Source organism: Colossoma macropomum, unplaced genomic scaffold, assembly GCF_904425465.1.
Source record: "Colossoma macropomum unplaced genomic scaffold, Colossoma_macropomum, whole genome shotgun sequence".
NCBI classification, from domain to species: Eukaryota; Metazoa; Chordata; class Actinopteri; order Characiformes; family Serrasalmidae; genus Colossoma; species Colossoma macropomum.
This window is the reverse complement of record NW_023494808.1, coordinates 4,483,602-4,555,690: the sequence shown is the minus strand read 5'-3', so window position 1 is coordinate 4,555,690 and position 72,089 is coordinate 4,483,602. Positions and strand designations below refer to the sequence as shown.

At 39.1% G+C, this 72,089-nt stretch overlaps 3 protein-coding genes across 3 annotated transcripts in view; all 3 read right to left on the bottom strand.

The window, feature by feature from the left end:
• Window positions 1–4,865, bottom strand: part of LOC118798181 — an 8,148-nt gene extending 3,283 nt beyond the window's left edge. The window contains exons 1-4 of the mRNA XM_036557547.1: window positions 4,752–4,865; window positions 4,343–4,666; window positions 1,779–2,117; window positions 330–449 (exon numbers count right to left, since the gene is read on the bottom strand). Of these exons, the coding sequence (XP_036413440.1) occupies window positions 330–449; window positions 1,779–2,117; window positions 4,343–4,666; window positions 4,752–4,791 (823 nt within the window). The 5' untranslated portion in view covers window positions 4,792–4,865. The remainder of the gene's footprint in view (window positions 1–329; window positions 450–1,778; window positions 2,118–4,342; window positions 4,667–4,751) is intronic.
• Window positions 4,866–40,517: 35,652 nt separating this feature from the next.
• Window positions 40,518–47,187, bottom strand: LOC118797760 (polymeric immunoglobulin receptor-like). The gene is made up of 7 exons (XM_036557025.1): window positions 47,090–47,187; window positions 46,684–47,004; window positions 45,619–45,957; window positions 43,994–44,134; window positions 43,610–43,717; window positions 41,440–41,492; window positions 40,518–40,718 (listed from the first exon to the last, which is right to left on the bottom strand). Exons 1-7 carry the CDS (start codon window positions 47,127–47,129, stop codon window positions 40,518–40,520), a joined length of 1,203 nt encoding a protein of 400 aa, XP_036412918.1. The 5' UTR covers window positions 47,130–47,187.
• Window positions 47,188–54,249: 7,062 nt separating this feature from the next.
• Window positions 54,250–64,743, bottom strand: LOC118797759 (CMRF35-like molecule 6). The gene is made up of 4 exons (XM_036557024.1): window positions 64,398–64,743; window positions 63,164–63,268; window positions 62,598–62,629; window positions 54,250–54,339 (listed from the first exon to the last, which is right to left on the bottom strand). The coding sequence occupies exons 1-4, from the start codon at window positions 64,741–64,743 to the stop codon at window positions 54,250–54,252; spliced, it is 573 nt and encodes a 190-aa protein (XP_036412917.1).
• Window positions 64,744–72,089: the final 7,346 nt, after the last annotated feature.

Here is a 72,089-nt window from a genome sequence, read left to right as displayed (position 1 = left end):
GGAACATAACTGAACCATAATCCACTGAAATGATATGTTCTAAGCTGTACTGACTCCACACACCCCGTCTCGTCTCCAGGCTTTTATTTTACTGTTCTGTTTTAAAACATTCGGTTATGAAAAAGTACAAATATGAACTTTTCATCTGGAAAAACGTATTTAAGGTTCACAATCGGACCTTAAAACCACTGTTGTACCTTTGAGGGAACATTTGCTCTGTTTGTACCTTGATGAACGAAAAATGTACCTGGACAGAACCTTTATTTCTAACAGTGCAGTTATACAGCTGCTCTATGTTTATCAAGATAAATATGATCTAGATATTTTACCTGTTGTTTTTATCTCAATTAAGGATGTTCCTGTGGTTTTAGATGTTGAGAATATGGTTGCTTTTATGCCTTGTGGAGTTGTTCTTGATGAGGATGATCTTGTTGCTTGTTGTTCTTGTTCTGGTAATGAAGATGTTTAAAGCTTGGACATTGAAGTCTTACGGTATGTGTAAGGATGCATATCACAAACTCTGAAACAGCATGTGGCAGGTGCGTTTGCAGTTGCTGAAGCACCCACAATTATGAAGATAAATTTAGAATTTCTCAGTGATGCTCATTGAAGTTTGGTATTAAAATGAATTCATTTGAGGAGGTGTGAATGCAGGCTTTTCTCAGTTCCTCATTTAAATACTATGATTATTTGCAAGAAATCATGTCAGAGAAAAGAACTTGTGTCCCCCTTATCCCCCCCTCCGCCTCTCCCCCCCCCTTTCCCTGAGCTGAGCGGCTGCCCGTCTTAAGAGGGTCTGATGTGAACCCCACTCAATCATGTCCCAGGGGGATCTGATATGGCCGGCACACTGTACAGAAGTGTAAAACTGCATCCACTTATACTGTTTTGTGTCTGTGCTGTTATCCAGTCTCAATGTGTATTAAGCAATCAGAAATGTATGGTCTTTCTCGGCCCACACTATGACACAAAAGACACCACAAGATACAGCACAGACTCCGTTTACTTGTGTGTATCTGTCACTGGCCGATCCTCTCTGTCTCTGCCCTGCTGACCAGCTAGACTTATTAATCTCCAGAATAATCCCATAATTCTGTAACAACTGTCCTGCTAACTAGACCTAAAAACAGCCTTAATAGTCTCCACAATATTCCCATAGTTCTATACCAACTGCCCTGCTAACCAGACATACAGATTTATTAATCTCCAACATGGTCTCATAGTTCAGTACTAACTCTCCTGCTAACTAGACCTAAACACACCCTTTTAAACTCTAAATGTAACTCATAGTTATATATCAATTGTCTTGCTAACCAGACCTGCAGCCTTATTAATCTCCAAAATAGTCCCGTAGTTCTATTAACCACACCCACGTCTAGATTACACCATGCTTCTGTATTTGAATGCAGATACTAATACCTATAAAAAAGCAAAAATGAAGGAGCACTGAAGAAGGTGTCCCGGGGACATGGATGCAGCAAACTCAAGGTAAGGATTTTGCTCTGAGAGTAATGTGATTCATATGCATCCACAATAAATATAAAAAATAGATCCAAAAACAAAAAAAATCCTTAAAAAAAGATATAAATATATATATTAAAAATGTATATAATTATTATTATTTTTTGATATGCCATTTTTTTGTGTCTTGATAATGCCGCTACCCATCAGCTCATTTTTATGTATGTTGACATGTTAATAAAGACTTTTAAAAGTCTTTCTTAAGACGGTGGGCCTGGAATTTTTTTTTGCTCTGGGATCTACTTTGGATTGCTCACCAGTAACTCTGAGGTTGATCTGTGTGGTGTAAACCTTGAATCCATGATCAGATGTCCAGTCTGATTCAGCTCCACACCAGTATTCACCAGAGTCTCCCTCAGACAGTCTGTTGATGATCACAGTGAAGATCTGCTTTCCATCATCATGGAGAGAGAGTTTTCCTGCCACTATCCACCTTCTGCTCTCATTAACAGATGTTTTATAAGGACAACTACTATACCCCACCCTCCTACAGAGAAACTTGGTGTCACTCCTATGTGATTGTGGGTATTTGCAGCTGATGTTCACGCTTCTTCCTACATTGCCACTCACACTGATGCTCTTCTCATAGGATTGATCTGTTAGTAATAAACAAGCAGATGAAAACAATTAGATATAACCCTAACCTTCACATGGTAAAACCCTGTCATATTCTGATAAAAGTGTAATTACAGGGAGAATTGGTACAAATAATTTTACAAATTGACAGGAACCCAACTGACTGATTACATTTATGACATTTGGCAGACGGTCTTATCCAGAGCAACTTAGAATCTGATCATTCTACACAGGTAGGCGAAGGTAGTTTTAGGAGACTTGCCCAAGGACTCTTATTGGTATACTGTAGGGTGTTTGCCCAGGTGGGGGATTGAACCCCAGTCTACTGCGTAGAAGACAGTTACCCACTACACTATACCAACCATTTCACTCATACATTACTCAAGACTGCTATGATTTACATTTAGAACTGTTTATCTACCATTCACATTTTAAATATTATTATAATAGGATCTAACTACCACCTTAGATTAGGTCATTCTCTGCTGCTTGGTTGCTGTGGCTTTTTGAACGTGGGTTGGTTGACTGTGTTGGGCCTTTGCCTAAAACAAAAGCAAGTAATCAGTATTTCATTGTGCTTTATTAATGACTGTAGGCAGCCACAGCCATGCCATGTATTAAAGCAGGCTTTAGGCTAACAGCTACCTCTACACTCAGCTCATGTCTGCACTTTCTCACTTCTGAGCTCGCACTGACTAGTTCTTCCTGTTGTAAAGCGAAAAACATTGAAGGAGTGCTAGTCCCGCCTTCAAAGTAAGAGTCTTTGTCAGAATAAACACAGAAAATAACTGATGGAGAATAATAGCCCAGAATTAACATGCAGAACATTTCATGAACCCCACCCCTCTTACCCCAAAAAGTTGTTGAACCGAACTGGGGGCTGCCCTCTTCTCCTGGGGCATGGGACTAAATTTGCTGGGGAGTCATCTGTACTGACTGGTGCTGGCGGGCAGCTGAATGCCAACTCTGTGGCATCCACTCTGTTGGTGTGCCGGAGTGGAGAGACTGAATTTGGGTGCCTGACTTATGCAGTGGCCTTTCTTAACTGTGCACTAGTCACAGCAATGCACAAACAGCTCCATGTATAAATCCTGTGCCACTCTTGGCACCAACATCAGCAGCAGTGGCACTCCTCTCACCTGCCCTTTGCTTTCTCTGACAACATCTGCATCATCAACACTAACAAGGGTGTTACTCATGTGCTCCACTCTGCACTGGGCATCTGGTGGGTTCATTATCACTGCATGGCTACCTCTCAAACTTATCGTGGAACTCCTTAGTCCAGAATGCACATTGTGGACTTCAGTTGTCCAGACTAAATGGTGCATCTTCATGCCCCCAGCTGTCAGAGTCAGCCCATGATTAGTGCTAGCTCACCAGTCACCATATGGAAACAAACTGTCATGCATTCTAGCTTGAACCCAGCAGGTACCACCGGCTGGGCCACTGTGACGGCTGACCATGTGTCCACCACATCAGTGCATGGAACTCCATTGGTGTTGATGGAAATATGGCAGAAGTCTGTCATGAACATTCACCCCACCACAGTCAATGTTTGTTCGCTGCTGGTGCTGTTTATTTTGGCTAGGCCAGCATTCGTACCTGCTGACTTTACTCTCAATGGACAAACCCTACCCAAATGTCTGAGCTGGCCGCATGTTCAACACTGGTGGCAGCCCATGCCACTGGCGGGTATGGCTACAGGTATGTTCAGTGGGCAAGCCCCAGCCAGATGTCTTGGTCAATAGTCTCGTGCTACCTGCTGTATGGCTGAGGTAATGCACAGCAAAGGAAGGCTAACCTCGCCTTCACAATAAAAGTCTTTGTTAGAATAAACCTAGAAAATAACTGCTGGCAAACAACATCCTAGAATTAACATGCAGAACATTTCTTGAACATGCTCAAGATCTTGCAAGTCCATTTGCCAAATGTTAAGTACATATATACAAAATCCTCAATCACGCAATCATCACATATGTCTATCAATACAATTGCATTTCCATACCAAACATTCAAGTGATGCTATCAAATCAGCAAAAAGCAAGAACACAGTGGAGTCTCTAAAGGTGGGGACCCCATGATAACACTTAAAATGAGAGAATATGTACTTCATAAAGGGATCTAGACAATTACATTCTCCAAAACAATTCCTGATTTTTGTTCTTTATTGGATTCTGTACATTCAGCCTCCCTGTATCTGATGCCAGTACAATAATAAAGAGATGCAGTGTTGGGAGATACTCACCTTCCTTTACATTCAGTTCCACTGCTGTGTAGATGTCAGGCAGCCGAGAAATATTCACTACACACTGGTACAGTCCAGAATCCTCTACAGTGAGCTCTCTGATCAACACCCAGAACTCTGCAGCTTTGGTGTCATCAAACAGTGAGAATCTTCCACTATTTATCCACTCTTTTTGAACTCCTGTCTTGATCTGGTCAGCACAGTTTGGCCCTGAACCTTTACACAAATATTTTGGGTTTGATGTGTATTGTGTCTCATATCTACACTTGATGAGGACTCCTCCTCCTGAATATCCTGTCACTCTCTCTGATTCTCCTCCACCTACTAAAAGAAGACAAATGTCCATCTGAGTAAAGGCTTCATTTGACTCTGCTGATAGTGATGATTATTTAGAAGAGCATCTCCTTACCTGAAATCAGGAAGAGGGTGAAGATGAGGAGGATCTTCATTCTGAGTTCAGGCTCTCAGATCCACACCAACTCAGTCAGATATCAGAGCTCCTGAAAGTTACACTCTGTCTCTGTCTCCATCCAACAATGTGACTGTTCTGTGTCTTGAGCTGGGTCTTAACCAGAAACTGATGACATGCCCACTTCTCCTTTTTGACCCTGAGAAAGAGAGAGCTGCAAACTTCTTCAAGATGAGGTGTGAAACATAGTTTGATGGCACAATTATAATTTTATGGTACAAAATGAACAAACCGTGAATCTGAATAGTGGTGAGCTTTGCTTTTTTGCCCCTCTTGAGCCTGTTGTAGATAAAAACATTCTTCTGCTTATCAAGTACACCATTGTTTAGCATGTTGTGCAAGAGTTGAATAATTTGTGATACCTTTTTGCTGGTATTTCAAAATTTACTGTGGTACTATGATGAGACCAGTTATTCCATCCTGGAATCTTCATGTTCATGAGATTAATTCTGTAATTTACTGCCATCTAGTGCACAGGGTGAGTAACTGAGGATATCTGGCAGCCCAGACTGAACTGGGAGCAGAACAGTAGAGTAAAGATTGGATTATAGACACCCCAAACCACAGGATCATCTGGGAAGATAACAGTTTAAGATCACTCTGATACTGAGTTTTGCAGTTGTCAGAGGGAGCAAATTGGCCTCAAAATTGACCTGATTATCCTGTAGTGTGGGCCATGCGTAACCAATTTACTTAGTTTGAGATATTTAATACTAGCACTCAAAAAAAATTGAACAGTCCATATATGGTCTAATGCCTTTTCTTCATAGTGTCTTTATAGGTCTAGTGCTTTTTTTAAATAATGATCTTTCAAATTAATGTTTATATGGACTTCATGTTGTGCGATTGGTCTTTATTTCTCACTTTAGCACTATAATCACACATGTAGCACATTAATATTTATTCATGAAAAATATGCTGACTTTTCCTGTACACGTTTACACATTCATCACAAAATATCAGACAGCATCCATAATTTTTTGAGTTTAGACTCTGGTAGACTGAATCTGATTGGATGGTGCGTTCTCATCCCGTATCTGAGTTCAGGTAGATGTAAGATAACAGCATGAACAAACAGTGGGCAGGACTAGTGCTGAAGCACCTTCCAGGGCACTTAAACTAATCTTCATTCTTTTGGTTTGTTTGTTAATATATTTGTTTTTTATGCACATTTTGCTGGTAACCTGTGTAAAACCGTTATAGTCTTTTGGTGTGCCTCTATTTAATATTAATTTTTTTTAAACTAATATTTAATTATTAATTAAATATTTTATTTACTTTTCTTGCAAGCACTAAATTTCTGTCTGAGCTCTGTCCGAACCTGACAGAATACTTTGCCACTATACAGATGGCAGACCTTGATGCTGTCCAAAAGGCTGTTAACAATCAGGGCCAGCTCCTGGGATGGCACCACCAGATCCTCCAGATTTAATCAGTTGAAAGTGAGTTGAAAGTACAACAAAGTGAGCAACAGTCTCAGATAGGTCAGCTCATCACCGGTATGAAAAACAAAGTCTAGCCAAATTTAACATCTGACTCAGACTACTCTTCAGCCTACCAGCTCCACAACTAGTCTTGTAAGCAACCCATTTCCTCTTAGTAAGCCTGACAAGTTCAATGGCTCACCCGAGAAATGTAGCAGATTTTTGTTTCAGTGCTCTGTGTTTTTTTTAGTAATTCTCCTCTGAGCTCTAATTAGGTTAAAACAGTGTTTTTGGTTTCTCTTTTGACTGACAAGGCTTTGCACTGGACTACAGCCATTTGAGACAATGTGCAAAATATGACGTATGAAAAATTTTTGCTAGAACTCCGCACCGTTTTTGACCACCATCGTGAGGGACACACTAGCAGTAAATGGCGTCAAGGGAATTGCTCTGTGGCTGCCTATGCCTTGGAATTTCACACCCTAGCTGCTGGTAGCGGATGGAATGAGCCAGCTTTGTTGACTGCATTTCACTTAATTCTGATGTGTTAACGAAACTGGCCCAGCACATCTCCTGAACCCATGCAGTGTAACTCTTCAAGTCTGTCTAAGGAGGAGAGACTTTGACATCTCTGTGGGGGCTTGTGTTTGTACTGCAGCACTACGGGTCACGTGTTACGTAATTGTCAGTCTCGCACACACAAGCCTCAGACGGCAACCCCAGGAAAGCGCATGGAGATGTGGTGAGTGTTTCTGCTAAGGGGTTGGTTACGAAATTATTCCTTCTACCTGTAACTATTCCCTGCCAGAACTCTTCTCTCATCTTCCCAGCCTTGATTGACTCCAGATCTGAGGGAAATGTTATGCGTGCCGAGGTGGTGTCTCAACTGCATATTCCAGTGGAACCTCTCAAAGTATCAGTGATGGATGGAAAACTGGTTGGCGTGGGACCCCATTACACAAGTCATCCATCCCGTTGAACTACAAACTACCTCACTGCACAATGATAAAACTACATTCTTAGTCTTAGAGTTTTCTGTCATTCACTTCCATGGTTAGAAAAATATAATCCTCAAACTTCATGGTCCGATAAAGAAATCACAGCCTGGTCAGACTATTGAAGAAACAGCTGCCTAGCTTTGCTTGCTGTTACCATTCACTCTACTTCAATGCAGAGCCCTGACAATGAACATCCCATTCAGATTCCAGAAGTTAACTCACATCTATTAGTAGTATTTAACAAAACTAACGCTATTAACCTGCCATCCCTCCGCTCATGTGCTATAGATCTTATTGAAGGTGCCACTATCCCTAAATCCAGAGTTTACCCACTTACTTTGGAAGAGGAAAAAGTCATGGAGAAATATATTAATGAAGCTTTAGCTCAAGGCTTTATCTGACCCTCTACATCTCCATCAGCCTCTGGCTTTTTCTTTGTAAAGAAGAAGAATGGTGGACTCAGGCCCTGTAGAGATTATAGTGCGCTTAATGAAGTCACAAAAAAAATTGCGTACCCCCTTCCACTCATCCCTGTAGCCCTTGAATGGTTCAGAGGAACACAGTACTTTACCAAGTTAGATTTATGCAGTGCTTATATTTTAATCAGAATCCAAGAAGGCGATGGATGGAAAACAGCTTTTGTGACCACTAGGGGGCAGTATGAGTACCTTCTAATGCTGTTAAGGCTCTTTAACACCCCCTCTGTCTTTCAGTCCTTCATTAACAACATTTTATGGGATATGATAGGGAGGTTTGTAATAGCCTACATTGATGACATCCTGGTGTGTTCCCCTGATCTTAACATTTACATTCAGTATGTTTGCCAAGTCCTTCAGAGGCTACTAGACAATCAACTTTTTGTAAAAGAAGTGTGAATTTCATCTACAGACAGTATCTTTCCTAGGTTATGTAATTAGCACCAGGGTATTTATGGATGATCATAAAGTAGATGCTGTGGTTAACTGGCCCATCCCTATGTCTATGAAAGAGGTTTCTAGGTTTTGCTAACTTTTATAGAAGGTTTATTAGGAACTTCGGCTATATTGTCGCTCTCCTAACAGCTCTTCTTAAAGGAGCCCCCAAGAAATTAGTGTGGAATCCCCATGCAGAAGTAGCTTTCAATGCTCTCAAAATGGCATTCACTACTGCACCCATTCTCAAGCACCCAGATCTATCTTTACCATTTGTGGTAGAGGTGGATGCATCTGAATCAGGAGTCATTGCTGTTCTGTCACAACGTGGCGGAGATCCCCCTAAACTTTACCCGATAGCCTTTTTCTCACACAAGCTCACACCTGCAGAATGATACTACAGTTTAGGAGAATTACTTGCAGTTAAACTAGCTCTAGAAGAATGGCGCCACTGGTTAGAGGGAGCTCAGCACCCGTTTCTGGTCCTCATTGACCACAAGAACTTAGAATACTTGCATTCAGCCAAACGCCTTAATCCCTGTCAAGCTCTGTCACTTTTCTTCTCACATTTCCAGTTTAACATCGCATTTTGTCCCAGTACCTGCAATTCCAAAGCCGTCTCGTATTTGTCAGAATGACAAAGAGTCAGTCAGTGAACCTAAAACTATCCTTCCCTCATCAGTTCAGATCGCTTCTATCCATTGGGAATCAGACATGGAAATCAATCAAGCCCTTACACAACACCAACATTCGTGCCCATTGCCCTCCAGGTGAAACTTGTCCCCAAACAGTTCAGAGATTGTCCACATGAGACATGCACACAACAGTTCATTTCCAACCAGTATTGTTAAAAAATTTATTTAATCTTGTTCAGTTTATGCACAATGTAAAACCCCTAAGACATTACAAGCAGGGAAACTAATGCCATTTCTTGTGCCTAAGTGCCCCTGGTCTCACATTGCCATAGATTTTGTCAAAGATCTCCCACTGTCAGAAGGTCACACTACCATCTTATTTGTAGATGACAGATTTTCCTGCAGTGTCAGGTTTGCACCTTTTCCTACAATCCCTGATGCATTTTAGACTGCTCAGGCTATTTACAGTCACAATTTCAGAAACTATGGTATATCAGGGGACATTTTATCTGATAGAGGCCAACACTTTATCTCTCGTTTATGGAAATGTTTGTTTTGAACATTACGGGGTCACTGTTAGTCTTACATCCAGTTGTCACCCTCAGTCTAATGGACAATGCAAGAGGGTTAACCAGGAACTTGGAAAATTCCTGAAACTTTGTCACGACAACCAATCTGACTGGTCTAAATATCTCATTTGGGCTGAGATGGCCCAAAACTCTCTTGACTGTTCAGTCACAGGAGTGACCCCATACCAGTGTATTTTGGGCTATCAACCTCCTCTGGCACCCTGGATCTCCATACCCTTGGATGTACCAGCCATTGACGACTGGATGAAGGGAAGTGAGGAGGTCTGGGAGGAAACACACTGCAGGATTGAAACAGCTCTCCAGCAGGGCAGGGAGCAAGCAGACTGTCGTAGTGGAGAGACCCCCTCCTTCCAGCCTGCTGATCGTGTGTGGTTATCAACTCAGGATCTCAGTTTTAGGGAGAGTTGTAAAAAGCTCCAACCTAAGTATATTGGTCCCATCCAGATTGTCAGACAGATTAATGAAGTTACATACCAGCTTGACTTGCCTGCTCAGTACCGTATCTCATCTTCCTTTCATGTCTTCCTCCTCAAGCCTGTGATCCCGGGTCTGCTGGATGAGGCGTCACCTGACAGGGAGCCATCCACCTCCATGTATGCTGTTTGTGAGGTGCTGGACTCCAGGAAGCATAGAGGGGAACTTCAGTATCTAATTGATACTGTCACACGTCCCTCCGGCCCCGTTGTCGCCACTTCTCGGCCTCCGGGCTCCATTTCCCAGAACGCCCCGCCAGATCACATGACACCAGACTTCCCTCATGTGACTCCACCACTCCGCTTCACTTGATTATTAATTCAGGTCACCTGTTTTCTTCTGGTTTATGGACTGTTTTTTGGATTGCCCCTATGATTACTGTTTTCTTGATCTGGACTATTTGACTTTGATTTTGGATTCCCCTTTTGCTAATAAAGCCATTTTACTTCAGTCTGGTCTGCAAACATCTGAGTTCTGTCCGAACCTGACAGTAGTCTAGTAGGACAATCTTAAAATAATGTCTAGTAGCATGATGTTAGAAGACATGACACAAACATTCACCTGAGAAACTAAAACTAAAGTCCCAAAGTGGAAGCTGGCTCTATCAAAATATTTAAACATTGTAGTATCAGTCAAAAACTGCATACACTTACAAACACAATTAGTTTATTCAGAAATATTTTATACATACCTTGAAATAAGCAAAATTAAAAGTACAGTTCTGCATGCTTAAATTGTGAATTTCCACTTCTCTCATCTTTTATTCCCATCAATAATTAAAACAAATCACAACACACATTTACATAGCTCCAGAATAAACAATCTGTTGTAAAAATTCATTGGAAATATTGTCTACTTTTGATAAAAATAACATGCTAACATGTTTAACAGTATCACAGTCACATATGTCTTTTTCCTTGTTGAAGGTTACCATAGTAACAATATCATTAGAACTGCATACTTGATAAAATTTACTGTTGAGAAAGTTGGCAGATTTTCCTCTTACTGAGAAACAACTGAGGATTGTGGGTAACTTGAGTGGATGCCCTGATCAGGAGAGTTTGATGGTAACTGAGCAGGAGAATAAACAGGATTTGAGAAATCACAGCTTGAGCGTTACTGGACATTTTCATAATCAGTTTGAGAAGGTTCTGAGGGGTTTGTGGGTAACTGGACATTTTCATAATCAGTTTCACGACAACCAATCTGACTGGTCTAAATATCTCATTTGGGCTGAGATGGCCCAAAACTCTCTTGAAATATTTTAAAAACCCACATACCTTGAAATAAGCAAAATTAAAAGTACAGTTCTGCATGCTTAAATTGTGAATTTCCACTTCTCTCATCTTTTATTCCCATCAATAATTAAAACAAATCACAACACACATTTACATAGCTCCAGAATAAACAATCTGTTGTAAAAATTCATTGGAAATATTGTCTACTTTTGATAAAAATAACATGCTAACATGTTTAACAGTATCACAGTCACATATGTCTTTTTCCTTGTTGAAGGTTACCATAGTAACAGTATCATTAGAACTGCATACTTGATAAAATTTACTGTTGAGAAAGTTGGCAGATTTTCCTCTTACTGAGAAACCATTGAGGATTGTGGGTAACTTGAGTGGATGACCTGATCAGGAGAGTTTGATGGTAACTGAGCAGGAGAATAAACAGGATTTGAGAAATCACAGCTTGAGCGTTACTGGACATTTTCATAATCAGTTTGAGAAGGTTCTGAGGGGTTTGTGGGTAACTGGACATTTTCATAATCAGTTTGAGAATGTTCTGAGGGGTTTGTGGGTAACTGGACATAATCATAAACAGTTTGAGAAGGTTCTGAGGGGTTTGTGAGTAACCGGACATTATCATAAACAGTTTGAGAAGGTTCTGAGGGGTTTGTGGGTAACTGGACATTATCATAAACAGTTTGAGAAGGTTCTGAGGGGTATGTGAGTAACCAGACATTATCATCAACAGTCTGAGAAAGTTCTGAGGGGTTTGTGGGTAACTGGACATTATCATAAACAGTTTGAGAAGGTTCTGAGGGGTTTGTGAGTAACCAGACATTATCATCAACAGTCTGAGAAAGTTCTGAGGGGTTTGTGGGTAACTGGACATTATCATAAACAGTTTGAGAAGGTTCTGAGGGGTTTGTGAGTAACCAGACATTATCATCAACAGTCTGAGAAAGTTCTGAGGGGTTTGTGGGTAGGTGAGCAGTACAGTAGACTGTGGAAACTCCAGTGTCTGAGGCAGGAAGGTGTCTGGTATCTTTAAGGGGAACCTGAGAGCAGATTGCAATTAATTACTCCTTGCTATTATAAAGAATAATACATAATAATACTCATTTTGTATCAATGATTTTGGAGAAGGTTGCTGCCCAATAATTGTGCTCTTTTTACCATGCGTTCTTCACTCAGCTGAGGCAGGCTCACTGCAAAAGCCTAGTATCACTTACAGCTCAGCTGGGGAAAGATCACTTTCTTACCACTCTTACATTTTCTGGTACAACTTTTAACAATAAAAGTAGTGTATTCCTTTCCTTTAGTTGTTGTGTTAATGATGCAGAACAGTGTTTCAGTTATTGAGGAAACATTATTAACTATTTCACTGTTCCAATGAGGGTCTGCTTTAAAACTCATGACTCACCATGTAGTTGTTTGAGGAGCTTCTGAGGGGTTGGATTGGGATTGAGGCTGAGGCCGGGTCCGAGGAGAAAGAGTTAAATTAGTCATAAATTAATTTGTTTTCACTGTTAAATGGTATATATGATCAACTGAAGGATGAACAACCTGTGGGATTGACCTGAGAGTGTGTTCAGCATATTCTTACTCTAGTTCTCCTGATGCATGTTCATTTAAGCCAGCAGAGGTCAGCATCTGTCCATCACTGGCTTATTGTCCCCCTTCACTAATGAATGTGTAAAGACCCTTACTGTACTGCCCTGGTCCACACTTCCCATATCAGTGCAACCCTGATTTTATTTATCTATGACTATTGCTAAAACTTAATATAGTAGTACAACATTACAACCAACAGTATATAGAGTTATATTCAATGTTGTGTTCAGCACTGACAACAGTAAAACTTTTTCACTAAGACAAAAATGTCCTAGATATGTGACACTTTGGAATGAGATTAATAATCTGACCCCTGATGTGAAGTCCAGCATCATGGTACAGGCCCAGTCTTTAAGAAGCACTGCATCACGGTGTAAAAGCTTTGCTAATTTTAGTCGCGTGTGTGTTTGTGTATGTGCCTGCTTTTATATGTGGTGTTACCTTGAGGCCTGAGTCTTTTTCGTAAAATGAAATTGAAGAGTCCAATCAGAAGCAACACCAGAATCATACAAATAACAGTGATCACAGAAGACGCTGGAATTGCTGGTGATGGAGAAACAGAATCATAATTAGAGAATCTGTAAGAAACAATAACTTAATCATTTAACAGTGATCAAGCTAACAGTACATGAGCAGATGGACTTTGTGTGTACAGTGCATTGTGTGTTAGAGCATGTAGCAGAAGCTGAAGACAGTGTGGTTTCAGTAGTTGAGGATGTGGTTGGTTTTGTCGTCAGTGAACTGATGGGTTGATGACTGTGATATAATATTTGCATCTAAAGGAAACAACTGTACTCAGATAAGCAAGTGTCTGGTAGATAAAATGATATGCACCTTCTATGTATGTTGTACCTGTTGATGAGTTTGTCTTCAGTGAGGATTTTCCAGTGGTGTTAGTTGTTGAAGTGTTTGATTTTGTGCTCTGTGGAATTGTGCTTGATGGTGATAAAGAAGATGATAATGTTGCTGGAAGTTCTTGCTCTGGTAAAGGAGATGTAGACTTTTAAATGCTACTTGGACTGGTACTAACATATAATATTGGTAGAATAGCGAATGCACCATGCATCATTTTCTGACATGCATGAGGCATATTGCTGACAGGATTATTTTGATGCTTGAAACAAGCAAACTCAAATATATTCAGGCCACAACTTAACTCATCACCTGAATATATTCATTTGTGGCCTCAATATACAACCCCATTTCCAAAAAATTTGGGAATCCCAGAGAGGAAAATCCTTTCAGAACTAAAGATGAGGAAGGGTTCACCACTTTGTGAAAGACTGCATGGTCAAATAGTGCAACAATTCAAGAATAATGTTCTCAACATAAAACAGCAAAGAACTTTTGCTTTTACATAGTAACATTAAAAGATTCAGAGAATCTGGAGAAATCTCTGTATGCAAGAGACAAGGCCAAAAATCAGTGTTTGCTGGCCGTGATCTTTGGGCCCTCAGGCAGCACTGCATTAAAAACAGATATGATTCTCTAGTGGAAACCATTGCATAGCTCAGGAACACATCTGAAAACCACTGTCTGTGAAAACAGTTCATTGCTGCATCCACAAATGCAAGTTAAAACTCTAAAACACAAATATGAAACCATATATAAACAGGATCCAGAAATGCTGCCACCTTCTCTGGGCCTGAGCTAGTTTAAAATGGACTGAGGTGAAGTGAAAGTGTCATGTAGTCCGACAAATCAACATTTGAAATTCATTTTGGAAATCATGGACACTGTGTCCTCTGGGCTACAGACCACTCAGCTTGTTATCAGTGCACAGTTCAGAAGCTAGTATTCATGATGGTATAGGGGTGCATTAGTGCACATGGCATGGGTGACGTGCACATCTGTGAAGGCACCATTAATGCTGAACAACATACATTATATATAAGAGACATAAGAGAGAGAAAGAGATATATAAGAGAGTTTGCATACCAGCTACATCATGTGATTTGATATTGTGGCAACATATGCTGCCATCCAGATGACGTCTTTTTCAGGGAAGGCCTTGATTATTTCAGCAAGACAATGTCAAACCACGTTCTGTATGTATTACAACAGCATGGATCTGTATTAAAAGAGTCAGAGTTCTAAACTGGCCTGCCTGCAGTCTAGACCTATGACCCACGGATAACATTTGGCACATTATGAAATGAGAAATATAACAAAAGCGTCCCCAAACTGTGAAGAAGCTGAAATACTACATCAAGTAAGAACATCACTTTCAAAACTACAGCTATTGGTCTCCTCAGTTCCCAAACACTTACAGAGTGTTGTTAAAAGAAGAGGTGATGAAACACAGTGGTAAACATGCCCCTGCCCCAACATTTTTGGAATGTGTTGCTGACATAAAATTGGGCATATATCTTTCAAAAAACAATAAAGTTTCTCAGTTTCAACATTTGATATGTTGTCTTTGTAGCATTTTGCTTTAAAAATATTTTTATTTACATTCTGCACAGCAACCCAACTTTTTTGGAAATGGGGTTGTAATAATTCATGACCCCAGATGAATGAGTTTGCATACCAGCTACATCATGTGATTTGATTGGACTGAGAGATAAAAAGAAGGCTGACCTCTTTGTAATTCACTGACAGGATCCTAAATATAAAGCTCTGCATATACTGCTTCAAAATAAGATCTACTCACCAGCAACTCTGAGGTTGATCTGTGTGATATAAATCTTGTATCCATGATCAGATGTCCAGTCTGATTCAGCTCCACACCAGTATTCACCAGAGTCTCCCTCAGACAGACTGTTGATGATCACAGTGAAAGTCTGCTTTCCGTCATCAAACAGAGACATTTTTCCATTGTTTATCCACGATTTACTAACTTTAACTGATGTTTTATAGTTACAGTCCACAGTGTCCACTCTTCTACAGAGAAACTTGGGGTCATTGCTGTGGGATTGTGGGTATTTGCAGCTGATGTTCACATTTCCTCCCACATGGGCAATCACATTGATGCTGTTCTCATAGGGCAGATCTATAACCAATCAAATGATGCATTTTCATTAACCTCCACAATATAGTGCAATCCTTTCATTTTTTGATGCTGAAAATGAGAAGGCTTGCTGTAATGTGGTTCTGATATTCTAATTTTCCAGACAGAGGTTCTACATGTCCGTTAACAGAACCTAAGAACAAGAGACATACAAACTACAGGTTCTAAAGACTGGGAGAAGTGGAGAAACTAAAACAAGCTAGAATAGAGTCAACTGTAGCTGATGCTAATGATGCAGTACATCTAACAGGTGTAGTGATGGGAGGGGCTCACCTTCCTCTACAATCAGTTCCACTGCTGTGTAGATATCAATGCCAGATTTATCAACTGCACACTTGTACAGTCCAGAATCCTCTACAGTGAGTTCTCTGATCAACACCCAGAACTCTGCAGCTCTGATGTCATCAAACAGTGAGAATCTTCCACTATTTATCCACTCATTTTTAGTGTCTGCCCAAATTGGCTTTGACATGCAGGGCCATAAACCCGTACAGAGGTACTTTGGGTTTGATGTGTATCCTGTGTCATATGTGCACTTGATGAGGACTCCTCCTCCTGAATATCCTGTCACTCTCTCTGATTCTCCTCCACCTACTAAAAGAGGACAAATGTCCATCTGAGTAAAGGCTTCATTTGACTCTGCTGATAGTGATGATTATTTAGAAGAGCATCTCCTTACCTGAAATCAGGAAGAGGGTGAAGATGAGGAGGATCTTCATTCTGAACTCAGGCTCACAGACTAACAGCAGCTCTACTCCACTCTACTCATCATAGATCAGATAAGAAAGGTATTGAAACTTGTATGATTCCTCTGTATGTGTCTGACTCTGTGCCTGGGTCGTATCTTCAAGTACATCTTAAATAGAAACTGACATCTTGCCCACTTCCCCTACTCATCATAACAAAGAGAGAGCTGCAGATCTCTCAGTAAGATGATGTTTGAAAAGTGAGCAAAGTTGAAATGAAAACGCACTAAAATGCTTTCAAAGATATCTGTTACAGTAAACAGTGTTTTTCCATTGTGTTGAAGCAGCTTCTATAGCATTTCATGTTTTAATTCATTAGCCTTTAGCTTGTTGCAGTGTGTACCAGAGGGGCAGCCACAGGTAGGCCTGGGTAAGCCTGGGCCTACACACTGATCACAGGCCTGACCAATCAAGAGGGGAAAGATTATTTTTTGAGCTGCATTTTTAAGACAGTGAAATTTAATTTCTGTCAGTGCTGTTATTGTTTTATGTTCAATCAAATCGTTATGTTCTCTGCCTCATTCCTGACTTTGAGGGGTATAATCCAAACTCCACTTCATTTTCTAAGCCCTAGCTATCTGCTATTTCCTCAAGTCTTCAGTTACTTTTTTAGTGCACAGTGTTCAGATTTTAAAATTCAGCTGTGGTCCAAAGATGTACCTGGAGGTGTGTAAAAGCCAGATCCTGTCCCTATTAGAGTTTGATGTTTTTGTCCCATTTTTGTCCCAAATATATATATTTTTTAAAAATGTGGTCAGTGGTCTATAAATTTGGTACTTACAGTCATCAAAAGAATGTTACTTTGCTCACAAGAACTCCAAATTATCTCTGTTAGTGAATAGACATGTTACTGTTAAATACTCACGTTCATGTCATTGATTCTGTACTACTCTGTGTCAGAAGAACTCTACTGCCATCTAGAGCCCAATGTGTGTAACTGAAGAAGAACATTTCAGAAGGACTGAACACTCTTTACTATATTCAGTACAAATGTGTTGAAATAGTGAGAGCTACAGAAAGAGGGATACTGATGGATCATCATTTATAGTGGTACTATAGTGGTGTTGTTTATAGTGGAAAAAACCTCCACATGTTCTGTCATCACGCTGCTGTTTATATTGGCACATATTCAGTAGTGCTGAAGTGCTGCAAAGTTATCTTTAGATCTCATTTTATAGACTTCAAGTTAATGTTCTTAACTGATAACACTGACTGTATTGTCAAAATGTGAAAAACAGTTATTTCCACATTTTAAAAATAAAGGTTCCTACATGGTTTTATAATTATCTGCTATATATTTGCTCCAAACAACATTTTTAGTCTACTGCCATCTAGACGAAAAATAACATGATTTATTATTCACAGAAGCGGGAGGAATATGTTATGAGTGAGAACTTGCCCATTGATCACCATTGTCTCTACATAAAAGTGAATAAAAAGGAGAAGACTGTAAACATATTGTTTTATTTTATCTGGGAAGACCAATAACTGCTTATTTATTCATATGTAGTTGTAATAAAACAATGCAAACATAGCACACACATGATGGCTTCTTCTGTTGTGCTGCATGAGCAGATCAGGAAAGCAAAGAGAAGATAAAAGCTTTCCAATTTAACATTTATCTGACTGGTTAGTTGTCTGTTTAGATTCAGAGCAAATGAATCTGACTGGTTAGTTGTGTGTTTAGACCCTGTTAGACTGAATCTGATTATTGAGTTGTGGGTTCAGAGTCTAAACACACAACTAATCAATCAGATAAATGTTAAATTGGAAATCTTTTGTCTTCACTTTGCTTTTCCGATCTGTCTTTATGTAGCAAAACAGAAAAAGGCATTATGTGTGTGCTGTGTTTTCACTGTTGTGTTACAACTACATACAAATAAATAAACATCTGTTGGTCTTTCCATAATCAATAATACAACATTTATTTATTCACAGTCCTCTTTGTTTTATTCACTTCTATGTGGAGATAATGGTGATCAATGGACATTTAAGTTCTCATTCATAACATATTTCTCCCAATTGAGTGAATAATAAATAATATTATATGTCCTCTAGATGGCAGTAGACTCTTAAAAATATAATTGTTTGAAATGTTAAATGTTAAATAAAACTGAAATGTTAGATTATGTTATGTTTGATTATAGAACCATGTAGGAACCTTTATGTTTAAAATGTGGAAACATCTATCTTTCATGTTTTGACAATACAGTTAATGTTATCACTTGAAAACATTACCTTTAACAATAAAAAATGAGATCTACAGATAACTTTGCAGCACAATAGCACTACTGAATATGTGCATATATAGACAGCAGGGTGATGATGGAATATGTGGAGGTTTTTCTCCAAGAGTAGAACTATAAATGTCTCTCTCTATTTCATCACATTTGTACTGAATATAGAAAGTGAAAGAGTGATTCAGAAATCTGGGATGTTCTTCCTCAGTTACACACATTGTGCTCTAGATGGCAGTAGAGGCCTTCTGACACAGACCAGCACAGAATCATGACATGAACGTGAATATTGAACAGTGGAGCATCTATTCACTAATGGAGATAATTTGGAGTTCTTGCAAGCAAAGTAACATTCTTTTGATGACTCGACTGTTAGGCCCAAATTTGTAGACCACTGACCAGATTTTTAAAAAATTATATTTGAGTTAAAAATGGGACAAAAACTTAAAAAACTACTCTAACAGGAAAAGGATCTGGCTTTTACATGTCGCCCAGGTACATCTTTGGACCACAGCTGAATTTTCAAATCTGATTAGTTAGTGGTGGGTTTAGACTCTGGTAGACTGAATCTGATTGGTTTGTTGAAGATCTGTCACAATTATGAAATTTGAACTGATATAAAATGATACACTACATTGTTGAATGCACACACACATACCCACTGAAATATCTATTACACAAAATCAGACTCAGAGTCATTCAAACTACTTTTTATTTTTCATGAAAGTGAAATTACAAGCAAAGTACACTTTCTGGTAGCATACATGTTAAATGTTGAAATTAGCTACATAGTTAACAATTAAAAAAACTTTAAACATTTAACTAAGTTAGAAGCTAACGTTTTTATAATTTCTGTGGTGTGTCTTTATAAATAAATGTACTGCTTACATTACATTTGTTTGCCTCAGCTCAACACGCCCAATTCTGAGTTTGCTTGTTGCAGCATGATATGATCGTAACAAATCTCTCAGTAACACTTTCTATAAATACAGTGTCTATAAGAATCTATGAACACATTCACTACACATTATAATGCCTTTATAATGCGTTATAAACATGGCTTTAAATATTATAAATTATAAATGGCATTACTCTTTACAGCCATGCTTGTTATGCATTATGAATTGATATCACATAATAAGAGCTTGATAGTTGTGTTTGTCAAGGCATACTATACTAAAGCCTTGTCCACTATAACGAGTGAGGCCTCAAGTTGAAATATTTATGTATGAATTTCTTGAAACACTTCAACATACAAATTAAATCACATTATGAGCTTCAGATTTAAACCAGTGATGCCAAGTATATGTACACCACTGTTAGCTTGGTGCTAATTTAACACCTTATATCCCATAACTGCTAGCAGAAATTAGCATTAGCGTCGTGATGTTAGAGTTCAGTGGTAAATGTTTGAACCAGTGAGGGAACAAATTATAACAATAACACTCCACTAACTAGCCTTCTACTCTTCATGCCTTCACTCCACAGTAATTTCATGCTCAGTGTGATGTATAAGAGGGTTTTAAGTGAGCCTGATTGGACAGTTGGATTGCTTTGATGTGATGTAATTTTTAAAGTGAGAGTGCTGGTTAAAGAAAGTGCATTGTCTTGGCTAAAAAACTTGTTTGGGGCATCTGAATATTTAGGATTAAGCACCTAAGCTGCGGCCCTAACAACACCTGTAGTGAGAAATTAAGTACTGGAAATGCCATGGCATGACATTTTGGCACTGACAATATAATGCTTTTTCACACTACATCAAATTAATATGTTAACAATTTATAATGCATAATAAACATGCCTATAAAATGTAATTGATTTTTACAAACATGTATGGCCATGTTTATAATACCTTATAAATGCATTATTACATGCAATTAATGTGCTTATAAATGCTGAAACATAGTATTTATATAAAGTGTTACCAACCTCTTTTTAATAGAGGACACATGTGCAAAGAAAAGGGTCTTTATTGCAGCCAAAGGCAAACACATCTAAAAATCACAATACAAAGAACAGTGAGAAAAGGTCAAAGGTCAAAGATTCGGCAAACAGGCTGTTGAGGAAAAATATAAAGTAATGTTGAGAAAAAAGGTTAAAAATTGCAAAACAAGTAATGAAATGTGTGTGCTAGAGGCATCACAACTACACTGAGCGTTTACTCGGTGTAAAGGAGAGTCCATGATTGTATCAGACTGTTGCAAAACTTTAGACTTGCTTTTACTCAATCTGATTGGTTAGTGGATGATTTAGGCTTTGGAAGTCTGAATCTGATTACATGGTGTTGGGGGTCAGGCTCTGGTAGACTGAATCTCATTGGTTGGTACTGGGGCTCCGGCTCTGGTAGACTGACTTTAATGTATTGGTATTGGGGTTGAGACTCTGGTAGACTGACTCTAATTGGTTGGTATTGGTGTTTAGACTCTGGTAGACTGAATCTGATTGTTTGATGTTGGGTTTTAGGCTCTGGTAGACTGAATCTGATTGTTTGATGTTGGGCTTTAGGCTCTGGTAGACTGACTCTAATTGGTTGGTATTGGGATTGAGGCTCTGGTAGACTGAATCTGATTGATTGCTGTTTTCTCTTGGTTGAAGAGGAAACAAAGTTGGGTCATTTTCGTAATTCTCATCACTCTGAAACAAACAAAATGGTGAAATAACAACTCAAAATTTGACATCAGACAAATGAATTGATGAAAGAAATCATAATAGTGATGTAGGTTTGTACCCACCTTTCTGGAAGTTTGTATCATTATTTCTGGAGCTGTTGAAGAAGGAGAGCAATTGAGAATAAGGGCAGATTCATTTTTCTTTTTATATAAATATAAGAGCCTAATACATGTCCTCACAGCACACAGCATCAAGTCTGGTGCTCCTGGGGGCACTGAGAGCAGCAGCAGCCTTCCTCTCAGACACCTTCCACTTTCTCTATTGTCCACTGCACTGAGGTTGGTGAGGATCCATCCACTGGTGCTGCCGTTGCTTGTTCAGTGCCTCCAGCGTTGGCGGCTTCATTCCCAATAAGCCATGGTGCCCTTAGCCTGATGGTGCACCTCACCCCCAAAAATCCATCAACCATTTCTAACACTGAATAGGGAACAAAGGCCACACAGCCACTAGCCACTGCAGCAGGCTTCACTTGTTCCATCTCAAAGCACAGCATTGACCTCCCAAGGTCAAGCATGGCCCAGCTTGCAGCGAAGAAGTCCAAACTAAGAATGCATACATTCTGCATAGCCATGAGCCAGAACTTGGGCACTTGGCTCAGGCCCCCCACTATGATCAGGTGCTGCCTCCCCCCTCTCATGTCGATTTGGCTGCCAGTGACGAACGTGGGTTGGATAGTTTTCGCTTACCAGTCAGCAGGTGTTGCTCTCAGTGTGAGGGAGCATGCCTAGTTGTAGCAGCGACACCAGCAAGCCAGATTAAATAGGGGCAGTGAGCCCTTTCCCGTCTGCACTCGATCCAAAGTCTGTGGTAGCAGCCAATCTTCCTGGCTTGTTTCCATTTCCACATCAGCTCAGGTTTGTGGCATTGACTGGTGCAGTGTCCCCTCTTCCTGCAAAGCCAGCATACTTGTCACTCTGCCACCACCCGCTCGGGGGCCGCTCTGCATGCCGCCTCCTCCTAGACCTCCTCTGCTGCATAGCATTGTGTGACGATGACGCTTGCTAGTTAGGGGCGGGTCTGCTGAATGTCCTGATATGTGTATCATGTCTGTAGCTTAAACTGTTCTGAAGTTATAAAGGCTAGAAGTGACTTACCATTTTGCCCACATGTTATGGGCTCTGGGTCCAGGGTTAAAAGCATACATACCAAATTCTATCCTGTGGACTGTGAGTATGCACAGGACCCTAATTAGGGAAACCATACATTGTTTTGAAACAGTGCGTTGAAGCATGTATCTAATGACCATTACTACGTGACTGATAGCATTTGGGGCTTCAGACAGCAGACAAGCTCTGATGGTTTCAATATTTTGGCCAGTATCACATATTGCACAAAGTATAAGTGTGGTTGAAGAATCAGTAATGTACTGTATCTGTAACACATCTGACCTTTTTATTTAAACATATTCATCCCAACTACAGAAATAACTGAACGTCAATAAATTAATATGAAGAAGGAACAAAACTATTCACGCACATAACAGCATACTTTTGCAGGACTTTAATAAATAATAAGTAAACAATAATGAACAGATCAAAATGAACACACAGAGTGTATCAAATTGATGTTATGAAATGAATGTGCATGTTTCATCCACTGTCTCCAGATTATGGCTGCTATAATTTCTGCAAACCACCGGGTGTTTTAAGTTATATTGACTCCACACACTATGTCTTAACTCCAGGCTTTTTATTTTATTCTTGTGTCTTGAAGGTATATTTACTTTAAATTGAGTGTGTGTGTGTGATTGTACCTTGAGTGTTACGTCTCCTTCTACGAGTGACTATGAAGAATAAGAGTCCCATCAGAAGTAGCAGAATCACAGACACACCAGAGACCACAGAGGAAACTAGAAATGTTGGAGGTGGAGAACCTGAAACAGAATTAAAGAATCAATCATAAAATAATCAAATCATTTAAAAGTGATCTGAGCATATGTTCTTGGTGTGTACTGTGCATTAGATATAATCACCTGTAGCAGACATTGGAGATGAAATGAATTTAAAAGTTGAGGACATGGTTGGTTTTGTGGTCAGTGAACTGATGTGTGGAACATATGGATCTGATGGCAAAACATGCCTGTTTGTTTAAATTATTTGTGTACATGTAATTATTGCTGATTGACTACAGTTTATCAGGATACATACAGTATGAATATTATACCTGTTGAAGTCTTGAATAAAGAATTCATTGTAGTTGTAGAGGAGGCTGTTTCTGTGATCTGTGGAGTTGAATTTAACCGTGATGTCGATGATGTTGTTGCTGGTTGGAATAAGTAATTCACTGTTGCTGTAGATGTTGTGGAGGAGGCTTTTTCTGTGTTCGGTGGAGTTGAGCTTGATGGTGATGCTGTTGCTGGTTGTTCTGTCAATGGAGATGAAAATTTAAAGTGTCATTTTATATTGTTATTAGACTGTTCATTTTTCTTTATATAGATCAAACTGATATTCATATTACAAAGTATAATCTCCTTCACTAATATTATCATTTTGACTCTTTTTAATATAGCTGTCATGTGTATTTGATGATACACACAAAATGTTTCAACCTCAGATTTTGCATCAAACTTCATTTATTACACTGCAGACCCCCTGAAATTCAATGATATAATGCTGTACACATCTTACCTCTAAACTCCTTAACATATAGAAAAAAGTGTCTGAAAGTAAATAGATACATTTTTTTAATCATATCTACTCACCAGTAACTCTGAGGTTGATCTGTGTGATATAAACCTTGTATCCATCGTCAGATGTCCAGTCTGATTCAGCTCCACACCAGTATTCACCAGAGTCTCCCTCAGTCAGACTGTTCATGATCACAATGAAGATCTGCTTTCCATCATCATGTAGATACAGTTTTCCCTCATTTATCCATCTTCTGCTCTCTTTAACAGATGTTTTATAACTACAGTCAGCAGTGTCCACTCTCCTACAGAGAAACTTGGGGTCACCCCTGTGGGATTGTGGGTATTTGCAGCTGATGTTCACACTTCCTCCTACATGGCCAATCACACTCATGCTCTTCTCATAAGACAGATCTGTCAATCATAAACAAACAGATACATTAGTTGCATAAGTTGCCAGTAGCTTGCTTATGGTAAAACAGTTCTCTTGTTTTCTTAATTCTTAGTTATAGAAAACATCTTATGAATTCTACTGTTTTATACTCTTTGCAGTGCACAATTAATCTCTGAACTCATGGATCAACAAACTAATCCAGATTGATGTTTAGTCTTATGATACAGTTTCAGTCTGAACTGTTGATTTGCTTTTAGCTCTGATTATTCTTAAACTGCTCCATGTTGATTTGATCAGTCAGGATTACAACATGTTTCACAGACATTAACTGCACTCTTTTTTTTTTTACTGTCAGTTCTTCATAGTTCACTCCACTCTACTAAAAGCACATTCAGATCACACTGTTAAATGAGTAGTTATAGTCTTTAAAGTGATACATACAGTAGAAAAGCACTTTTAGACAATACAGTTTTGATCTTTGTTTTTTATAGGAGAGCATTGCAGTGTTGAGAGATACTCACCTTCCTTTACATTCAGTTCCAATGGTGTGTAGATGTAGCCCAAATCTATATCAGCTCCACACTCGTACGTTCCAGAATCCTCTACAGTCAGCTCTCTGATCAACACCCAGAACTCTGCAGCTCTGGTGTCATCAAACAGTGAGAATCTTCCTTTATTTGTCCACTCATTTTTAACTTCTGTCCTGATCTGGTCATCAAAGTTTAACCAATCCTTACAGAAATATTTCTGGTTTGATGTGTATTGTCTCTCATATGTACACTTGATGAGGACTCCTCCTCCTGAATATCCTGTCACTCCCTCTGATTCTCCTCCACCTACTAAAAGAGGACAAATGTCCATCTGAGTAAAGGCTTCATTTGACTCTGCTAATAGTGGTGATTATTTAGAAGAGCATCTCCTTACCTGAAATCAGGAAGAGGGTGAAGATGAGGAGGATCTTCATTCTGAGTTCAGGATCACAGACTTACACCAACTCAGATATCAAACGTTCTTAAACTTACACTCTGATCCTGGTTGATTGTGACAGTACTGTGTCTTCAAGTGTTTTACCTTTGTGTTTTATTTTGCAGCAGAGTGCTGTAATCAGGCCAGCAGTTATTAAGACTAAACCAGCACCGATAGAGGAGTACACAGCCAGACCTGCAACACACACACATGTAGTTACCACAAAATATCTTTATAATGTTGGTGTAAAGTTTTGCGGAGTGTAGTGGAGCAAAGGGAATCACCTGCTGGAGAGTCTCTCTATTCTGGTTGTGCTGCAGGAGATGATGATGGAACCAGGTGAGTTTGCTGCGTAGGTGACGGCCCAGCTTGGATTCCTGGATATGAATACAAATTAACATTTATTTCCAACTGTCTCTCAAGATGTTATAATGAGAAAACATCTGGGGACAATTTGTTAAACTAGTTCTAGGTTTGCAGCAAAATCTGCCTGTAACAAGTGAACACCTCCTCTAAAACCTAGCCCCATGCTCTAGTCCATGCTCTTTTAACATTTGGATCACAATTACAAGCATAACACAAGCAAAACAAGCTAGCTAGCAAAATGCTATTGTTGGCTATCTTGAACTGTTTTTCTCTTGTAAGAGGTGATGTTCATTTTTTTGCATGTAAAATTTTCTCTGCACACTCAACACTCATGTACAGGCTCAATTGTTTTTTGGGGACTTTTCAGCCATGCTAACCTATGTTTCATCTAGGGTGTAACATTTGAACAGAAAGCAGACGCTTGCGGTTTGAAAACAAAAAAGAAGCTTTACTTGGGGAATCAGGGATGAGCACCATAGTCAGATAACGGGCATGGGTCAGTTCCAGAAAACACAGCAAGATGAGAATGGCCACCATAACAGACAAGGACAAAACAGGTTGAAGTCCACAAAACAAGCGAAGGGTCAAAATCACCAATTCAAATAACCAGGCAGAAATATAAAAGGGGAAACCAAAAACAGAGACAGAGAAAATGGTAAGAAGAAAGTCATAACCAGGAAAACCATCAGAAAGAAAACACTCAGTAGTTTTGTATCTAAAACAGCTGCAAAGCATTAGTATTCAGGCGAACTTGAGCAATGATTGGAGGATGAGGATCTCTCTGGAGTCATGTGACTTTGCTGAGGAGCCTGGGAAATAGAGTTCGTGTCAGAACGCGTGAGCGAGGGAACTAGCTCCGTCTGATGAGTGGCAGGAAGTGTGACAGAGGGCTAGGTGATAAAATCATGTAATAATTATTGCAATATAATGTTCCTTAATAGCAATATAAGAAATGTTCGACAAATGTTCGATTTCCAAAAAAAGTTTGGATACTGTGCAAAATGTCAAAAACAGAATACAATGACAGGTAAATCATTTAAACCCCAAATTTAATAAAAAAGAAATCAAATCAAATGTTAAAACTGAGAAATTGCATGGGTTTTTGAAAAATATGCCCATTGTGAAATTGACGGAAGCAATACGTATAAAAAAAATTGGGGTTTGTGTTGTGCTTTTTCAGTCCTTCAGGCTAAGACCATCTAGTTTGTTATCAGCAGACAGTTCAAAAGCCAGCATCCATGATGGTATGGGGGTGTATTAATGCACATGACATGGGTGACTTGCACAACTGTGGAGGCACCATTAATGTTGAATCATATATACAGGTTTTGGCAACATATGTTGCCATCCAGATATCTTTTTCAGAGAAGGCCTTGCTTATTTCAACAAGACCACATTGAACCACATTCTGCATGTCTTATAAGAGCATCGCTCTGTAGTAGAAGAGTGCCTGCCTGAAGTCCAAACTTATCACCCATTGAAACATTTGGCACATTATGAAACAAAAATATGACATTTTGTCTTTTACACCTTCACCCTCACTGTAGCTGATGCTAATGATGCTGGATGCTTAAGAAAATAAACAGGTTTAGTGGTGGGAGAGACTCACCTTCCTCTACATTCAGTTCCACTGGAGTGTAGATGTCATTTTCAAAATCTTTATGAACTCCGCACTGGTACAGAATCCATAATCCTCTACAGTGACCTCTCTGATCGACACCTGGAACAATGCAGCGATGGTGTCATCAAACAGTGAGAATCTTCCTGTTTTTATTCACTTAATTTCTGTCTTGATCTGGTCAGCACAGTTTGAAACTGAACGCTTACAGAAGTATTTCTGGTTTGATGTGTATCCTGTATCGTATGTGCACTTGATGAGGACTCCTCCTCCTGAATATCCTGTCACTCTCTCTGATTCTCCTTCACCTACTAAAAGAGGACAAATGTCCATCTAAGTAAAGGCTTCATTTGACTCTGCTGATAGTGATGATTATTTAGAAGAGCATCTCCTTACCTGAAATCAGGAAGAGGGTGAAGATGAGGAGGATCTTCATTCTGAGTTCAGGCTCACAGATCAACACCAGCTCAGACAGATAGAGCTCCTGAACACGTACTTCCTGTCTCTCTGACCTTGTGTGACTTGTTCTGTATCTTAAACAGAAACTGGTGTCATGCCTAGTTCTTTTTCTGACCCTGAGTAAGAAAGGCACAAAGCACAATGTATTTAAAGGAGAATTCCACTGATTTTTAAAAATTTCTGCATAATTAAATGGTTGAGATGTAAACCAAGTTGTTGTGATGATATGGACCAGACGTCTGAGGAGTTTCATGCCTTTAAAAGCTACCTCTTCGGCCTTCTTGGAGTGAGTGGGTGGGGTTCTGAAAAGGGCCCGATTTACAGACTCAATTGCTGGGAGATTTCAGTGCTCACATTGGCAAGGACTGGGAAACCTGGAGGGGGAGACTGGGAGGAACGGCCTGCCCAATCTAAACCCCAATGGTGAAATGTTATTGGACTTTTGTGCTTGTTATGCATTGTCCATGATGAGGATGTTCATAAGTGTACTTGGTACCAGACCTCCTTGGGTCAAAGGTCAATGATCGACTTTGTTGTTCATCTGACTTGGGACCATATGTTCCAGACACTCAGATGAAAAGAGGTGCTGAGCTTTCAACCAATCACCATCTAGTGGTGAGTTGGATCAGATGGCAGCAAAGACTGGTGGCCAGACCAGTGTGCGGGAACAACTGGCAGAGGCCAGAATGATTTTAACTTCCACCTCTGTGAGAACTTTTCTCATGCACTGGACGAGGTAGTGGACATAGAGTCTGAATAGACCCTGTTCAAAACCCATTGCGGAAGCTGCCAGGCATAGCTGTGGTCAAAACCTTGTTGGTTTTTGTGAGGGTGGAAACCCAAGAGAACACGCTGGTGGACACCGTTGGTGAGGGAGGTCCACCAGAGCATAAACCTCACCACCAAACAATCAGATTCAGTCCACCAGAGCCTCAACCCAAAACAAACCAATAAGATTCAGTCGACCAAAGCCTAATTCTCAACATCAACCAATCAGATGCAGTCTACCGGAACCCAAAGTCCATCATTAACCAATCAGATTCAGTCTGCCACGGCCTAAAGCCCAACATCAGCCAATCATATTTTCTTATTGTGATATGATTTAATGGAAACCTAATGGAAACCTGGCTAGTTTCTATATAGTAAAGCCATGTGATATTCTGTTAATACTAGAATTCTTCGTAGATAAAATAACACTGATAAGATCACAACTGAATAATGAGCGGAGCAGCATTCGGGAATCATATTTTGATCAAGACCGTTACTCATAAACATGAAAATTTTGTTGTTGCATTAGCCGTGATTAGGTAATGGTAGTGAAAGTTCTTTTAATTACTTAGAAACACAAGCACAGCAGGTTTGTTTGGGCAAATTTGCCTTAATCTCATGCTGATTTACTAAAAAACAATGGATTCTCTTTCTATTTGGTCTAAAGGCCACTTATATTATTGTAGGGCAGAAATATTAATTAATAACAGACATATTTGAGTTTGGTTCTCTCTCTCAGAACAACTCTTCAAACCAGCTCGCCCTCTAGATTCTGTTATTTGTGTAGAGGCCACCTCCCTTTTGGTATAAGTATGTTTAGACCACGTGTGAAAAAGACGATGTAGAGGCAGGAAGTATGTGTTCATTACAGGGCGACAAATAAACACAGGGGAAATCCATGTTATTTGGGATTGTAGGAAATGATGTCACTGCAGAAACAGTTCTAGAGCACTAAAGATTGTCTTGTCTCTGTGTTGATCTGACTCTGACTGCACTGCTTGTTAAATAGAACTGAAGTCATGCCCACTTCCTTTACTGACCCTGAATAAGCAAAAACTATATTCCCAAATGAGGTGTGAAACATGACTACAGCAGCCTTTAAAGGCTTTCAAAGAACGTGGCTGCAGTAAACAGTGGCTTTGAATTGTGTTGAAGCAGTTTGATGTTCTTATTGATTAGTCTTAAACCTGTTACAGTTGATGTGCACCCAGTCTTGCTGTTGTTTTATAGGATGACAGGGCAGAAGTGTTAGATGAAGAGTGACGACTGCATATATGCTGTCGGCCTACTCACTTTTTCACACAAGACCTTATTTCTGCTTACACTGCTGGTGTTTACAGCACTTTTAACCTTACTGTTTCACATGAATCTATTCATTTGTGCTACTTTGCATGAAAGTATTAGCTTAGCAATTAGATCGTTAGTGAAAGAATATGTATGACTCCACTGTTGAAAATTCATATTTATGTCATTGATTCTGTACTGGTCTGTGTCAGAATGCCTCTACTGCCATCTAGAGCACAATGTGTGACTGAACACTGTGCCATATTCACCATGCAGCAATACAAATGTGATTAAAGAGAGGGAGATACAGAAACAGGTATGTTGATGGATTGTGAATGTTTACAGTGACACTTGTGAGAAAAGCCTCCACATATTCTTATATTCTCAAGTGTTCAGTAACAGCTTAGTGTGCTGCACACACACCACCCTGCTGTGTATATATGCACACATTCAGTAATGCTGATCTGCTGCAAAGTTATCTTTATACACATCCTTAAAGATATTGTTCTGAATTGATAACACGGATGCGTTGTCATCATGTGAGAGAAAGATATTTATACATTTTTATAAATCTATCATTCTACTAGACAGTAGAATGATAAGTGGGTTATAGAGTATTAGAACCAAGCAGTACTATAGCTTACAGAGCAGCAGTAGAACCCAGCAGTGATGGTAGTAGCTCTTGGAGCAGAACACTGATTGTGTTGCTTTTTATATTAAACTCACTCAAAATACTTGTAAGATTTTGTACAGAGTACAATCTATTTTACATTAATTATTTGTTCATTTTTTGGGAAATATATTTAATGTATATGAAGCTGTCATCACTTAATCAGATTAAGTGACTCTTATTAGTTCCACAATGGGGAATTTCACCTCTGCAGTCTAACCCATCCATGCAGTGAAACACCACATACACACTTAGTGACACACACACACACAAACTAGGGGCAGTGAACACACTTGCCTGGAGTGGTGGGCAGCCCTATCCGAAGCGCCCGGGGAGCAGTTGGGAGTTAGGTGTCTTGCTCAAGGGCACCTCAGTCACAGACTGTTGGCTTGCTTTCTCTCTCTCTCTTCTCTTCTAGTCAGTGCCTGTGTGCCTGTTATTTTATGCAAAACCGTTCACAGAATCAGAACCTTTATGTTAACATGTGGAGGTTCTGAAAATGTAAAGAACGTTCTTGATTCTTGCACATTTTATGTAAAAAAAAAAATGTTTTTTTTTTTTTAAGAACTGTCCATAGAAATGTTGTTTTCCTGTCATTGAACCAAAGAACCTTTGATTGCACCTTGAAGGCACCTTGATTGTTAAGAGTGTACTGCCATCTACAGGATAAATACAGTAAGTTATTTGCAGTCACACAGATGGAAGGTGTACATTGTTAGTGAGAACTCTGCCCACTGATCTCCATATAAAAATGAATGAAACCTAAGAGAAGGCAGTGAACATTGTGTATTCTTTTAATTTGGAAAGATCAATGGTTGTTTATTCTTATATACTTGTAACAAGACAATGTAAACACAACACACACACAATGGCTTTTTCTGTTGTGTCATGTAAGGAGAGATCGGGAAAGCAAAGCAAACGTAAGATTTCAAATTTAACAATTGGAATCGTTAGTGGTGTATTTAGATGCTGTGAGAATTAATCTGATGTGTTAGTGGTGGGTTTCATGCTTTAGTGACTGAATCTGATGGGTTAGTGGTGGGCTACAGGCTTTAGTGACCGAATCTGATGATTTAGTGGTGGGCTTCAGGCTTTAGTGACTGAATCTGATGGGTTAGTGGTGGACTTCACGCTTTAGGGACTGAATCTGATGGGTTAGTGGTGGACTTCAGGCTTTAGTGACTGAATCTGGTGGGTTAGTGGTGGGCTTCAGTCTTTGGTATCTGAATCTGGTGCGTTAGTGGTGGGCTTCAGTTCTTGGTGACAGAATTTTGTTCGTTATATGTAACTATTAAAATAAAAGCATAAAGTAGACAAAATGGCGGATCTCTGTTGCTATGTTGACTTAGTAGCTAATGCTGCTTGTGCTGACAAAGGATCCACTACACTGTTGAATGCATACACACTCACAAATGTCTGTTACACAGAATCAGGCATAGAGGCAATCAAGCTATTTTTATTATTGAGAGTAAAAAAAGCTGAAAACACACATTCTTGTAGGATTAATGCTCAAAACATGGAAATTTGCTACATAGCTAACAAATAAACAAACAATACTCATGCTGCCCTCTAGATGTTATAGCACCAAAGCAGAAGCTTTGGAACTTCAGAAACTTCTTTTGTTGTGTAAGCCCCATGATACGTCTTTATGAATGCATTCACTGCATTTTTATGTACTTGTCATAACACATTCAGAGTTCATTTTGCTTGTTGCAACATAATATAATTGCACCCACTCACTCGGGTTACATGTGCAATAAAAATGTTCAACACAATCCTTAGAATATTTAAACATTCAAGAAGTCAACAACAAATCCAAACAGGCTATCAAAGTCTAAAATGAATAAAAAAATGAATAAAATCAAAGTGGAAAAAAGAGTTAAAAACTAAAACAGTAAAACATATAATAAAATGCAGCTCTTTGACTGGGTGTAGATGCTAAAGACATGCCAACCACACTGAGCATTTGCTCAGTCTACAGAGAGAGTCCATAATTGCATTAAGCTGTAGCACAGAAGCATTAGGCCATTTGGGGGGCTGAGCTGGGCTAGCAAACCGTAGACCAGCAAGCTGAACTCTGAAGCTCAGGCACGCAATGATGGGGGTATGACAACATGAAATCAAACAGCTGTGATAAATTATTGCTGTGAGTTTAAATAATTGCAATTATCTGAAAAATCGAAAGTAAACCATTATTTAACAGTTTATGATAGACTTAGTTACTGGTGGGGTTCAGGCTCTGGCAGACTGAATCTGATAGTTTGGTGTTTGAGTTTAGGCTTTGGTATCCTTAATCTGATTGTTTATGGTTGGATTTAGGCACTCGTAGCCTAAGTGTGATTGGTGTTTGGATTTAGATACCTGAATCTGATAAGTTGATGTTGGGGTTTAGGCTCTGGTAGACTGAATCAGACTGGTTGGTGTTGGGGTTTAGGATCTGCCAGACTGAATCTGACTGGTTGGTGTTGGGGTTTAGGGTCTGCTAGACTGAATCTGATTGGGTGGTGTTGGGATTTAGGCTCTGCTAGACTGATTCTGATTGGTTGGTGTTGGGGTTTAGGATCTGCCAGACTGAATCAGACTGGTTGGTGTTGGGGTTTAGGATCTGCCAGACTGAATCTGATTGGGTGGTGTTGGGATTTAGGCTCTGCTAGACTGATTCTGATTGGTTGGTGTTGGGGTTTAGACACTGCTAGACTTAATCTGATCTGTTACTGTTGGGGTTTAGGCTCTGCTAGACTGAATCTGATTGGGTGGTGTTGGGGTTTAGGCTCTGCTAGACTGACTCTAATTGGTTGGTGTTGGGGTTTAGGCTCTGCTAGACTGATTCTGATTGGTTGGTGTTGGGGTTTAGGATCTGGTAGACTGAATCTGATCTGTTAATGTTGGGATTGAGGCTCTGCTAGACTGAATCTGATTGGTTGATGTTGGGGTTTAGACTCTGGTAGGTTGAATCTAATTAGTTGTTGTTGGGGTTTAGGCTCTGATAGGTTGAATCTGACTGGTTGGTGATGGGGTTTAGACTCAGACTGAATCTGATTAGCTAGTGTTGGAGTTTAGACTCTGGTAGACTGAATCTGATTGCTTGATGTTGGGGTTTAGGCTCTGGTAAACTGAATCTGATTGCTTGATGTTGGAGTTTAGGCTCTGGTACACTGAATCTGATTAGCTGGTGTTTTCTTTTCCCTGTGGAGGATACAAAATTGGATTATTTTCATAATTCCTGTAAGTCTGCAACAAGCAAAAAGAGAAAATAATAAAGTGTGACATATTTGACAAAGGAATTAAGGGAAAAATTCATATTTGTTGGTAAGTTTGTGCCCACCTCTCTGGAGGACTGTGGCATTGTTTCTGGACCTGTTGGTGCAGAAGATGTGCAACAGAGAATAAGCACATTATTATTTCTTTATGTTTTACCTTTTTTATGTTTTAACTTTGTGTTTTATTTTGCAGTCTATTGCTGTAATCAGACCAGCGGTCTTTATCAAGACTAAACCAGCACAGATAACGAAGTACACAGCCAGACCTGCACCACGCACACATGCAGAACCACAGATTAAAATATCTTTATAATGTTGATGTAAATGTTGTTGTGGTGTATAGTGGATCAGAGGGAGAATCACCTGCTGGAGAGTCTCTCTGTTCTGATTGTTCTGCAGGAGATGATGATGGAACCAGGTGAGTTAGCCATGTGTGTGATGGTCCAGCTTGGATTCCTGGAGATAAAAACAAGCTTATATTTAATATTACACAAGCAAAACAAGTGACCTAGTAAAATGCTATGATTAACTGAACTGTTTTAAGGGATGCAACATAAGCGATGCTGGGTTATGTTACATCCCTGGAATAACAACAAGCTTGTTGTTAATGTTAGTGAGTGCACCATCTACTTCTAAGCTCTTCATGAGGTGTTGGTTGGTTTATAAGTAAGTCTATGTTGCCCACATTTTTCCCCTAGTTGTGCCTAAATGTTCCTGCTACTACCATTAAAGAAAGTACTACACAGCTAACAAACATCAATCACACAGCTTGAGTATGCGCTATTTCAGAACAGATTTGTTACAGGAACAGATTCATTATTTTTCCCTCTGGTATCAGATCCAGCATTTCTGCCAATATACACTATATTTCCAAACGTAATCACTCACCCATCCAAATCATTGAATTCAGGTGTTCCAATCACTTCCATGGCCACAGGTGTATAAAAACAAGCACCTACGCATGCAGACTGCTTGTACAAACATTAGTGAAAGAATTGGTCTCTAAAATGACAGTGTGGGGTCAGCAGATTCTGAGGCGCAGAGGTCGCCAACTTTCTGCAGAGTCAATCACTACACACCTCCAAACTTCATGAGGCCTTCAGATTTTCTCAAGAACAGCATAGAGAGTTTCATGGAACAAGTTATAAAGGCTGAGCAGCTGCATCCAAGCCTTACATCACCAAGCCCAATGCAAAGCGTTGAATGCAGTGGCGTAAATTGCCGCCACCGGACTCTAGAGCAGTGGAGACGTGTTCTCTGGAGTGACGAATCACACTTCTCTGTCTGGCAATCCAATGGACAAGTCTAGGTTTGGCGGTTGCCAGGAGAACGGTACTTGTCTGACTGCATTGTGTAAAGTGTAAAGTTTGGTGGAGGGGGCATTATGGTGTTGCGTTGTTTTTCGGGAGTTTAGTTCCCCTTAGTTCCAGTGAAAGGAACTCTTAATGCATCTGCATTCCAAGAAATTTTGGAAAATTTCATGCTCCCAACTTTGTAGGAACAGTTTGAGGACGGCCCCTTCCTGTTCCAACATGACTGCGCACCAGTGCACAAAGCAGCTCCATAAAGACATGGATGAGTGAGTTTGGTATGGATGAACTTGACTGGCCTGCACAGAGTCCTGACCCAATAGAATACCTTTGGAATGAATTAGAGCGGAGACTGCAAGCCAGGCCTTCTTGTCCAAGGCCTGTCTGACCTCACAAATGTGCTTCTGGAAGAATGGTCAAAAATTCTTATAAACACACTCCTAAACCTTGTGGAAAGCCTTCCCAGAAGAGTTGAAGCTGTTATAGCTGCAAAGAGTGGGCCGACATCATATTAAACCCTATGGAATAAAAATGGGATCTCAATCAATTTCATATGCATGTGAGGCAGACGAGCAAATACTTTTGGCAATACAGTGTACTTCCACCTAGAATCAGATTAGCGCCCTCTCTATTTTTTAGAAAATAATACTGAATTATTTTTTTCAGTTCTATCTGTAAGTGATTCGACACTGAGCATTGTATTAATAAAAAAGCAGTTGCTCAGTGTGGTCAGTTTGTAGTGAACTGCTCTGATGAGTGTGTACCTCCTGTTAAACTGAGCATGCTCACTGCACTCTTCATGTAATCAGCAATATGAAGCTCTAACAGAATGTCAAAAAACATGAAGTCTTAGAATGGATGATACTGAAAACATGCTGGACTCACCAGGTGATGGAGTCAGGTGTGATATATCTGTGAATGATGTTTTGAAAAAACACAATAAATTACTAATGAAACAGATGAAAATAGATTAAAAGGCAGAAATTATTAGCCTCTGACTTATAACACATAATAAAAATGGTACTCAATGGTGTATTTATTATGTAGCTTTTGGGTCTAATTAACTGAAATGACTAAATATTGAACTGAAAAGGGGGATATGGGTGGTGTAATGCAGTGGGTAACACATCTGCCTTCTATGCTATCGGCTGGGGTTCAATCCCCTTCTGGATAAGCAACTTACACTAAACAAATAAGAGTCCTTGGGCAAGACCTTCACCTACCTGTGTAAAATGATCAAATTTTAAGTTGCCAAATGCTGTAAATGGAATACACTCACCAGTAACTCTCTGTTGATATAAACTTTCTGATCTGTGTGATATAAACCTTGTATCCATGATCAGATGTCCAGTCTGATTCAGCTCCACACCAGTATTCACCAGAGTCTCCCTCAGTCAGACTGTTCATGATCACAGTGAAGATCTGCTTTCCATCATCATGTAGATACAGTTTTCCCTCATTTATCCATCTTCTGCTCTCTTTAACAGATGTTTTATAACTACAGTCAGCAGTGTCCACTCTCCTACAGAGAAACTTGGTGTCACTCCTGTGGGATTTTGGGAATTTGCAGCTGATGTTCACACTTCCTCCTACATAGCCAGACACACTGATGCTCTTTTTATACGAACGATCTGTCAATCATGAGCAATCAAATACAACAGTTGCATTAGTTGCCAATAGCTTGCTTATTTTCTTTTTAAATAATGTATTAATTACTAAAATAACTAGAAACATGAATGACTGCACAGCTTAAATGGTTCCCACTTCCTGCTAGGTTGTTGCTAGGCAATTACTATGGTATCCCAGGTTGTCACTAAGGTGTTGCTAAGCAGTTGCTATGGAATCCCATACAGTTGCTAAACTGTTGCTAGGCAGTTGCCATTGTGTATGGGGTGTTTATTTAGTCATGTTAGCTACGTTTTTTTTTAAATGAATGGGAGTCTATGGAAGGAAGGTGGGATGAAGAACAAGACATAGAGGAGTGCAGGTCAGGATTGCTGTGGATTAGATCTTGGGGACCTGCCCTGAGTGAGTGTGTGTAGTTTGGTGGCTGTAGGGCAACGAAACAACAAGAGTTTTTGTTGGGGCGATGACTAAATGGGACCCTATGGGAGAAATGAAGGATGGAAAACGACAAACAGATGAATGCAGGTCAGAACAACACTGTCAGGCCTGCCCTGAGATAGTATATGTGAAACAGTGTCTTTCGTTTGAGCAGAAGTACAGTAGATGGTCATGCAATTCTTCACCCCATTTAATCCTATAGGAAAAAGATCAGAATTCTATACTGTAGAGCCTCATGCAGTAGTAAAGCACTTTGACAGCAAAGCTTCTGACCTTTGATTTTTATAGGAGTTTGTTCATTCACCCTCTCTATCACTGATGTTAATGATGCTGGAGATTTAGGATGATAAACAGGTGCAGTGGTGGGAGAGACTCACCTCTTTTTACGTTCAGTTCCGCTGGTGTGTAGACATCAATGGCAAATTTATCAACACCACACTTGCACATTCCAGAATCCTCTACATTGAGCTCTCTGATCAACACCCAGAACTGTGCAGCTCTGGTGTCATCAAACAGTGAGAATCTTCCACTATTTACCCACTTAATTCAGTGTCTTTCCAAATTGCTTCAACAGACAGGGCCATGAATGCTTACAGAGGTATTTCTGGTTTGATGTATATCTTGTCTCATATATACAGTCATGGCCAAAAGTGTTGGCACCCCTGAAATTTTTTCAGAAAATGAAGTATTTCTCCCAGAAAATTATTGCAATTACATATGTTTTGTTATACACATGTTTATTTCCTTTGTGTGTATTGGAACAACACAAAAAAACAGAGAAAAAAAAAGCCAAAAATGATATTTCACGCAAAACTCAAAAAATGGGCTGGACATAATTATTGGCACCCTCAACTTTATGTTTGGTTGCACACCCTTTGGAAAAAATAACTGAAATCAATCGCCCCCTAAACCATCAATAAGCTTCTTACACCTCTCAACTGGAATTTTGGACCACTCTTCTTTTGCAAACTGCTCCAGGTCTCTCATATTTGAAGGGTGCCTTCTCCCAAGAGCAATTTTAAGATCTCTCCACAGGTGTTCAATTGGATTTAGATCCGGACTCATTGCTGGCCACTTCAGAACTCTCCAGTGCTTTGTTTCCGTCCATTTCTGGGTGCTTTTTGAAGTATGTTTGGGGTCATTGTCCGGCTGCAAGACCCATGACGCAAACCCAGCTTTCTGACACTGGGCCCTACATTGTGACCCAAAATCCTTTGGTAATCTTCAGATTTCATGATGTCTTGCACGCAGTCAAGGCACCCAGTGTCAGAGGCAGCAAAACAACCCCAAAACATCTTTGAACCTCCACCATATTTGACTCTAGGTACTGTGTTCTTTTCTTTGTGGCCTCATTCTGTTTTTGGTAAACAGTAGAATGATGTGCTTTACCAAAAAGCTCTATCTTGGTCTCATCTGTCCACAAGAAGTTTTCCCAGAAGGGTTTTGGCTTGGTCACAGATTGTTGATCTTTTTCCACAATTTTAGTTCTCAAGTCCTCAGACGGTTCTCTTCTCCTCTTTTTGTTCTCCATGCTTAGTGTGGCACACACAGACACACAATGCAAAGACTGAGTCAACTTCTCTCCTTTTTATCTGGTTTCAGGTGTGATTTTTATATTGCCCACACTTGTTAATTGCCACAGGTGAGTTTGAACGAGCATCACATGCTTGAAACAAAGTTATTTACCCACAATTTTGAAAAGGTGTCAATAATTTTGTCCAGCCCATTTTTGGAGTTTTGCATGAAATTATATCATTTTTGGCTTTTTTTCTGTTTTTTTTTTTTTTGTGTTGTTCCAATACACACAAAGAAAATAAACATGTGTATAACAAAACATGTGTAATTGCAATAATTTTCTGGAAAAATTTCAGGGTTGCCAACACTTTCGGCCATGACTGTATATAGGACTCCTCCTCCTGAATATCCTGTCACTTCTGTAGATTCTTCTCCACCTACTAAAAGAGGACAAATGTCCATCTAAGTGAAGGCTTCTTTCGACTGATGATTATTTAGAAGAGCATCTCCTTTCCTGAAATCAGGAAGAAGGTGAAGAGGATCTTCATTCTGAGCTCAGATATCAGAGGCCCTGAAATGACATCTCATCTCTGTCTCTGACTCTGTGACTGTACTGTAGGTGCAGCTGGGAGTTAACTAGAAATGAATGGCATGTTCACTTCCTCTACTGACTGAGAGTGAGAACAAACCTTGAACCTCTCATTAAGATGACGTGTGAAATGTGAAAAAAGGTGTTGAATGTACAGAGGGCTAGAATAGTCATGCAGCAGCTTTCAGGCTTTTATGTATATGTGTATTTATTTATTTATTTGTTTGTTTGATCTCTTATTGTATCTTTGCTCACTTAATAAGCCACTTTATCTAATTCTAGTCTACCACTCTATTAGAGCTGTTTCTGTGAGTGATGGTGTGTTGGTAAGTGATTAAGTGGTATATTTTACTCCACTGTTAGATTTAAACATTCACAAGCTGCTGGGTGGTAAAAATGTCAGTTTGTACAGAAAGAATGCCTCTATTGACACCAAGAGGACAGGATGAGTAACTGTGAAAGATTTAGCACTCTGCAGTATTCTCCATGTAAATTATTGCTGCTGTCGGAACAAAGCCTTATATCTCCAACCTTATATCTTTGTTTACATTACAGTTCACAAATTAAAAAAAAACTTTGTAATACAAAAAAATGTAATACAATTGTTGTTTATCCAGGCAAAATACTGAAAATGCACTCAATATGCTAAATATGGATAAACTAGTTAAAAAGGGCAAATTTTAAGAAATAATTTAATTCCTTGAACAGCCTTTAAAACACAGACATGGTTGTACACTTACTAATCAATCCAAACAAAGGAGATATGTTAGATCTCACCTGTAGACATTAAATCATTTCAGATTGAGTCCAACATCAACTTAATGTAAATCAAATTTCAAATTTACCATATTTCCCATAACAATGAGTAATTCTGGAGCTGTGTGAATATATGTAAAGTTCTGCGTATGAATAGAAGCATTACAGTCTTTTTTTGGAAGAAATAGTGAAAAAGGGGAAAAAAACAACATAACTTGCTAATCTAGTCACTTCCAACAACGTGTTAGACAGAATCAAAGTCATAAACTTCTGCTCTTCTAAGCTGCTTATTCTTCATCTGATAGAGCCACCGATCCCCATAAGAGCTCATGTTTGGAATAAAACTGTCCAATCAGCAGCCACAGATATGAATAACATGTAAAACCATAATCATCAGTGTATGTGAGGACGGGTGAAGATATAAATCTCATTAAAAACTGAATTACTCAGGGCTCCTGGGTTTCAGCCTGTGTAATAAATCATTCCTGGACATGTGGAGTAGACGTCCTTATCAAATGAGCTAGATGATAACTGTGTTAGAATAAATAGGATCTGAAATCTCATAGGGGCTTGTGGGTAACTGGTCATTGTCATGAATATGTTGAGAAGGATCTGAGGGGTGTGTAGGTGAACTGATGGAAGAGTAGACTGTGGAAAATCCAGCGTCTGAGTCAGGAAGATTTCCTGTCTCTTCAGTGTTAGAATAGACATCAACGGGATACTGAAAGCAGATATTATAAATATATAAACTGTTTGAACAATTATGACTAACATTTTACAGCAGTGATTTTCAAGCCAACGCTCAGCACCTCCAGAGTTTCGGGGGTCCAGGTTTGAGCCTGGATCCGGGTCACCTCAACTCTAACGTGCCAAATTCACACTCCATTGCCTTTCTCATGGGGTTTCCTCTTTGCACTTAGGTCCGGCTCCCTGCCGTCCCATAACATATGTTATATAATAAGAAAATGTTTCTAACAAACTGCCACCAGGCTGTTATTACTTAGTTCTTATCTGATTTTTGTCTTACTTGACAATTTTGAGTGTAAATGAGGAGCTGTCTGAACATAGAGTGCAATATGGTGTCCCACAAGGCTCTGTTTTAGGGCCCTTTACTTACAGCCCCTAAAATGCATAATCTAGACATAATTTGGGATTATCTAGTCTCTTATGTCGTTAACATAATCAAGAACATCCTCCTGCTAAATTCTGATAAAACCGAATCTGCTTTTGGGTTTTAAGTCTGCTAAAAATGAGATTAGAGATTTTATCCTTTGACCTCCTGCTTCAACATGTAAAATAAAAGTAATGTTTCTATTTACTAAATATTGTTTTTTTGTGCAAATGATGCAGGCTTATGTTTCACTTATTGAGGAATCATTATTAAATATTTCACTGGTGGATATCTTTTCTAATGAGGGTCTGCTTTAAAACTCATGACTCACCCTGAAGTTATTTGAGGAGCCTCTGAGGGGTTGGGTAGGGGTTGAGGCTGCATCTGAGGAGAAAGAATTCCATTATATTTAATCAGTTACAAATTAAGAATAGAAAAATATATTTTTCAAAATTAAAGATATACAAGGTAATTTGTAAAAGTAACAGTATGTGGGGTTGACCTGAGAATGTTTACAGTCTATTTCTACTCCAGCTCTCCTGACACATGTTCATTTATAGCCAGCAGAGGGCAGCATCTGGCCATCACTGTTAGTCCACTGAGGCCTAAGTTTGTATTGATTGTATTGATGAAATGCTCTCCACTAAAATAATGTCTTACTAACATGAGACCAAGAACATAATCTGTGAAGATATGAAACAGTCCAACATCATAGTACAGGCCATGTTTTTTCTTATTGTTGTGGTGGTCAAAAGATGATTCAACCGAAGCCATGGTTCTGATCTGAGAACAGCTTTTTAATAAACAATGGGCAGAAACAGGCACATACTGAACACAGAGCTCCTTGTGGAGGTCAGTCATCAGCCACAGTGTTCCTGCTACCGGTGACCATACGAACAACCCCACACCCTGACACAAAAACACACCTGAAACATATAGACTTACCTCTAATGAACAAACAGCACATTTACAACACAAAACAGAACCTTTTTAACTGGGGTGCACACCTCCCATGAGCCTCCTCTTTGCATAATACTTCCTGTTTGGCTGTGTGCCCTGTCACTGCACTGCCCCCTTCTTAAAAGTCCACCATCCCGGTGACCCAACACAAATCCTTGGGGTACCCAAGGGCATACCTCACCCCCACCAAGCTGTAGCTCTGTGGATGTTCTGTCCATTGAAGCTACAAAGCAGAGGGGCAAGAGAGCTCTCTGTCCTCCTCCTGAGCATGGTGGGACACCTTGCTGCCCACTGCTACCGGGGATGACAACAGCAGCAGCTGTGCTCCTCTCCTCCACTGTCTGCTTTATCCACTGTCCATCCAGCCGATGATACTGGTGAGGCTATTGCTCGTGTGCACTGCCTCTGTTTTCCACCTTGGCCATACAGGTAGCCACAACCAGCAACTTCACTTGTCATGTCGCCAAGCCCAGTGTATCCTTCCCAAGGTCGAGCATGGCCCAGTCGACCACCAGCAGATCTAAGCCGAGAATGCAGACCTCCCTTATGGGTATGAGCCAAAACTTGTATACTTGGCTCAGATGCCCAGGGAGACCGAGAGCCATTTTCTCCCCGCCAGGTCAATTTGGCTGCTGGTGATGGACCTGAGCTGGATGGCGGTCACCTTCTAGCCCGTGATGGCAGCCAGGCTGGATTATGTTTCTGTCTGCTTTCATGGCATAGTTTGGTGCAGTGTCCCGGTTTTCTGCATCATCTACATACCATGTTGTCTCCACCTGGAGCTTATCCGCCCCGTTGCAGTGTGTTGCTCACCTTGTTGTCTCATCGCTGAGGTCAAGCTCCGCTGTCATCGCCCCAGCGACTGCCTCCCAAAGACCAGACAGGTTGGTGAGGTGCACCTGCTACTATAGTTTCTCCAGATTTAGATCCTCCTGCACAGCCCTGCCTAGCATGGGGTACACCTGGTCAGCCATCATGTATAGCTTCACCACTAACACACTAATCTGCTCTCCCTCTCACCTCTATCTGTCCAGCTGCAGCTTCCTGACTGACAGCACTGCAGGCTCTCCTTTTCATGTCTTAGCTGTGCTCTGCCGCTTGTTCTTGTCATCTTCTTTCCTTCTTCACAGTTTGTTTTTGATTTCAAGTTTTTGAGTTCAAGGCAGTTTTTGTCCTGGCCACTGAAGGACACCATCCCACTTCTGATCACCAATGCAACAGCAGTCAAAGGAAGATTCAAGTGAAGCTGTGGTTCTGATTAAAGAACAGCTATTTTATGAACAACGGGGAGCAAAAGGTACATACTTAACACAGAACTCTCAAGGGAGGTCACCAAAAGCCACAGTCTTCCCTCTATAGGTCACTCACCCTCACACACAAACAACCCCACATTCTGAAGGAATAACACAACTGAAACACACACACACCTTTAACGAGAGAACAGCACAAAGTAGTACCTTCTTAACCCGTGGCCATCAGAACAAAATGATAACTTTGTTTTAGTATCATGTATGTTTATGTATGAGCATGTGTGGTGGTACCTTGAGGCCTGAGTCTTTTTCGTACAGCGAGAATCATGAATATGAGTCCAATCAAAAACACCACCAGAATCACACAAACAACAGTGATCACAGAGGAAGCTGGGAACTCTGGTGTTGGAGAAACAGAATCATAATTAGAGAATTAATGACAAACAATAATTGAATCATTTAACAGTGATCAAGCTAACAGTATATGAGCAAATACTCTGTACAGTGTGTTGTGTGTACCAGAAGCTGAAGACAGTGTGGTTTCTGTAGTTGAGGATGTGGTTGGTTTATTGTTAGTAAACTAATGTGTGTTGATGACGGTGCTAAAATATCTGCAGTTGAAAGAAAGAACTGAACTCAAATAAAAGTGTTTGGTAGATTATCTGTGTGTTGTACCTTTTGATGAATTTGTCTCCATTGAGGAGTTTCCAGTGGATATGGATGTTGGAGATGTGGTTACTTCTGTGCTCTGTGGGATTGTGCTTGATGGTGATGGAGATGAAGATGATGATGATATTGTTGTTGGAGATTCTTGTTCTGGTAATGGAAATGATGGCTTTTACATTTTAGGCATTTGGATTTACAGGAAAAATAAGGTATTTTTAGGTTTTAGGGGAGCTAAAATTACAGTGTCATTACTGGCAAAAGAGAAGATTGTTTTATGGTATTTGTGTTTAAACAGATGACCAGTAGAGGGAGCTAAACTTAAGCAAGCAAAATGATGTGACATGTTGTGACAAGCAGTAAAAATGCATGTTACAAAAGTTGTAATGCCAGTAGTTTGGGATGAAACACAACCAGCAAGAATTTCAAATTCAAATTCATCAAATTCAAATTTATCAAATTTAATCAAGCTTTTTATTCTGTAAATGGCCAGGGCCCACCAGTGGGGGCTGTCCAATGCCAAACAATATGTAAGTTTGATCATTTGTACAGAATCTATTGCATTTCCTGAAATTGTTGCCATTGTACAGCACAGTGCATTTAATGGGGAATTCCACCTTTTTTTTTTTCAAAATTTATATAGAAATATGCTGATGTTCCTTGAAATTAGTGGAAATAAAAGTGTAATTTTTTTGTGATTGAATTGTTTTTTACTAGTTTAATGTACTTTGGAGCAATATTGCCCTATTTAAGGTTAAATCAACCTTTCAGTCATAGTTTAAACCCCTTAAATGGGTGGCAGGGCCACCAGCAGGCCTAACGTTTTATTACACACCTCTATTACCCAAGAACAGCTCAGTGTATTTGCATTGAACTCCTTGTAGTTACTGAATAATAAGCCTTAGTATGTAATAAGCCTGGTATTTTAAGGAATGAATGGAAACATAATGCACAGTGACTTTTAACAGCTCTGAAATTGTTTAAACATGCAGTGACCCAACCTGTATGTTTTGTTTGTGACATTTAGCACTGTTTTTACCAAAATACAGTATTTAGGTTGAGGAATGGTATAAATATTATGACTCATCGGCACCTATTTAGTAGGTAGATCAAGTTATCTAGAGATGATATTGGTTTTTGGTACTTTAGGATCACGTATCATTATTGAAAAAGTGGTATTGCTGCATCCCTATATTTTTGTGAGAGAATTCATATTATCATAAACAGAATTTGGCTGATGTGGTTTATTTTCTCTAACACTTGTAAGCTTTTTCTCTATCCACATAACACATGCTGAAAGTGGCAGTTGTGCTTGCAGACATTAAACTAAACAGACAGATGAAGACAATCATAACTTTTGCTTTTGCTTCAAGAATGTTGACCTGAAAAAACACCATAGATCTTCTCACTTCCTCAGTTAAGCTCTGCTAATATTCATATGAGATGTTTCACATGGATCAGAGCAGGGATAGATCCACATTTCAGCCACCAGAACATTAAATCTGAAAACAATGTGGTATCAGTTCACTTTAAAGTGTAAACTGACCTTGTCTGAACTCCAGGCTCTCTGTAATTTACGGACAGGACCTTAAACTGTAAAGCTGTACCCATAATACTTCAAAATGAGATCTACTCACCACTAACTCTGAGGTTGGTCTGTGTGATATAAACCTTGTATCCATGATCAGATGTCCAGTCTGATTCAGCTCCACACCAGTATTCACCAGAGTCTCCCTCAGTCAGACTGTTGATGATCACAGTGAAGATCTGCTTTCCATCATCATGTAGATACAGTTTTCCCTCATTTATCCATCTTCTGCTCTCTTTAACAGATGTTTTATAACTACAGTCAGCAGTGTCCACTCTCCTACAGAGAAACTTGGGGTCACTGCTGTGGGATTGTGGGTATTTGCAGCTGATGTTCACACTTCCTCCTACATGGCCAATCACACTGATGCTCTTCATGTAGTTTTGATCTGTCAGTTATGAACAATAAGATGAAAGCATTAATATTAACCTTTACAATATAATACATTCTGACAATTCAGTTGCAGAAAAAGTTACATTTTACTGTATTAACTGATTGTTTGAAATCAGAAATCAATCACTGTTTCTCTTTAATGAAGTGTTTGTTTTCTTCCTCAAATTGACTCTACGACTTTGCATGTTCTGTTGTTTCTCTAGAGGTCACACCCCTCTAACTAAAAGTATGGTCAAACCACCCTTTTCATATTTACATAAATATAGTCCATTTTCTTGTTCAGAAAGATGCTAAACATCAGTTCATAGCCACTCAATACTACAGATATACAAACTACATAAAAGTGAGGAAACTAGGAGAAAAGCTAGAATTGCAAAGAACATAGTAAAGATCTTGTTTCCTAAACCAGTTGTAGCTCTGTATGTACACGACCTCATTTTAGTCAGATATGAGAAATTACACAAATTCATTTTCAGGGCAGAGAAAAAACAAGCAGAGACTGAAAATGAATCTCTGAAGGCAGAAACTCCATGTTAAACATAATATAATAATGTGTACACTAATCAAAAAATATATCAGTAGGACTGTTCTTAATACAATTCCTTCACATTCCTGCTGTTCCATCTTTATATGAGTTTGTACATTCACTCTCATTGTTGATGATGCTAATGATGCAGGAGGTCTAACATAATAAAGAGGTGCAGTGGTGGGAGAGACTCACCTTCCATTACATTCAGTTCCACTGGTGTGTAGACATCAATGCCAGATTTATCAACTGCACACTTGTATGTTCCAGAATCCTCTACATTGAGCTCTCTGATCAACACCCAGAACTCTGCAGCTCTGGTGTCATCAAACAGTGAGAATCTTCCCATATTCATCCACTGATTTTTACCGTTTGTCCAAATTTGCTTCGTCATGCAGGGCCATAAACCCGTACAGAGGTACTTTGGGTTTGATGTGTATTGTGTGTCGTATGTGCACTTGATGAGGACTCCTCCTCCTGAATATCCTATCACTCTCCCTGATTCTCCTCCACCTACTAAAAGAGGACAAATGTCCATCTGAGTAAAGGCTTCATTTGACTCTGCTGATAGTGATGATTATTTAGAAGAGCATCTCCTTACCTGAAATCAGGAAGAGGGTGAAGATGAGGAGGATCTTCATTCTGAGTCAGACAGGTATCAGAGGACCTGAACACGTCCACCCTGTTTCTCTGTCTCTGTGTGACTCTGTATCTGTGCTTTATCTTAAAAAGAAACTGATGGCATGACTACTTCCCTTTCTGACCCTGCGTGAGGATGGAAGACAAGGTGTGAAATGCGTTAGAACAAAGTTTAATAAAAATCAAGACCTCTACTGCCATCTAGAGTGCACACAACACAATTGCCTGAGACTCTAGCCATTGTAATGCACACTGGATTTAAACGGAAATTCCACCAGTTTTAAAAAATTGTTGACAGTGGTGGTGATAGGAACTGGACATCTGGAGAGTTTAATACCTTTAAAAGCTAAATCACTGAAAGTTATGACTAGAAATGCTCATAAATACATTGGCTGATGTCTGAGACATTGATTCACGATAGTGTGGAGAAAGTTTCATTTATTCAGAAAACGTGCCGGGTGTTCTAAGGCAAAAATTGTATTTTTTCAGCTTCATCAGCATTTTGTCTACAGCAATATTATGCATAAACACTTAGAAGACTCGTGTAGGTTCCCTTGTGGTTTTGAATAGTAAATAAAATGTCTATATTTGTGTTGTAGTCATGATGACCCCTGGTTCCTATCACCACCACTGTAAAGAAATCTCTACAATGAATCATTTCACACCAAACCACCCTGTCAGTCATTCTGACTGTTTACATCTCAAACATTCACTTATGCAGAAATTTTAAAATATAGGTGGAGTTCCCCTTTATAAAATGACAGTAATATGGTAACACTTTATGATAACAGTCACAAATGAATCAAGTGGAATATAATGTAGCAAAGATTCCTGCTGGCTCTCTAAACATTACATACAGTTAATGTATAGATAAAAAAGAAAATAGAATAATGATGGAAGACTTGAAGAAGCTGGTTATTTCAATAATATTTACACATTGTAGCTTTAGTCAAAAACTGCATAGACTTACAACCTTAAACAGAACACAATAAACACAATTTAATACAAGTTTATTTATAAATAATATATTTTGAAATATACTTTATAAATTATTGTAAAAACATATTTCTTCAGGATTAAATTGTGAAAGGAATTGTTTGCTACTTTAGATCATCGCTTTAGTTAAGGTTGAATTAACCTTTCATTCACAATATTGAACTAAAACTAAGCCCACATTTACACAGCTCCAGAATAAAAATCACCGTGACTGTTTTTGGAAAAACTGGATGACAATACAAGAGTAACATGCCGTGTAACGGTTTCACAGAATTCAGATGTTCGCGGATAAAGAAAGAGAAGTAAGCTTTAATGTTGAAGTCAGAATCCAAAGTTGTCACCAGGCAAAAAGGTCAAAACACATAGAACAGATATCCGGGGCAATCAATCCAAAGGGCAAATCCAAAAAACAGAGTGGAAAAGAATGGGTGATACAGGTCATACACAAAATCAAGATCACAGAGAGAACGCTCAGTAGTTTACAAAATGAAACAATACCTCGCAAATAACTAACGCTAAAGCCCGGGCTTATAAGCTAAACTGAGGAAGTCACATGATCAAAACACACAGGTGTAACACATCATAATTCGGGCGATCGAGAACGCTGATAGGAGCGTGTGGGGAGATCAGCAGTCAGCTGATCTCCCTGTGTATTCTGGGAGATGGAGTCCGTGTGTGTACTGGGGTTTGTAGGAAGCGTCAAAGTCATGTGATCTCCCAGAGGATTCTGGGAGATCGAGTCCGTTTCTTCCGCTTCGCTTGTGACATTCGTGACATGCTGACATATTAGACTGTAGAATAAAAGTCTTTCTTGTTGAAGGTTGCCATGGTAACAGCATTATTATAACTATTTGTTATCTATTATAACTAGTATTCTTGATTAAATATACAGTTGAGTAATTTGGGCCTTCAGCAAATTTACCTCAGAGTGTCACAGGAATCGGAGAACTGAGTAACTAAATCTGTTTCATAGCTAAATCAGTTTTTGTCAGAAATAACTATGTGAATGTGATCAGAAGATTTTTAGACTTTGAGTCAAAAATCCAAGTTAGAACTACAATAAAAACTAAGGTAGTTGCTCAGTGTGGTCAGTATGGTGTGAACTGCTCTGATGAGTGTTTACTTCCTGTTAAACTGAGCATGCTCACTGAGCTCTTAATGTAATCAACAACATGAAGACCCAGCAGATCAGCCAATAACACTGATGCTGTTCTTGTAGGACAGATTTATCAGTCATTGATTTGATCACATCAGATTTATAACATGTTTCACAGCATAAACTGTACTTTAATGCTCCTTACTGCTTTTTAAACATCAGTCTGGTGTAGGTTTCTAATGTATCAGACATAAAAGCACAACAAACATCCTAAAAGGCTTTATTTGATGCTGATAGTGATGATTATTTAGAAGAGCATCTCCTTACCTGAAATCAGGAAGAGGGTGAAGATGAGGAGGGTCTTCATTCTGAGTTCACTTCACAGATACACACCAACTCAGCCAGATATTAGAGGACCTGAAACGGACATATTATCCCTGTCTCTGTGTGACTCTGTCCTGTACTGTAGCTGCAGCTGGGTATTAACAAAAAATGGATGGCATGTGCCTTCCGCCCAATGACAGCTGGGATAGGCTCCAGCACCCCACCGCGACCCAGTAGGATAAGTGGTTTAGATGGTGTGTGTGTGTGTGTGTGTGTGTGTGTGTGTGTGTGTGTGTGTGTTTGTGTGTGTGTGTGTGTGGATGGCATGTTCACTTCTTCTACTGACTCTGAGCAAGAACAGGCCGTGAACTTCTCAGCAAGATGATGTGTGAAATGTGTATTGGAAAAGAAAAAAAAAAATGTTGAATAAACAGTGGGCTACACCAGTCATGCAGCAGCTTCCAGACTATTTATTTATTTGTTAATTTGATCTCTTAAAGTGTATAAATCATTTCTTACTGATTTGAGGAGCTGTCTAATTCTAGTCTATTGCTATATTAGAGCTGTGTCTCTGAGTGCTCCAGTATTAGATGTGATGGTAATTGAGTAAGTGGTACGTTTTACTTCACTGTTGCATATGAACATTCATAATCATCCAGATGTTGTACATGAGAAACCTGCATGACCCAGTTAGGTTCGCGATATGAGCCGAGAACGATAACTGGCCATCCAGAACCACATCAAGACTTCTTGCTTCTTTAGATAGAACAATCAGAGAGTTCTCGAATGAGATGGCAAGACCATGATGAGGACCTGTAGTTGAAGGGATGAATAGCAGCTTAGCCTTGCTAGGATTGAGCTTTAGGTGGTGAGATGCCATTCATAAAGACATGTCAGTCATGCTGAGATGTCACTGGAAACCTGGGTATCAGAAGGTGGGAAGGAAAGCATTAGTTGAATGTCATCAGCATAGCAGTGATAAGAGAAGCCATGAGAGGATATTACATCACCAAGTGTAAAGTGAAAAGAGAAGAGGACCCAGCACTGAGCCTTGTGGGACGCCAGACTGATAAGAACACCCCTCCAGATAGGACTTCCATGCAGAGCCAGTGATTCCAAGGTTGGTGAGGACAGCCAGAAGGATTGAATGGTTGACTGTGTCAAAAGCTGCTGAGAAGAAAGAATCAAAACAGATGACTGACTGATCTTGCTGCCTGGAGTGTGAGCTGATCTGAAGCCAGACTCATTTACAGTGTGACTGCACTCTGCAGTATTGTACAATATAAATCTGAGGAAAGAGGGAGAAATACGGTGAGGGGGACTTGCCGGGACTGAAAAAGTTTTAGTGCTAACCTGAGAGAATAAAACTTCCACATATTCACATATTCTCAAATGCTCAGTAGAGTATGTCCTCAATTTCAGTGAGTTCTGTCATCTAGTGGCTGAAGAGGGAAGTGTACAACAGAATGAGTGAGTGACCTTCTTAATAATTTGTATTTAATGATAAAACTGTGATAAACAGTCTACAGAAGGTTGTGAATATAATGTTCTGCACTGAACTGGAAAGGCAACCACCACATGTTCTGAAGTGCTCAATACTGCCATCAAAAACACTGTAAACACTACACACATAAGAAGAAATGAGAAAACACTCGGCAATAACATGCTATCTCACACAGGGTACAACTTTTATTGACTCTTCTTAAGAGATATTGTACAATAAGCTTTTATGGGTTTGGTTCAGCACTACAGTCACACACTAAAGCTCTAAACAGCTTAACAGAACATATTACAGCAACAAACTTAACATTGAAGATTAAAAATGAAAAAATTAAAATTAAAAAAACAAGTTGTAATACAATGTTTATTTAACCAGACAAAATACTGAAAATGCCCTGCAGGCTCTCAATAGGCTAAATATAGACAATCTAGAAAAAAGGCACATTTTAAGAAACAATTTCATTTCTTGAACAGACGATAAAACACAGAGACATAATTATACACTTATTAATTATCAATCCAAACAAAGGAGAGATGTTACATCTCACCTGTAGACATTAAATCATTTTCAAATTGAGTCCAACATTAACTTAATGTAAATCAAGTTTCACAAAGTCATAAACTTCTGCTCTTCTAAGCTACTTATTCTGCATCTGATAGTCGCCGATCCACATCAGAGCTGATGTTCAGAATAAAACTGGCCAATCAGCAGCCACAGATATGAATAACATGTAAAATCATAATCATCAGTGTATGGTGAGGACGGGTGAAGATATAAATCTCATTAAAAACTGAATTACTCAGGGCTCCTGGATTTCAGCCTGTGCAATAAATCACTCCTGAACATGTGGAGTAAATGTCCTTATCAAATGCGTTTGATGGTAACTGTGTTAGAATAACCAGGATCTGAAAACTCACAGGGGTTTGTGGGTAACTGGTCATTGTCATAAATATGTTGAGAAGGATCTGAGGGGTTTGTAGGTGAACTGATGGAAGAGTAGACTGTGGAAAATCCAGCGTCTGCTCATGACCCCCTGAGATTACACATTTTTGCTGCATTCCAGCTGTCACTGTGGGGGGCGTTGACGACTGGTTTAAGAACTACTGTTTATTTATTAACACTCTGGTGTCCACAAACTTGGCCATGTGTCAGATTCAATGTTTCTATTTATGCTGCTTTCTCTTTGTGATAATTCAGCAGAAAAATCCGGTTCAAACATTTCCTGAATCTGTAGAGTCGCCCTTTCTATCCCATCTTATCACGAGATCGTTGGTGACTCACATCCGGAGTTATGAGGCTATGAAGAGGGGCTGAGATACATGCCATCTGCCTCACTGTGTTCAATTCGTAGATTTGTTTTTCCATATACATTTTGTGTGAAACTGACCAATGGACACTGAAGAGATGACTAAGGACTGACCCATCATGTCATGTTTCATTTAGTAGCTTTAATGTGTGACTAAAAGCATTTATTTTCCACTTCACTTGAGGAAACAATAGAACAATAAATATTTCAGATCAGTAAGTAATCAGTAAGTAATGCCTCCTTAATGTCAAAGTAAATACAATGCAGACATATAGAAAGACTGGATCAGGACTGGTCACCAAGTCTTCACATTTGGTCAGCATGTTGTTTTTGTACATTATATTATATAATAAGAAAACGTTTCTAACAAACTGCCACCAGGCTGTTATTACTTCTACACAGTTGGTTTAGACAAACAACTTCTCATCTGATTTACATCTTACTTGACAATTTTGAGTGTAAATGAGGTGCTGTCTGAACATAGAGTGCAATATGGTGTCCCACAAGGCTCTGTTTTAGGGCCCTTTACTTACAGCCCCTAAAATGCATAATCTAGACATAACTAGACATAATTGAAGATTATGTTAATGACATAAGAGTCTAGATAATCAGGAACTTTCTTCTGCTAAACTCTGATAAAACCAAATCTGCTGTTGGGTCCTTAGTCTGCTCAAAATATGGTTGGATATTTTATCCTTTGACCTCCTGCTGCAACATGTAAAATAATATAAGTAGTGTTTCTATTTACTAAATATTGTTTTTTTGTGCAAATGATGCAGGCTTATGTTTATTTATGGTGGAGAGGAAGCATTATTAAATATTTCACTGGTGGATAACTTTTCCAATGAGTTTAAAACTGCTTTAAAACTCATGACTCACCATGAAGTTGTTTGAGGAGCCTCTGAGGGGTTGGGTTGGGGTTGAGGCTGCATCTGAGGAGAAAGAGTTCCATTAAATTAAATCAGTCACAAAATAAGAATAGAAAAATATATTTTTCAAAATTAAAGATGTACAAGGTAATTTGAAAAAAAATGTGGGCTTGACCTAAGAATGTGTACAGTCTGTTCTTACTCTAGCTCTCCTGACACATGTTCATTTATAGCCAGCAGAAGGCAGCATCTGTCCATCACTGTTAGTCCACTGAGCCCTTTTTCTCTTTAATTTTGCAGCGATGAAATGCTCTCCATTAAAATAACGCTGCATCCCCCCTCCTTTGGTCTGTCCAGAGCAGGGGCTTCATAATGTTTATTGGCCTACTCCACACAGGCCACCAAGCTGTAGCTCTGTGGACGTTCCGTCGATTGACACAACAAAGCGGAGGAGCAAGAGAGCTCTCTGTCCTCCTCCTGAGCGTGGTGGGACACCTCGCTGCCCACCACTGCCAGGCACACTGCTACCGGGGACAACAACAGCAGCTGCGCTCCTCTTCACCACCTTCCACTTTATCCATTGTCCAACCTGCCGATGATACTGGTGAGGCTATTGCTTGTGTGCACTGCCTCTGTTTTCCACCTGGGCCATACAGCTAGCCACAGCCAGCAACTTCACTTGTCCTGTCGCCGAGCTCAGTGTATTCTTCCTGAGGTTGAGCATGGCCCAGGCCGCCACCAGCAAATCTAAGCTGCGAATGTACATCTCCCTTATGGGTATGAACCACAACTTGTATACTTGGCCCCTGGGAGCCCGAGAGCATTTTCTCCCCGCCAGGTCAGGCTGGATTACGTTTCTCTGTCAGCTTAGGTTTGGGGCATTGCTTGGTGCAGTGTCCCCTTTTTCTGCATCACCTGCATACCGTGTTGTCTCCACCTGGAACTCCTCCACCACATCACAGTGTGTTGTTCGCCTTGCTGTCTCCTCGCTGAGGTCAAGCTCCACTGTCATCGCCTCAGCAATTCCTGCTCAAAGACCAGCCAGTTTGATGAGCTGCACCTGCCACGAAAGTTTCTCCAGACGCAGCATGTTCAGGAAATACTCCAGCAGCAGCTCCTCCTACACAGCCCTGTCGAGCATGGGGTACACCTGCTGAGCCATCATGTATAGCTCCACCACTAACACACTAATCTGCTCTCCCTCTCACCTCCATCTGTCCAGTTTCAGCTTCCTGACTGGCAGCACCGCAGGCTTTCCCTTTCGTGGCTTCAGCTGTGCTCCGCCGCTCATTCTCGTCATCTTCTTTTCTTCTTCGCAGTTTGTTTTTGAGTTCAAGCTAGTAAGGTAGTTTCTCTTGCCCACTGGATAATACCATCCCACTTCTGATCACCATTGCAACAGCAGTCAAAAGAAGATTCAACTAAAGCAATATTTCTGATTCAAGATCAAGATTCAAGAACAGCTTATTAATAAACAATGGGAAGCAACAGGCACATACTTAACACAGAACTCCCAAGGGAGGTCACCAAAAGCCACAGTCTTCCCTGTATAGGTGACTCCCCCTCACTCACAAACAACCCCACATTCTGAAGCAATAACACAACTGAAACACACACACACCTTTAACGAGAGAACAGCACAAAGTAGTACCTTCTTAACCCGTGGCCATCAACTCAAAATTATAACTTTGATTGTTTTAGTATCATGTATGTTTATGTATGAGCATGTGCGGTGGTACCTTGAGGCCTGAGTCTTTTCCGTACAGCAAGAATGATGAATATGAGTCCGATCAGAAACATCACCAGAATCATACAAACAACAGTGATCACATAGGAAGCTGTGAACTCTGGTGTTGGGGAAACAGAATCATAATTAGAATATCAATGACAAACAATAATTGAATAATTTAACAGTGATCAAGCTAACAGTATATGAGCAGATACTCTGCACAGTGTGTTGTGTGTACCAGAAGCTGAAGACAGTGTGGTTTCTGTAGTTGAAGATGTGGTTGGTTTATTGTTAGTAAACTAATGTGTGTTGATGACGGTGACCGAGCTCCTCACCCTATCAAGTAGAGTGTAGCCCGCCACCCTGCGAAGAAAGCTTATTTCCACTGCTTGTATTCGCGATCTCATTCTTTATGTCATTACCCACAGCTGATGACCATAGGTGAGGGTCGGGATGTAGACCGACCGGTAAATAGAGAGTTTTGCCTTATGGCTCAGCTCCCTCTTCACCACTACTGTCCTGTACAATGGCCGCATTACTGCCTGTCCCAGTCTGCAGCCGATCTCACAATCCCTCTTCCCGTCACTTGTGAACAAGACCCCAAGATACTTAAGTTCCTCCACTTGGGGCAGGTCATTTCCCCGTATGTGGAGTGGGCATGCCATCCTTTTCTGGGCTAGGACCATGGACTCAGACTTGGAGGTGCTGATCCAACCACTTCACCCTCAGAGCTGGAGGCATCCATGCAATCCAGCCAAAAGAACAACATCATCTGCAAATAGCAGAGACACTACTCTTCGGCCTCCACACATAATGCCCTCCTGACCTCGGCTACGTCTTGACACCCTGTCCTTGAATATCACAAACAGGAGTGGAGACAAGGCACAACCTTGGTAGAGTCCAACACTCACACTGAATGAGCTTGACTTCATGCCAAGTATACAAACACAACTCTTACTCAGGAAATACAGAGACTGAATGGCCCGGAGTAGTAGCTCCGGCACCCCATACACCCAGAGGACCTCCCACAAGATATCTCAGGGAACATGGTCGTAAGCCTTCTCCAAGTCCACAAAACACATGTAGACTGGGTTGGCAAACTCCCAGTTTGTCCCAGTTTGTGGAAGTTTGTGTCAGAATTCATTCTTTTTGTGTCAGAATTCATTCTTTTTCTATATCCACATAACACATGCTGAAAGGGGCAGTTGTGCTAGCAGACATTAAACTAAACAGACAGATGAAGACAATCATATCTTTTTCTTTTGCTTCAGGAATGTTGACTGAAAAAAACACCATAGTTCTCACTTCCTCAGTTAAGCTCTGCTAATATTCATGTGGCCTCTACTACCAAGTAAAATACAGACTACACCACTCCCTACTTATGAAGGGCAGGAGAACCCTGTTTAGCAGTACTTTTTCCCAGCACAGGTTCACTTAAACATACATAGATCACACAGCTGATTGCTTCATACCATAAGTTTATTAAAGAAAGGTTACATTAACGAAATCACTCATACATTTATATGTATAAATATCCCCTATATATATATATATATATATATACTTTAAGATTTCTGCCTCCTATTATGCTATTAAAATATATCAAGAGCTAAAAAAATACGGGTGGTGTCCTATGTACAACAGCACACTGCCCAATATAGAGAAAACCACAGCACTCAACACACCCCTAAATTTGAAATTACACACCCTAAACATATGTACCTCACTTCAAATTTCAAGCTTCAGAATAAGTTATGGTGCACACCCAAATCACACAGATAAAACTAGATGGAGCTAGCTGAGCTACCTATCCACAATCACCACCGGTCAAATTGAAAAGACCAAGGATGAAAGGTTCTGAACCGTAAGAAGGGGATACTTAGCACTTGCCAATATAAAAAAATATAATTACATTCAATGCCACATAAAAATAGATTCCAACTGTCAATGAGAACTTGACATTAAAGAAGGTACTGCACTGTGCTCACTTGGCTAAAATGTAAACTCTCATGACCCCAGGATATTGCACATTCCTCAAGTAACAATACAAATGAATAATAGCAGTAAGAAATATTGGAAACAAACCCTCCACTTGAAACAAAATGAAATCCAAAAGGGAAAATAAAACCCATAAAAGAGATTTGTCTCCAAACTGATACCATTTTAAGCAAGTACAACCTTAGGTCATTATTGTATTAAGAAAAACACCAAAAGCCATGGAAAAGAAAATAAAAGGGTGGGGAAAACAGTGGCTACACCAATGTCTACACTCTTGTCTTCAGCCACTCTCTTTGTTGGTTATTTCAATAATTGTGACTGCCGACACCCTTTGGAAGCTCTCCTTCAGTGACCAGCCTCCACAATTAGCTGTATCTCATCTTTCTGACTGTTTAAGCAGGGCAAACCACCAAGACTTCATTCAACGTTTCCAGTGTGTACACACGGATAAAAGTCAGAAACTCCAGAGTACAGTGGCGTTCTGAGCATGTTGTTTGGCATACTACAGATCTCGAGAGAGCACAAGATATTCACGTTTGCTCTCGAATCTGAAAACTTGCCTTCCTGCTGGGTCCTAGTGCCCTTTCTGTTTCCATCCCAGCTGGGACCTAATGTCACACAGGCTACATTCATATGAGATGTTTCACATGGATCAGAGCAGGGATAGATCCACATTTCAGCCATCAGAACATTAAATCTGAAAACGATGTGGTATCAGTTCACTTTAAAGTGTAAACTGACCTTGTCTGAACTCCAGGCTCTCTGTAATTTATTGACAGGACCTTAAATTATAAAGCTGTACCCATATTACTCAACTCACCAGTAACTCTGAGGTTGATCTGTGTGATATAAATCTTGTATCCATGATCAGATATCCAGTCTGATTCAGCTCCACACCAGTATTCACCAGAGTCTCCCTCAGTCAGACTGTTGATGATCACAGTGAAGATCTGCTTTATATCATCATGTAGAGAGATTTTTCCCGCATTTATCCATTTTCTGCTCTCCGTAACAGATGTTTCATAATTACAGCTAGCAGTGTCCACTCTCTTACAGAGAAACCTCGGACCTGCTGTGGGATTGTGGGTATTTGCTGCTGATGTTCACACCTCCTCCTACATGGCTATTCACACTGACACAAATTCTGACAATTCAGTTGATGAAAAAGTTACATTCTACTGTATTAATTGATTGTTTGAAATCAGAAATCAATCACTGTTTCTCTTTAATGAAGTGTTTGTTTTCTTCCTCAAATTGACTCTACGACTTTGCATGTTCCATCATTTCTCTAGAGGCCACACCCCTCTAACTAAAAGCATGTTCAAATCACTCTTTTCATATTTATATAAATATAGTCCATTTTCTTGTTCAGAAAGATGCTAAACGCCAGTTCTTAAGCACTCAATACTACAGACATACAAACTATGTAAAAGTGAGGAAACTGGGAGAAAAGCTGGAACGGCAAAGAACATAGTAAAGATGTTGCTATTTCCTAAACCACAGTTGTAGCTCTGTCTGTACACAACCTCATTTTGGTCAGATATGAGAAACTGGGCAAATTCATTTTCAGGGCAGAGAAAAAACAAGCAGAGACTAAAAATGAATCTCTGAAGGCAGAAACTCCATGATAAATATAATATAATAAGTAGGTATGTTCTTAATACAGTGCCTTCACATTCCTGCTGTTCCATCTTTACATGAGTTTGTACATTCACTCTCACTGTAGCTGATGCTAATGATGCATGAGGTTAGGATAATTAACAGGTGTAGTGGTGAGAGAGACTCACCTTCCTCTACTTTCAGTTCCACTGGTGTGTAGACATCCACCAGCCAATCTATGTCAACTCCACACTTGTACGTTCCAGAATCCTCTACAGTGAGCTCTCTGATCAACACCCAGAACTCTGCAGCTCTGGTGTCATCAAACAGTGAGAATCTTCCTCTATTAATCTACTCATTTTTAGTGTTTGTCCAAATTGGCTTCGTCATGCAGGGCCATGAACCCTTACAGAGTTACTTTGGGTTTGATGTGTATCCTGTGTCGTATGTACACTTGATGAGGACTCCTCCTCCTGAATATCCTGTCACTCTCTCTGATTGTCCTCCATCTACTAAAAGAGGACAAATGTCCATCTGAGTAAAGGCTTCATTTGACTCTGCTGATAGTGATGATTATTTAGAAGAGCATCTCCTTACCTGAAATCAGGAAGAGGGTGAAGATGAGGAGGATCTGAGTCAGACAGATGGACCTGAACACGTCCACTGTCTCTCTGTCTCTGTGTAACTCTGTATCTGTGTTTTATCTTAAAAAGAAACTGATGCCATGACCACTTCCCTTTCTGACCCTGCGTGAAGATGGAAGACAATGTGTGAAATGCGTTAGAACAAAGTTTAATAAAAATCAAGACCTCTACTGCCATCTAGAGTGCACACAACACAGTTGCCTGAGACTCTAGCCATTGTAAATCACACTGGATTTAAAGGGAAATTCCACCAGTTTTAAAAAAAAATGTTCACAGTGGTGATGATAGGAACCAGACATCTGGACAGTTTAATACCTTTAAAAGCTAAATCACTTAAAGTTATGACTAGAAATGCTTATGAATCCACTAGCTGAAGTCTGAGACATTAATTTATGATAGGTTGGAGAAAGTTTCATTTATTTATTTATTTTCATAGCATACAGATATTCTATGGCAAAATAAATAATCAGCTTCATCAGTATTTCATCAACATCAATATTATGCAAAAACACTCAGAAGACACATGTAGGTTCTCTGGTGGTTTTGGATAGTAAATAAAATGTCTATATTTCAACATTTCTGCTGATATTGGTTTGATACCTAGTATTGGATCAGAGCCATCTCTGTCTGTTTCATGAGCTAATTCAGTTTAATAAGGGATTAAAAACTGAGAAATGTGATCAGAAAGAGCAAAAATGCTGTAAGATTCTTAGACCTTGAGTCAAAAGCCCAAGTTGGAACTACAATACAAACTAAGGCAGTTGCTCAGTGTGGTCAGTATGGTGTGAACCGCTCTGATGAGTGTGTACTTCCTGTTTAAGAGTGCAGTGAGCATGCTCAGGTTATGTAAACAGCAAAATGAAGACCTAACAGATCAGCCAATAAAGCTGATGCTGTTCTTACAGGACAGATCTATCAGTCATTGATTTGATCATATGATTCAGTTTTATAACATGTTTCACAGCATAAACTGTACTTCAAATGCTCATCACTGCTTTTTCACGTCAGTCTGGTGTAGGTTTTTAATGTGTCAGACATAAAAGCACAACTGTAGGAAGAAACATCCTAAAAAGCTTCATTTGATGCTGATAGTGATGATTATTGATTATTGATGAGGAGGATCTTCATTCTGAGTTCAGGCTCACTAATTTACACCAGTTTTACTCCACTCTACTCATCATAGATCAGATATTCATGAATGATATTATCCTTGTACGCATCCTCTGTATCTGTCTGACTCTGACTCTGTGCCTTGTCTTCAAGTGCATCTTAAGGAGAAACTGACATCATGCCCACTTCCCTTACTGACCACAACAAAGAGCTGCTGACCTCTCAGTAAGAGGATGTCTGAAATGTGAAAAGTTTCAATGAAAATACACTAAAATACTTTCAAAGAAATCTGTTACAGTAAACAGTGGTTTTGCATTGTGTTGAAGCAGCTTTTATAGTTTTAATTCATTAGCCTTTAGCTTGTTGCACTGTGTACCAGAGGGGCAGCCACAGGTAGGCCTGCACACTGGTCACAGGCCTGACCAAATAAATGGGAAGAGATTATTTATTGAGCTGAATTTTTAAAACTACTAAAAAAAGTAAAATTTGATTTGTTTACTTTCTTTGCTGTCATGGTTTTCTGTTTAATCAAATTATTGTGTTCTCTGCATCACTTCTGACTACAAAGTGTATAGTCCAATCAGGCATTACATTATGATCCTTGTTTCTATGCTCATTGCCCATTTTATCAGTTCCACTTACTGTATAGGTGCACTTTGTAGTTCTACAATTACAGATTGTAGTCCATCTGTTTCTCTGCATACTTTGTTAGCCCCCTTTTACCCTGTTCTTCAGTGGTCAGGACCCCCATGGACCCTCACAGAGCAGGTACTATTTGGGTGGTGGATCATTCTCAGCACTGCAGTAACACTGACGTGGTGGTGGTGTGTTAGTGAATGTTGTGCTGGTCTGAGTGGATCAGACACAGCAGTACTGCTGGAGTTTTTAAACACCTCAGTGTCTCTGCAGGACTGAGAATAGTTCACCAACCAAAAATATCCAGCCAACAGCATCCTGTGACCACTGATGAAGGACTAGAGGATGACCAACACAAACTGTGCAGCAGCAGATGAGCTATCGTCTCTGACTTTACATCTACAAGGTGGACTGACGAGGTAGGAGTGTCTAGAGTGGACAGTGAGTGGACACATTGTTTAAAAACTCCAGCACAAGACTTCTGGTGGACTTTTGAGTTCAGACTCTGGTAGACTGAATCTGATTGGTTAGTGGTGGGTTTAGACTCTGGTATACTTAATGTAATTGGTTAGTGGTAGGTTTGGACTCTCGTAGACCGATTATAATTGGTTATTGGTGGGTCTGTCAAAATCATGAAATTTTAACTGAATCACAGAATCAGAAGGTATCAATCAAACTTTTTTATTTTTTATGAGAGTGAAAACACAACCAAATATACACATTCTGATAGTACACATGGTAAAATGTTGAAATTTGCTACATAGCTGACAAATGCAAAACACTACTCTAAAGATCAAACCAAGTTAGAAGCATTTTTAATAAGTCCCATGATGTGTCTTTATTAATGCATATACTGCTTACCTATTTACATTTATTTGCCTAAGCTTACCTCACCTTCTGATTTTGCTTGTTGCAGCATATTATGATTGTAACAAATCATTCTTAAGAGAGAACAAATGTGCAAGGAAAGGTTCTTTAATATAGCCAAAGGCAAACACATCTAAAAAATCACAATCCAAGGAATAGTCAACAAATTTAAATCAAAGATGCGATCAATGATGAAAATGAATCATTGTTGACAAAAAGGTTAAAAATACTGAATAAATTGTAAAACAAGTAATAAAATATGACTCAGTGAATAAGTGTAGGTGCTAGAGGCATCACATCACAACTACACTGAGCATTTGCTGAGTCTAAAGAAAGTTCATGATTGCGTTAAGCTGTAACAGATGTGTAGGCTCTGGTAGACTGAATCTGATTGGGTAGTGGATAGATCAGGCTTTGGAAGTCTGAATCTGATTGGTTGGTGCTGGGGTTTAGACTCCGGTAGACTGAATCTGATTGTTTGGTGTTGGGGTTTAGACTCTGGTAGACTGAATCTGATTGGTTGGTGTTGGGGTTTAGACTCTGGTAAACTGAATCTGATGGGTTGGTGTTGGGGTTTAGGCTCTGGTAGACTGAATCTGATTGGTTGGTGTTGGGGTTCAGGGTTTGATAGACTGAATCTGATTGGTTGTTGTTTTTTCTTGGTTGAAGAGAAGACAATGTTGGATCATTTTCATAATTACCAATACTCTGAAATAAAATGGCAAAATTATAAGAGATTTTGACATTTGACAAATTAATTGAGAAAAAAAATCAGTGATGTAGTTTTGTACTTACCTCTCTAGAAGATTGTGTCATTATTTCTGCACCTGTTGGTAAAGAAGATGAGCAACAGAGAATAATTGCAGATTTACTTTCCTTTTTATATTAATTCAACTGCAGTACAATTAGTACCAAAAAACAAGCTGATCAAAATAAACACGCAAATTGTTGTCAAGCCCAAATTGAATTTATGCTATGATATGAAGGCATGTGTGTATATATATACAAACATAAAATGGATACTTGCAGATTCTTTTTTGGGCTGGTCAAAAAGATTTGGGCTATATATATGGTGAAATGATTAGCCCAAATCTTTTTCAAATTTTTAAAATAAATTCAATTTGGGCTTGAGGACAATTTGCGTGTTTATTTTGATCAGCTTGTTTTTTGGTACTAATTATACAAAAAGATTTGGGGTAATCATTTCACTATATATATATATATATATATATATATATATATATATATATATATATATATATATATATGGTGAAATGATTAACCCAAATCTTTTTGATTAGCCCAAAAAAGAATCTGCAAGTATCCATTTTATGTTTGTGCATGTTTCTGTGTGATCGTACCTTGAGTCTTGCATCTCTTTCGAAGAGTCACTATGAATAAGAGTCCAATCAGAAGCAGCAGCACAATAACAGACACACCAGTGACCACAGTGGAAACCGGAAATGCTGGAGATGGAGAACCAAAATTAGAGAATCAGATACAAACAATAATCTGATCATTTAAAAGTGATCAACCTAACAGTACATGAGCAGATGTTCTATGTGTGTACAGTACATTAAAGTGGACATGAAACACCTTAATTTTCACATGTTCTATCAAATAAAGTGTGTATTATAGTGTAAGTGTGTAATTATATATATATATATATATATATAATTCTCAAAATAAATCACAATTATATGTTAAAGTATAATAGATTTATGTTTGCTTATGCTCTTGCTCACCTCATATTCCCGTTGCGTCAGTGATTACTTCATGAGGTGTAATGACGTCAAAAATGTCACACTGTCAAAAACTGACAGTGTTAAACCTATAAGGATTTTTAGAGTGGGCAGGCATCTTGTAAATTATTCAAACTACATCTACTGTTTCAGGTCCACTTTAAGGGTAATTACCTGTTGCAGACAGTGGAGGTGATGGGGCTTTGGACATTGAGGATGTGGTTGGTTTTGTGGTCAGTGAGTTGATATGTGTTGATGATTGTGGTAGAACACCTGGACCTGGAAGAAATACACGTGTTTGTTGATCTGTGTAGATGCCATTGTTGCTAACTGACTATAGTTTACCAGGATATATACAGTCTGAATGTTATGCCTGTTGAAGTCTTAAATGATGAATTCATTGTAGTTGTAGAGGAGGTTGTTTCTGTGATCTGCGGAGTTGAGCTTGATGGTGATGGTGATGATGAAGATGATGTTGTTGCTGGTTGTTTTGTTAATGGAGATGAAAATTTCAAATATCATCTTATATTATCATCACACTGTCCTCATTTATTCATATAGATTTATCTCTGTTCTTTATATCAAATTGTAACCTCATTTGCATTTAATATATTTATCAATTTATTTTAATACATTTGTCTATGTGTATTTAAGGATACAGGCAAAATGTTTCAGCCTCCAATTTTCAATAATCTGCTTTCATCAGACTGACTTTTTCCAGACTGCAGACTCAATGACATTCATTGACAGTATCTTAGATAATAATGCTGCACAGTTCTTACCTTTATACTCCATAAATACATAAAAGATGTTTCTGAATGTAAACAGATAAAGTTAATTCATATTGACTCACCAGTACCTCTGAGGTTGATCTGTGTGATATAAACCTTGTATCCATGATCAGATGTCCAGTCTGATTCAGCTCCACACCAGTATTCACCAGAGTCTCCCTCAGTCAGACTGTTGATGGTCACAGTGAAGATCTGCTTTCCATCATCATGTAGATACAGTTTTCCCTCATTTATCCATCTTCTGCTCTCATTAACAGATGTTTCATAATTACAGTCAGCATTGTCCACTCTCCTACAGAGAAACTTGGGGTCATTCTTGTGGGATTGTGGGTATTTGCAGCTGATGTTCACACTTCCTCCTATATGGCCAATCACACTGATGCTCTTCTCATAGGACAGATCTGTCATAAGCAATCAAATACATCAGTTGCATTAGTTGCCAATAGTTTGCTTATGGTGAAATGATTATCTTTTTAAATAATGTATTAATTACTAAAATAACTAGAAACATGCATTTCCTGAAGGAAACGCAGAATGGTTCCACAGCTTGAATGGTTCCCACTTCCTGCTAGGTTGTTGCTAGGTGATTACTATGGTACCTCAGATGGTCATTAAGGTGTTTATTTAGTCATTCATAGGAAGTTGCCAGGTGTTAGCTGCGTGTTGTTGAAAATGAATGGGAGTCTATAGGAGGAATGACGGATGGAAAAACGACACATAGAGGAGTGCGGGTCGGTATGGCTGCGCAGTAGAGTTTGAGGTCCTACCCTTAGAGAGTACATGTAGTTTGGTAGAACAATGAAGTATAAGAGTTTCTGTGGGGGCGATGAATGAATGGGACACTATGTGAGAAAAAAAAGACAAACAGATGAATGCAGGTCAAAACAAAATTGAATTTATACTCGGGGGCCTGGCCTGAGATAGTATATGTGAAACTGTGTCTTTCGGTAGAGCAGAACTACAGTAGATGGTCGTGCAATTTTTTACATTCGTATGGAAAAAAATTCTAAATTTAATGAAGATTGTATGAAAACCATGCATCCAATCAAAAAGCTTACAAGTATACAATCCTGAGTCACACAGTTGGGTCAGATGATCTGGAGTTGGAACAGTGTTGATATCTCGAAAATTGCAAAACGACTTACGCGGCAAGAATCTGACAGAAAAATAAGAATAAAGGAGAAGAAAAATTATATAAAAAGAAGAACAATATAGTTGTTACAATTTGGTGCTTTGCAATTTGCAAACTTAATTACTGATAACTAATGAATTCTACTGTAAGAGCATTTTACTCTTTTGAAGTGCACAATAAATCTTTGAACTCATGGATCATCAAACTAATTCAGACTTACGTTTAGTCTTGTGATACAGTTTCAGTCTGAAATCTAGATTGGCTTTTAGCTCTGATTAATTATTCTTAAATTGTTCCATGTTGATTTGATCAGTCAGGATTATAACATGTTTCACAGACATTAACTGTACTTTAAAAGCTCCTCACTGCTTTGTACCTGTCAGTTCAGTGCAGGTTTCTAACGTATCAGACAGAACAGTGTAATCATACCAGCATCCTTTAAAATCATCTCCCCCAAGAGTCACTGAACAAAAGTTGCTGAATTTACATGAATCAAACGTTCATCAGTTCCACACACAGGAAAGACGTGAAATTAACTTGTTCATATACTTACACATAATAATGTGGATATAACATTTATTTATTTTTACCAATGTACACATTTCATCCTTCTGTTCTGTTATCATGAACTGAACTGTTGAGCTCCTGTTTGTTCAGAACATCACTGATGATAACAATAGGTTTAGCTTTTGTATTCACTCTCATTTCTGTACTTCACTGACTCCTCCCCCTTTTTAACTGTCAGTTCACTCCACTTTACTGAAAGCACATTCAGATCACACTGTTAAACGAGTAGTTATATTCTTTAAAGTGATACATACAGTAGAGAAGCACTTTGACAGCACACTTTCTGATCTTTGATCTTTATGGAAGTTTGTTCATTCACTCTCACTGTAGCTGATGCTAATTGATGGAGGTTTAGGAGAGTAAACAAATGCAGAGACTCACCTTCCTTTACATTCAGTTCCACTTGTGTGTAGACGTCATTGGCCAAATATTTCTCAACTCCGCACAGGTACGTTCCAGAATCCTCTACAGTGAGCTCTCTGATCAACACCCAGAACTGTGCAGCGCTGGTGTCATCAAACAGTGAGAATCTTCCACTGTTTATCCACTCATTTTTAACTTCTGTCATCATCTGGTCAGCACAGATTAACCATGAACGCTTACAGAAATATTTCTGGTTTGATGTGTAGGTTGTGTTATATCCACACTTGATGAGAACTCCTCCTCCTGAATATCCTGTCACTCTCTCTGATTCTCCTCCACCTACTAAAAGAAGACAAATGTCCATCTGAGTAAAGGCTTCATTTGACTCTGCTGATGATGATGATTATTTAGAAGAGCATCTCCTTACCTGAAATCAGGAAGAGGGTGAAGATGAGGAGGATCTTCATTCTGAGCTCAGGATCACAGATACACACCAACTCAGATATCAGAGGTCCTGAAATGCATATCTTCCCCTTGTCTCTTTGTGACTCTGTGTCTGTATCTTAAAGAAACTGATGTCATGCCCACTTCCCTTTCTGACCCTGAGTGAAGATGGGCTGTGGTCTTTTCAGGAAGACAGTTTGTGAAATGTGTCAGAACAAAGTTTACTAAAAATGAATACCTCTATTGCCATCTAGAGTGCACAGTCTGCAACAACGGAAGAAAGATACTGCATGACTGAAAACCCCCTATAATCACATATAATCACATTCTACATCACTGTAAAATACTTAACAGTCACAGATACTGAGCATCATTTGAATTTTATTTTATTACCAATAAATTGCTTGGCAGAAGATTATTTTTGATTTAACTATTATTAATCAATGATTTTTTTTTAACGTAGGCTATTTTAAAACCAATCAATTCATTTTGCATTGTGCTTTAAACATGAAAAAAAAAATAGTGTTCAATTTATGTTACATTTAACAATAACTAAACTGCCTCTTTATTCTCACATTTTCTCAGTTAGTCCTCTCAAACAGTGTGACAAATCCATAAATCTGTCAGTAATTCTGTTTGAGTCCCATTCAAAGCAGTGATTAGGACTAATCACAGTCAGGGGGAGGGCTCAGAACAAACAATGTAGTGATTAGGACCAATCACAGTCAGGGGGAGGTCTCTGAACAAAGGAGGCAGTGATTAAAACCAATCACAGTCAGGGGGAGGTCTCTGAACAAACCATGTAGTTATTAGCCCCAGTGATTAACATGTGCAGGTCAGTGTCCCACAACAATCTTCCTAATGTTCTTTAATAGGAATATTAAAGTTTATTAAATTAAATTTATGATATTAAATTTATCATTAGCCATCCAGGTCCTCTGACAGTCCTGCGAGCCTCTGCCTAAAGCTGGTCACTATGTCACTAAAATTGAGGATTGTGCAGCCACGAGCTCTACTAGTCAGTTAAAAATCACTTCCACACAAAACAACAGAAAATAACATTTGACAATATAGTCCTCAGGTTAGCGAGTGTTAAAATGGTCTAGCAGCAAGTTGCTAATGCTGGTTCAGTATTGTACAAAACTGCTCTGATTTCATCCTATTACAAAAATCCTGTAAGATTTTTAGAGCTTGAATCAAAACCCCATGTTAGAACTATGATAAAAACTAAGGCAGTTGCTCAGCGTGGTCAGTACGGTGTGAACTGCTGTGATGAGTGTGTACTTACTGAGCATGCTCACTGCACTCTTAATGTAATCAGCAAAAGGAAGCTCTGATGGATCAGCCAATAACACTGATGCTCTTCTTGTAGGACAGATCTATCAGTCATTGATTTGATCACATCAACTTTATAACATGTTTCACAGCTTAAACTGTACTTTAAATGCTCCTCAATGCTTTTCACATGTCAGTCCGCTGTAGGTTTCTAGTGACCTCTACTGCCATCTAGAGCACAATGTGACTAAGAACATCTGAGAAAGACTAAACACTCTTTTCTATTTTCAAAATAATTGAGTTTACAGTGATAATAGTGGAGAAAATCCTTCACATGTTCATCCATCATCACCCAGCTGTCTGTATATGAACATATTCAGTAGTGCTGATGTGCTGCAAAGTTATCTTTGTATCTCATTTTATAGCCGCAAAGTTATTGTTCTTAACTGATAACACTAACTATTATCAAAATGTGTAACCTTTAATAAGCTTTAATGGTTAGTGGTGGTTTAGACTCTGGTAGACTGAATCTGATTGGGTAGTTGTGGGTTTATACCCTAGTAGACTGAATCTGATTGGTTAGTGGTGGGTTTAGACTCTAAGTCTGAGGATGGGTTGTGGTCCTCTCAGGAAGACAGTGTGTGAAATGTGTTAGAACAAAGTTTAATAAAAATGAAGACCTCTACTGCCATCTAGAGTGCACAGTCTGCAACAGAGGAAGAAAGATACTGTATGACTGAAAACCCACTATAATTACATATAATCACATTCACAAGCTGCTATTGTATATAAACTTGTGTAGAATATACAACACACCGCCTGAGCCTCTAGCCATTGTAAAGCACTCTGCATTCAAAGGGGAATCCTACCGATTTCATAAAATTTCTGCTTAATGAGATGGTTAAGATGTAAACAGAGTGGATTGGTGTGAAATACTCTGTACTAGTGAAACTTACTGCGGCAGAATTGTTCACATTGGTGGTGATATGAACCAGACTGCTGGAGAATTTAATACCTTTAAAAGCTAAATCACACAAAGTTATGACATGAAATGCTTATGAATACACTACCTGATGTCTGAGACGTTTTTTACGATAGTTTTATTTTTAAAAAACACATTCATAGCGGAGGGGCACATGCAGGATGTTCTAATGGCAGAAAAACATATTTTTCAGCTTTATCATTATTTTACCAACATCAACATTATGCATAAAAACTAAGAAGACACATGTAGGTTCCCTCATGGTTTTGCATAGTAAATAAATTGTCTATATTTGTGTTGTAGTCATGGTGACCCCTGGTTTCTATCACCACCACTGTAAAGATATCTGAGTCTCTAAAATCAACCATTTCACACCAAAACAATCAGATTGACTCTGTTTACATCTTAAACACTCAATTATGCAGACATTTAGAAACTTTGGTGGAGTTGCCCTTCAAGAAAATAACAGTATTAAGGTAACACTTTATGCTAACAGTCACAAATGAATAAAGTGAAATATAATATAGTAAAGACATCCTGCTGGCCCTCTAAATGCTACATATGGGTAATATGTAGATAAAAAAGAAAGTAGAATAATAATAGAAGACTTGACAAGACTTGAGGAAGCTGGTCATATCAAAAATATTTACACATTGTAGCTTTAATCAAAAATTGCATAGACTTACAACCTTATGTTTGAGAAGGTTCTGAGGGGTTTATGGGTAACTGGACATTATTATGAACAGTTTTGAGAGTTCTGAGGTAGTCGAGTAGTAGAGTAGACTGTGGAAATTTCCATATCTGAGACAGAAAGGCAGACGTTTTTAATCTTCTTAAATACAGCAAAGGAAACCTGAAAGCATAGAACAAACACACCAAGAAATTAATGAGTAAATAAATAAGGGAATTAGTTTTTGAAGTAAACTCAACTATCATAACAGTTTTTTTCCACAGTGTCTGACATATGACAGTTAGGATGATGAGTGATACAATGTTTCAGTTATTGAGGATTCAGTATTAAACTTTTGATTGGTGGATACCTGTTCCATTGGGGGTCTGCTCTGAAATATAATCATGGCCCACCCTGTGGTCATTAGAGGAGGTTTGGCCTGAAGTTGGTCTGAGGAGAAAGAATTCCAGATCATAAACTTTATTTATTTATTCATTCATTCATTCATTTATTTATTCATAGGCTCCAGCACCACCACCCCCAACGACCCAGAAGGATAAGCGGTTTAAAGAATGTGTGTGTATGAGTATGTTTGTGTGTGTGTGTGTGTGTGTGTATTTATGTATATATACATGTATGTATTTACTTACTCTCTCAGCTACCTACAAACCCCTCAGGTTTGGCCAGCAGAGGGCAGCATCAGTCCATCACTGTTAGTTCACTGGGGTCTAATGACCGTTTAGCAGTCACACCTGAGCATGCAGTTTAAATCAGCTTAATCTTTTTATATGTCTTAGGATCAGTGCTCAGACTAAGGGGCTGGACCCTGAGCAGCTGCTGGTGGGGTGGAATAAACTGAACAAGAAATGTCATTGATTTACCTGCAGTAATGCAGACAAAATCTCAAATGCCTCGACAACAAAGGAGTCTTATGATCTAAATTCATGACTGCTAATGAATATTGTACAATTTATAAAATTCAGTTCATATGATAAAATTTGATTGGCTGAGCCATATTCTAAATTACTGTAAAATCTTTGTGATATACAAAAATATGACTGGATTATTTGAATTCTCTTTTGTAGTCTCATTTTATTAATATTAAATTGCTTGGCAGAAGATGTTTTTTGTTTTACCTGATTTAATCAATGATTTTTTATCACAGCCTGTTTCTAAAAGCAATAAGTGGTGCAGTGATTTTTCTTTGTGTTGCATTGTGCTTTAACTATGATTAAAATTAGTTTTCACATTACTTTCCATTTCATAATAGCTAAAATGATTATTTCTTGTCAAATTTTCTCTGTGAATCCTCTCACACAGTATGACAAATATATAAAGTCCACAGTATACTTCAATTGAACATAGAACTAAATGAAACCAAATTACTACTGAACACACTGTTGTAAAAAGAAGTGTACATCTCAGCATCACTAGAAACCCACTATGTGCAGTGGACCAATCACAGCTGGGCAATGTCTTAAAATGAACAAAGCAGTGATAGGATGAATCACAGTCAGGGGGAGGTCTTAGAACAAACACAAATTACAAATTACATGTAAATCAAACAATCAAATATGTGACTTCTGATTTTGTATATTTAAATCAATACAATTATTATCTCTACAATTTGTCATTAAAGCATATCAAACTCAATACTAATGACTAAGTAAAAAACATTGGATGACATTAATCAATGTAGGCCATAGGGGCAGTGTCTTGTTCTTCAGCTTCTTGACCCTGAATTGTTACAGTCTGTCTGGAATATAACTGGTAGATGGACATAAATTGGTTATTATCTCATGTCACATCATCCTTTTTTGGAAAAAAAAACAAAACAAAAAAAAAACGGTTCTCATGCATCAAAAAGACTATCAGCGTGAATAAAATTTTCTGAAGAAGGTAACAGAAAAAATACAAATTTTTTCTGTCTTCTGTTTTCTGGCTTGTATGCAACTTTACGCCGCATAAAACAGGCATGCATAGGCCACTGTGAGGAGAGGTTACTATCAAGTCACTCAGATAGCTTGCCATTATGATAATGTAAGGAGGTCTCAGAACAAACAAAGTAGTGATTAGTACCAATCACAGTCAGGCGAAGATCCCAAAACAAACAATGTGGGGATTAGGACTGTTGGCCAATTTACCACAACTTGAATGAATTTAAATTAAACTGTAAAATAATGAAAGGTGTGTAAAACAAAAGTAAAGCAGACAATTACAACCCCAAAACAGCTGGAAATTCTCTACTCTCTCTTTCTGTTTACTAACAATTACACTTCAGTACAAATTACACGTAAATCAAACTTAAATACCCATAGGTA

Bases quoted from the DNA above. Each gene is read 5' to 3' on its own strand.
- LOC118797760 (XM_036557025.1), bottom strand. From the start codon at position 47,129: ATGAAGATCCTCCTCATCTTCACCCTCTTCCTGATTTCAG. The intron at 45,958-46,683 runs GTGAGTCTCTCC...CATAACTGACAG, and splicing joins GGAACTGAATGTAATGGAAG to ATCAAAACTACATGAAGAGC. The intron at 40,719-41,439 runs GTGAGTCATGAG...ATCTGCTTTCAG, and splicing joins GCTCCTCAAATAACTTCAGG to TATCCCGTTGATGTCTATTC.
- LOC118797759 (XM_036557024.1), bottom strand. From the start codon at position 64,743: ATGACAGATCTGTCCTATGAGAAGAGCATCAGTGTGATTGGCCATATA. The intron at 63,269-64,397 runs GTGAGTCAATAT...CTCCATCTCCAG, and splicing joins GATCAACCTCAGAGGTACTG to CATTTCCGGTTTCCACTGTG. The intron at 62,630-63,163 runs GTACGATCACAC...CTTTACCAACAG, and splicing joins AAAGAGATGCAAGACTCAAG to GTGCAGAAATAATGACACAA.